This window comes from Coregonus lavaretus, assembly GCF_964263955.1.
Source record: "Coregonus lavaretus genome assembly, chromosome: 32".
Classification (NCBI taxonomy): Eukaryota; Metazoa; Chordata; class Actinopteri; order Salmoniformes; family Salmonidae; genus Coregonus; species Coregonus lavaretus.
The window spans coordinates 21,292,908-21,364,996 of NC_140019.1; the positions used below are offsets into that span (position 1 = coordinate 21,292,908).

General features: G+C 42.4%; 2 protein-coding genes across 2 annotated transcripts; both read left to right on the forward strand.

Moving 5' to 3' along the window:
• Nucleotides 1–777: 777 nt before the first annotated feature.
• On the forward strand, nt 778–4,723 carry LOC311107431 (pituitary homeobox 2-like). The gene is made up of 3 exons (XM_084149922.1): nt 778–1,348; nt 2,075–2,277; nt 3,532–4,723. The coding sequence occupies exons 1-3, from the start codon at nt 1,156–1,158 to the stop codon at nt 4,093–4,095; spliced, it is 960 nt and encodes a 319-aa protein (XP_084006048.1). The 5' UTR covers nt 778–1,155; the 3' UTR covers nt 4,096–4,723.
• Nucleotides 4,724–27,302: 22,579 nt separating this feature from the next.
• Nucleotides 27,303–53,250, forward strand: elovl6 (ELOVL fatty acid elongase 6). Its single transcript, XM_084150593.1, has 4 exons — nt 27,303–27,530; nt 46,094–46,225; nt 46,601–46,752; nt 50,049–53,250. The coding sequence occupies exons 1-4, from the start codon at nt 27,448–27,450 to the stop codon at nt 50,510–50,512; spliced, it is 831 nt and encodes a 276-aa protein (XP_084006719.1). The 5' UTR covers nt 27,303–27,447; the 3' UTR covers nt 50,513–53,250.
• The last annotated feature ends 18,839 nt before the right edge of the window (nt 53,251–72,089 follow it).

The window sequence follows — 72,089 nt, forward strand, 5'->3', positions numbered from 1 at the left end:
TCCAAACGTACAGGATACCCTGCTAAGGACCGAGATAAACTGCGTAATTTTGACGAGCTAGAATGAAATGGTCACTTATGGCCTAAGCCAAGGCCAATTAACTTTTACCCAATTGGTGACAAATTAGACTAAATGTGTGACTAGATTGTGTCACTTTACTTATGATATGGTTGATTTTGCTGGTCATCATTTATCTGGTAGGCTCGACATTGGCAACAACTTGAAAGTGAAAACATCAGTTCTGTGAACTGGTCCCTGCATGGGGTCAGCGCATCACGGTATCCCCATCATAGACATACTGTAGCGTTGCTCTTGTGCGCATTGCTTAGAGATGACTGTTTATGGAAAGGTCAGTTCATCCAGTCATCTTTATTGACTCGTTTCTTCAATGGGAAGAAGATAAGATTAGCAAGAACACAATGAATAGGCCAATGTTGACCAAATAAATGCATCATGCTGTTTGTTTGACTTGATTTTTAGAAATGATTGCCTTAGTTGGGTTAGTGTTCAATTCTGCAAAACGGGCATTCGGTGCGTCGTGGGTAGGCTACACTACACCGTGCATCCCGTCTCTCTTTACATGCTTTCATTTGGAAGAAAGATAAGCACCGTACCGTACCCCGCTTAAACACATTGGCAGACATCTCTTAGTTCCCCGCGCACCGGTTGGCTGGGCAAACCGTCATATCCACGTTGACGGCCTGTCAAAAAATGGGAGGGCTCTCGGTGACGTCAAAGGCGTAGGAGAGAGGCGCAGTGGGACAGCCAGGGCGCAGCGAACAGCTGAAATGAAGAGCGAGCGGCGTAGTGTGCCTAGCCTCTGGATCTAATATCACCTACCTGTCCTTGTCACTCTGGTACTCCGCGCAGCTAGCAGTATCAGCCCGATATATATATTTGCTCCTGCGTTAATCAAAACGCCGTTGCTTTTTCATCCAACACGAATAATGCTGGGTTTCTTCTAAAGACATTTTAAGCCGTTTAAACAACGTTTTTTTCCCCCAACATTAAATTGCTTGAGGAGAGGTGTTGCTGTAAATCTTGACACCACTGATTCCCCCTTTCCCCTATTCGTCGGACGTCTCTCTTTTTTTGCTTGCACTGAGGGAACTTAATCCGCCTCTGGCAGCGAGTTTTGCGCGCTATCCTATCCATATGAACTCTATGAAGGATCCATTGAATTTGGACCATCACCACCACCACCACCTAACCGGGACTAAACTCTCCTCCACGCACCACACGGCACTAGCAATGGCCTCTAGTCTGCAGCCGTTGCAGCGGTCTGTGGACTCCAAACACCGGTTAGAGGTGCACACAGTATCAGACACCTCCAGTCCGGAGTCCGTAGGTAAGAATCACCCCGTGGTGCAGAGTACTGTCAGCACATGGCTTTGAGAGGAGGGATGGCCGTTTTTCTGTTGATAGGAAACATAAGATGTCTCCCTACAGCCTCTCTCAACAAAGGCAGTTTGAGACCGAGGACGTTATTATTTTATGTCTGCAAATAGTTAAGCTATTGGACAGACAGAGGATTACTCTCTTTTTGACTATGCAGATATTGTGATTGCGCCAGTAATTGGTTCCATAAGTTTCAGGGAACTTGTTGTTACTTTCCTAACCACCTTTGACTCCGGTGAAGTTATATATATTTTTCTCATAATGTGTAATGTATTTACGCATATTTTCATAAGTGTAATAATTCTAATCAGACATTTACATTGTTTAAATGTAAACCTATATTCGATTAATTACAAAATGTATAAACGTTTTGAAATACAATTTGTATAGTATTACCATTGTGCAAATAAAACAAAACAATCAATTTCATGCTGACATTGTTTTGTAGTCACGTTGTAGGCTATATTAACTAATTTGCATGTAGCCTACATGCTTCAAATAAGGAATCGTTACAGTATTAGTAGTTTTACCATGAGAGTAACATTTGATCCAAAGGTTTTTAAATGGGTTCCAATTTTACGAGGATACCTCTTATAATACCACCCAGAATAGGCTACTTCATGCCTTTGACCAACCCGAAGATGACTGATGTAGTATTTGTTTAATGTCTCCACAGAGAAAGACTCAAAGGGCCAGAGCAAAACTGACGACTCTTCAGATGATCCTTCTAAAAAGAAGCGACAGCGGCGACAGAGGACTCACTTCACAAGCCAGCAGCTACAGGAACTGGAGGCCACGTTCCAGAGGAATCGCTATCCGGACATGTCTACAAGAGAGGAGATAGCGGTGTGGACCAACCTCACAGAGGCCCGCGTCAGGGTAAGGCCCTTAAGAAAAAACAAACACCATTCATGTGTATAATTTCGGGTGATTTGTGCCACTCATATATGGAGCTGAGGCAAGGATGTGTATTATTTCGCAGGGAATTTAGGCACGCATAATTACGCACTGCCAAAACATGTTGTCTTAGGGAAATAAAGTTGCATTCATAATATCCTTGGTAGTTAATAGGCTGCCTAAAAAACAAATACTCAGACAGGTTATTCTTTACAATTATATGAGTCAATTAACAAGTCACAAAATAGTAAAATACCATACATTAGATGGCTACGCCTATAATGTATTGTTTTTTTAGAAAATCTATAATGATAGGCCATCCACCTACTTTACGCATATATTTTTCCATGTAAAACTGTCAATATCTCTGCAGTGGATTAAATGGGAATGGATTAAATATACACATTTCCTATATTTAGGCTATAATATCACAGTATTGTAGGATATCTGACATTGCTGATAACTACATAATTAGGTTGTTATTAGTTGTTTTAGAAAACAAAGCATAATTACAGGCTAATAAACGTGTTAGCTGTTAGGACTATTAACATTCACCGCTGACAGATACCAATCTTGTTACTATGTTCGTGTGAATGAGGTGCAACGCTTGTATTTTGCGTTTGTCACTCTCGTGTTGTATAATAACGTCTTTGTCTCAGTATATGGAGGAATACACATCTTCAGACACCACATTAAGATGGTCCAACGACAGTTAGGAACGCTGTATGTGTATTGGGATTCTATTGGAATCAGGGCAGAATGCTCTGCATGAGAGAAAGTGACTCAATTAGGCCTTGTAGAGTTGCAATCCAACATATGATTGTATATGCTTTTCAAGCAATACCTTGTTTTGATTATGTAAATTATTAAAAGTTTGAGAATAACTCGTTAAAGATTTTTGGCATATCCTGTGTTAACAATTTTAGTTGTATATTTATATATTTTTTGCATATTTATAAGGTCGAGATTTGTCATTTGTGAGAAATTAATTTAATTGATTTACAGTCTGATTTTGACTTAAGACACATCTGAAGGCCACACATGAATACCACATCTGGTTCCTTGCAGACCAATTAGGCTACCCATCAATTACATTTTTGTGAATTGCACAGGATAGCCAACAAGTCCTAAAATACTTACGTTGGCCTGTTGGCTATAAAATAAAGCGCATGGGGTCTACATATTGCATTAATAGCCTATTATCAAATTCAGAACTCATATTTTTCTTTGTCGTAGGTGTGGTTCAAGAACCGGCGAGCAAAATGGAGGAAAAGGGAAAGAAACCAACAAGCCGAGCTATGCAAGAACGGCTTCGGTCCTCAGTTCAATGGACTTATGCAGCCCTATGAAGACATGTACCCCAGCTACACATACAACAACTGGGCGGCCAAAGGGCTAACTTCGGCCTCCTTGTCCACCAAAAGCTTCCCTTTTTTCAATTCCATGAACGTCAACCCTTTGTCATCGCAGACGATGTTCTCGCCGCCGAACTCCATCTCTTCAATGAGCATGACCTCCAGTATGGTGCCGTCCTCGGTTACTGGCGTACCCGGTTCGAGCCTCAACAGCCTCAATAACTTAAACAACCTTAGCAACCCCTCTCTGAATTCGGGAGTTCCCACGCCAACCTGCCCGTACGCCCCGCCGACCCCTCCTTATGTGTACAGGGACACTTGTAACTCCAGTCTGGCTAGCCTGAGACTGAAAGCCAAGCAGCACTCGAGTTTTGGATACACCAGTGTTCAGAATCCAGTCTCAAATCTGAGCGCGTGCCAGTACGCCGTGGATAGACCAGTGTAATACTTGAGAATACACGAACCCCAGTCAGAGGAACGAGAGACTACTTATTTTTTGTTTTCAGAAGGGCACTAGAATACTAAACCACTGAAACCCGCGATGGAGTTCCAAACTTAAACGGAAGTAATTAGGCATTTTTTTCTCCTAATTAATATTCTGTTCTACACCGGCGAGTGGAGAATGTATGGTACTTTACTTTCTAAGCTTGTTTATTTTGAGGTTTCTAATTTTGGACGTTAATTGACTGAAAGGTTGTATATATATATCGAAATATCATCTCCAGTTTACTGAGGCGAATGCTCTTGCTCTCTCCAGTTTTCTCAAGGTTCAATTTAACAAAGCATGTGAAAACCCTAAAGGAATAATGTTTTGCTTGCAAACAAGGGAATGTACATACTAAACGCACCAGTTGTGTGTTTCTAACATATTATAAATTTATTATTAAATGTCTGTGTGAATATCGATTTAGAGTAGAAATCCTGCGTATAAAAAAACGCCTCAAATGTTCCTGCGAAATTAAATTGGTTTTGCTCTGTGTATACTATTTGGTACGGAATTTTGTTTCGTTTTTTTTCAACAAAAAAATAAATAAACTATTGTGTTTTATTTCATGGAAGTAAATATATTGTTCAAAACGTTTTGTTAAGGATTTTTGTGCTGATCGAAGTGTTAGTGTGAGTTTTATCGAGTCTATAGTGCAGGGAATGACAGTGTGTCTATCGGGGTTCGATTATGCTAGCTACTAGGCCTACTAATCTAAAGCGAAAACAATGGCCCTCTCCAATACACATATGAGTCGAGACGCAGGGAGATGCACCGGTGGAGAGGGCGAGATGCCCCGTCAGATTAACTGCTGAATACATGTCTGCTTTTTAGCCAAGGTCCCCGAGTGATCACTGGTGCTTGAAATAACACTGGAATCAACAAACCGGAATTGGACCACACAACAAAGGCACGAGCTCATTACCTTCTGACACATAATACTCATGAGTGCTATGTATAGCCAAACAATGCACAGCACTGGACGTTTAAGATGCGCCTCTTGATGCAGTGGAAAGTGATTATAGACCTACATAACATATTCTATATCGTAAAACATTACCATAATCAATAATACCAATACAATGTTAGCCTCTTGTTTTTATTTTGACCTGTGCAATGTTCTACGACTCTCTCATAAACACAACGATTAACTACTGCAAAACTATTCTCTAGCCTATTGAGAGATAGGCTATATTAATGATATTGAGAGATAGGCTAAATGATAGGCCTATGTCGTCGTGCTCTGGGCGTAGGTGTTGATAAGGTACATATTTGCACTTTTGCAATATTTGTTGTGCAGATCTACAACAATCTGTCTTTTCCATAAGATAACAACAACACCAATCATAATGTCAATAACAATTGGCTAACTATGACTACGATAATAACAATGTTATTCTTGGCTCAATATAGTACATTAAACATATTTAAATGTGGCCTACTATTTTTTCCAGCCCATTCACCTTCTTTTACGCATTGTGTTGACATGTTCGATCCGCCATTGTAGTTTGTCTAGACAGTCCTGTTTATGATGTGCTGTGTTCCGTTATCAAATGCACCAGTGCGTTTATAGAAAATAGAAAATCTAAACAACAACAAGGCACCGAGAAAATATAATTCACAAGTTTGAACAAACAAAGAGAGGTATTTAGCTCGGGGACGGAGGAGGCTGGGACGTGTGATCTGATGACAGGGCAGAGCTCGAGATGAAAATTATCAGATGAAAAATTGAAGAGTTACCACTGTTGGCCACATTAGCTAACAAGAAAAATCCACTTTCAAACCTTCAGCAGACGACGAGGGAAATAGCCTTCCATTCGAAATCAAATGCACTGTGCAGGGTTGTTTATTTGGCCAAATGGGATTATTTCATATTTTCAAGTGAGCTATTGTTCATTTGATAATGTGTTATTCATTATGCTCATGCAATGTATGAAACAATAATTGACCTAATTTAGAGAGAAAAGTTGGAATCCTAGTTGTGCTGTAGCCAAAGCCAGTCACTATTTTATAAGCGCGTTGAGGCTCATCAAATATACCCTAAAATGAAAGTTATTCTGGTCAGAAAAAAATAATGGGGGAAATTAACCTGGAATAATATCATTTTCTGGGCTTCTTGTTGTCCCTAACAAGCCTGGTGAAAATGTTGCCCTTATAGCAGCATCCACCAGCTGGAGCTCTTAGGCTACACCAAACAAACCTTTTCCATAAAAAGAGCCCCCCTAAAAAATTTTCCTAAAGACCTGGAGGCCATATATTTTCAATTTCAGATCCGCTCGAGCTTGATGGAGTCAGTAACATGAAGCAATAATAGGCAGACAAGGATAAGTCTTGCAGCCTGGCGAATACGCAGTCTGCGTCTCAATACACATCCCAATCAACATTTGGGCGCAGAGGGCCTGAAGAGACAAGTCTTCAGGGAGACATCTCACTCACCCAGAAACCGCCCAAGACTCCAGACCTCTTCTTCAGTAAAGCATGGACTACCCGGTAAGAAATATATTTAAATGTTTTCAATAAATTACAAAAATCTAACAGGGTTGATAGGTCTATATTTTGGTAATTGAGCACAAGTGGTTTGTTTGCTCATGCATTTTTTTCCCGTGACTAAATTATTTCATGTTTTTGAATTTAAAATTATGTAAAATGATTTTCGCTTTTTTAAATGTAGGAAGGAAATCAATTTGACCAGATTTATTTTGATGCAGCTCAATTTTACGTCCAGCAAAGCTAACGACCTAAATCATATTTAAAACGCTTCGGGTTGATTGCTGTCATTATTGAGATTCATTTTAAAGCCATGTAGACAACCATTCAAAAGTAAACTCAACTCCTTGTTTCATGAAGTATTGTTATTTCAAGAGCTCATCCTCCACTATGCTGGGCCTACTTCGCAATTATTACACAGTGTCAACGTGTATTAGGCTACCACAAACATCACCAATATGACTAATAACTACTTCGAGGAAACTTTAGAGAATAAGCAACATTTTGCTACCTTTTTGAAGATGTGTTACCCTTTTGCAGTTTTTTTTTAGTTTGTTTGTTTTATTGCCATTGTGATTGTAGCTTACTCTTATCATAAATAGAAAATATCACGAAACATAATGTGAATGCTGGTTCAATTCGTTGTCTAATTTAGTCACCTCGTGTTGGGTTTCTTATGATAAGGAAGTGTAACAGAAAATGCAGAGACCCTATCACCTCTATTCCACCCCTGGGAATTCAAATTAAGCAAGTGAGAGCACACATCCGTGCATGACTCGTTACTTCTAATCTAAATAATTAACAAGCTCTCAATATTCATGTCATGGTGTGCCAAACATGTGAGACATTTTGCCAATATGGTGTCTATTTGTTGTCCAATTACACACACCAAATTACATGCAACTCTGATCTTCTGAAAGCTATTTTCCACCGACTTTGTTATGCACGTCAACTTGTTTAGGTCTTTCTGTTCTGTGCTAAATGTGCTCCACATGCCCTTGCAATTTTTCATTTCAGATACATGGGTGCACAAGTTGAAATAAATGCATGAGCAATTATCTATTCAATTTATTTTGTATTCAAATGTCAACCAAATCAAGCATAGGTTTTGTCATCTTATTGGGTTATTATATATAATTCATGAACAATCTTAAGCAAATAGAAATTCATGTTTTCAAAATTGAAATGCATTTTTTCATATGGGCGCTAAGCAGCATTGACGGGCGATTATTCAATAGAATCATGGAGTTTCTTCTCTTTTAAGCTGGGAACGGGGTGAATTAGGTCTTAACTACCGAAAAAACTATTTATATATTCATCCTTTGTTTTTATGTGTCAAGTTGAATTATAGTATTTCAAAAGCTACCAATTTATTAACACTTTCAAAACTGTTGCATTTTAGGCTAGCTTGGCAATGGCGGAATTGGCGACATTATTTGACAAGAATATGCCTACTTTTTTGTCAAATACAACATTCCCATGAGTTAAATTGGCTAGCAATAAACAAACAACTATTGAGCAGGCCTACATTAGAGGTGTTGCTTAAATGCAAATCCCATTCAGCCATGGAAAGGTGCACGTCTTCCTTTTTATGTTTCGATTGCATTAGGCTTTACAAGGCAAGTTGGTAATGTCATAATCAGTGAAATATCAAAGAGAATGGCAAGCCCTCTTGAATTGGCTGGATAGTAGGAATACACATTGAATAATCTCAGACAAACTCGTTCATGCTTATCAATTCCAATTATTCTCCTCTCACACACACAAGCACAGGAATCCACACACATAAACGTTGGCCATACCACTCTGGGTCAGTGGGGGGCTTCTAACCAATCATAGCATAGGGGTCGCTGCTAGAGGTCACATGAGCTGACCTCACACATTCTCACCCACATGCATGCATGCACACACACACACACACACACACACACACACACACACACACACACACACACACACACACACACACACACACACACACACACACACACACACACACACACACAAGGAGGCCCTCCATTACAAGATGTAATAAAAGTATTCACTCTTAGCCAAAGGGGTCTTCCATAGCTAAATGTATACATCACCTGGTCTTCGTTTGTGCGAATAAATAAAACATAAAAAAAAAAATATATATATATATATATATATATATATATATATATATATATATATATATATATGGTAGTTGCATAGACAGTGTAATTACAGTGTAGGAACACATTTTTGCATAAAACATATGTTATACCTGTTTGTGGTAAATAATTGTACATAACACAAGTGAGAACCTTACAATAAAGGGGTCCTAAAGTGTATGCTTGCATGTGTGCACACCTGTGTGTGTGTGCGCCTGTGTGTGTGTGTGTATATGCGTCTGCTTGTGCTGTGAAGGCTGGGAACTTGCAAGTGTGTGTGACACGGACAGCTCTAGCTCCACTCACCGCGGGCGTCCCGTTACCGAGGGCCGCTGGCTGGCCGGCCCAGCCGGAGCGTGTGAAAGCAGATAACCAGGGAAAATTTCATGACTCACACACTTCCTGCTCTGTGAAGTTATAATAAAGGGTGCAGAAAAAAACTATCTGAAGTTTTTGCTCCAAATCGATTGCTACACATTGAGCATGTTGGCTTCACCCTTGAGCATGTTCAAAGGATCGGTACCATGGCCCTAATGTGCCTGGAATAGAAAACTAATATGATCTGCGGATGGAGTCAGTTGATAAATAAACAGTCTTGTGTTTTCTAACAGTCTTGCCTTCAGCCATGTGGTGTTATATTGACTATTCAGTTTTCTAGTAGGCTTCTAGAAATGTATTGGAATCGGTAATAGCCTATTAGGAATGTGCACTATGTGTCTTTTGGGTGACATGGGGCCATGTATCAAGCATCTCAGAGCAGGAGTGCCTTATGACCATAATGAATACAATTACATGGACAGGGGGGAACTGATCCTGGATCAGCACTCCTACTCTGAGACCAGCCAGGTCACCCGTGATACAAGTCAGTATTCAATGTCCATCCATGTCTGACGATGTCGGGAGATGACGTGAAAATCGGCCAATAGGGGCAACAGTAAGCGCTGTTACCTTCAAGTAGGATTCGGTTTTGCATGGGTGTTGTAGGCGGGGATGGCGGATGGGCAGATTAAGCATTTGCCTCTGATTCCAAAGGTTACAAGTTCATTTCCAGCAATAGAAAGTTGTTTTTGATATTTTTGTTTTAAGCCTATCCCAAACCTTAACCCCTACCTTAACCATTCTAAGTTGACTTTATGAATTTGGCGTTATTGGCTGAACTTAACCTTAAATACTTTTAAATTTGACGTTTGAGAAACATGGATGAACGTCTAATTCTGACATGAGACTGTGAGAGCTGGTAGCTGAGACACTTAATACATAGGGACGCTGCTCTTGTGGTGTCACTGCTTCCTATGATTGACAAGGTCACAGCAGGGGATTCAAATAACAACGGTAATGTCTGAATAAATGCTTGAAAGGATAGTGTGTTTCTTCTTCTGTCAGCGTTATGTACTGTAGTTGTTGTATGACCTGTGATCAATTTCACTGGGGGACGGAGACAGAGACAGAAAGCCTTATTTAACATGTCCTAGGAATGTTTTAACGTCTGCTGTACATCGTAATGGGAATCATACCATATTTAAGCAACTCAGATAAGCAGAAAAAGGATAACATTAGTTTATTGGTGGTGGATGGGAGGAGTTATGCCTTTGCAGCACAGGAGGTTGGTGGCACCTTAATTGGGGAGAACGGGCTCGTGGTATTAACTGCCATTCCATTTGCTCCATTCCGGCCATTATTATGAGCCGTCCTTCCCTAAGCAGCCTCCTGTGCTTTACAGTGTGAGGGGTTTTTAAACCCGAAATACACTAATGCATTATAATTTATTGAATATGCGATACGTCTGTTGTGTCTCTGTTGGCTGCCCTATATAGACACATTTTGTGTAGAGGTTGAGGCAAGAAAGCTGGGTATCACTTTCTGTGAATATCCTCTTCCTAATACATTATAAGCACATTCGTAGTGCCTTTTGAGGTATGCCTAAAAAAATATGATCTCAAACACAGAGCCATATTATCCACTAATCACCCCACCTACTGCAACTGCCAATATCATCCTCTTCATGTCCCTTCATGTTAACCTGACAAGCCTTGAGTCTCCCCCTCATGTGAGTCATCATGTTCAGACACCTTAAGTTTACACTGTCTGTCTGCCGTCTGGCCAAATGGCGTCAATCGCTCCTCAATGTTTTTCCTTTCTGCCGTCACCTCCTGTAACATTATAATTGGCTATTACCTCTACCCTCTACTGTCAGCCACCCAGAGTCTCTGACAACTAATCTGATACAGAACATACTTCCATGCTGGTTTAATATTTTACCTAATGTAGCAGGATACATTTCCTAGAAGGCACTATTTATAGCAAAACAATATATATATATTTTTTTACATTTGATTAAAACAAGTAATTATCGGCAATTCTTGAGTTTGCCTTTAATGTTATTCCTGTCAACAATTAAATGGTGAGAAAAATGACAAGACAACCCACATACAACACTCATTCAGCTGAGACACTCAGACACGGTCACTTCACTGTCTTGAGTCCGCCAGAGGCCAACCTAGGTACTGCTTGCAAAAAAATGGCAATCTTAGACTGATAGTCTTGTATTGAAATAATTAAGGTAAAATTACTTGTTTTGGGTTGATCTCGCTTACTCAGAAAATGAATCAATATATTTTGTCTTATATCAAGATATTCTGACTTGTATCAAGCCTTTTTTTAAGGTTAAAATAAGCAAAATTGTCTGCCAGTGCAGTAAGATAATTTATCTTGGTAAGACGTCAAGTCAATGCGTTCTAATGGTATGCGATACAGTGAGGGAAAAAAGTATTTGATCCCCTGCTGATTTGGTACGTTTGCCCACTGACAAAGACATGATCAGTCTATAATTTTAATGGTAGGTTTATTTGAACAGTGAGATTTGAACTCATTTTAATGAGGGAAATAAGTATTTGACCCCTCTGCAAAACATGACTTAGTAATTGTTGGCAATCACAGAGGTCAGATGTTTCTTGTAGTTGGCCACCAGGTTTGCACACATCTCAGGAGGGATTTTGTTCCACTCCTCTTTGCAGATATTCTCCAAGTCATTAAGGTTTCGAGGCTGACGTTTGGCAATTCGAACCTTCAGCTCCCTCCACAGATTTTCTATGGGATTAAGGTCTGGAGACTGGCTAGGCCACTCCAGGACCTTAATGTGCTTCTTCTTGAGCCACTCCTTTGTTGCCTTGGCCGTGTGTTTTGGGTCATTGTCATGCTGGAATACCCATCCACGACCCATTTTCAATGTCCTGGCTGAGGGAAGGAGGTTCTCACCCAAGATTTGATGGTACATGGCCCCGTCCATCGTCCCTTTGATGCGGTGAAGTTGTCCTGTCCCCTTAGCAGAAAAACACCCCCAAAGCATAATGTTTCCACCTCCATGTTTGACGGTGGGGATGGTGTTCTTGGGGTCATAGGCAGCATTCCTCCTCCTCCAAACACGGCGAGTTTAGTTGATGCCAAAGAGCTTGATTTTGGTCTCATCTGACCACAACACTTTCACCTAGTTCTCCTCTGAATCATTCAGATGTTCATTGGCAAACTTCAGACAGCCCTGTATATGTGCTTTCTTGAGCAGGGGGACCATGTGGGCGCTGCTGGATTTCAGTCCTTCATGGCGTAGTGTGTTACCAATTGTTTTCTTGGTGACTATGGTCCCAGCTGCTTTGAGATCATTGACAAGATCCTCCTGTGTAGTTCTGGGCTGATTCCTCACCGTTCTCATGATCATTGCAACTCCACGAGGTGAGATCTTGGAGCCCCAGGCCGAGGGAGATTGACAGACTTTTGTGTTTCTTCCATTTACGAATAATCGCACCAACTGTTGTCACCTCACCAAGCTGCTTGGTGATAGTCTTGTAGCCCATTCCAGCCTTGTGTAGGTCTACAATCTTGTCCCTGACATCCTTGGAGAGCTCTTTGGTCTTGGCCATGGTGGAGAGTTTGGAATCTGATTGATTGATTGCTTCTGTGGACAGGTGTCTTTTATACAGGTAACAAACTGAGATTAGGAGCACTCCCTTTAAGAGTGTGCTCCTAATCTCAGCTCGTTACCTGTATAAAAGACACCTGGGAGCCAGAAATCTTTCTGATTGAGCGGGGGTCAAATACTTATTTCCCTAATTAAAATGCAAATCAATTTATAACATTTTTGACATGCGTTTTTCTGGATTTTGTTGTTGTTATTCTGTCTTTCACTGTTCAAATAAACCTACCATTAAAATTAAAGACTGATAAATTCTTTGACAGTGGGCAAACGTACAAAATCAGCAGGGGATCAAATACTTTTTTCTCTCACTGTATGTAGGTAAGACTGACATTTTCTGCAGTCTTGAGGTTGGCAGGCATTGAGTGGCGTTATATGTCTATATGGCCCAATTCCAAACCAAAAACGTGTTCCCTTGCCCCTGACCTTATTGACTAACCCTTGCAGATCTGCAAATAACTAAATCATTGTAAGTAACATGTCAGAAACTAGACCTTGTCAACGAAAAGACCTACCCAGATCTTTACGATCAGTAGAACAAGGGTAATCAACAAGGAGAGAGGGTAGAGACCAATGGATAGTATTGGAACCCAGCCCAGCAGCGACTTATTGGCTCAAGCTATATGTCACAGATGGTAGAATCTCAGGGAGTTGATGTAGGAAATCCACTGAGGAATATTGATCTGTGGAAACATCCTCTATGCCTGATCTCCACAGGATGTCCACTTCCACTGGGGGCTGCAGTGAGACAAAGCTACTGGGATCTCCTATAGTACCTACTGTCCTCTGACAGACACCTGCTACAATACCGGGGAGAACCATGGCACCACGGACCTAGGCTCTACCTCTCTCCATCTAGATTCTACACTACAGTGTGATGCATGCTCATACTGCAGTGAAACATGATGTCTAGTAATACTGCATGACTAATCTAATCATATTGAAAATAGTTTGTTTCAGTTCAAGTTTCATTATACCAGTGTATTAAAGTATGCAGTTGCTAAAATGTATATGGTTTGTTTTGACATGATGCAAGCAATGATTATTACATTGCTATTCATAAGGATGATTATTGTCTCAATAAATAAAGATGTCAATAAAACTTGTTGGGATTAAAAAGGCTTAAACTGTTCCCATAAGTGACAGGGAGTTTATATTGCTTTTTAACACTCTGTAATTCAGATAATATCCAATACTACCAGATAAGTGTTCAGATAAAGTAAATATTGAAGAGGCTTTAAAATACTTGAATGTATTTAAGGTATGCTTCATTTAGCTTGGAGATTGCACTTTTGGGACTATATATTCAATTGGTTCCATTGTAAACATAATCAAGTGCATCTCAAGTATTTGAAAGTATTTGATGTATGATTTGACCCAAGTCTGGAGCGCTGTCTGTGACAACCAAACCATGTCTCAGTTACCCTACTTTTTTACACAGCTTTATCAACAGCCAGAAGACAAGACAAGACATGCCTCATCTTCTGATGAGCATTAAAGAGAGTTCAACTTCTCACAAACATTAAAGGGAAAGTTGATCTTCTCACAAACATTAAAGGGATAGTTCATTTTCTCACAAACATTAAAGGGATAGTTCATCTTCTCACGAACAAAATATAGTTCAACCTTAACGTGATCACATAGGCCTGGACTACTTTGCAGGTTAGAGCGTGTAAATTGGTTTGAGGCGGCTGAAAGGTGAGTTTGGTGGTGTAACAAGGGACATTGAATTGACGCCCTACAGTTTCTCACTCAGCAATACAAAACCATGAATAGCAGTATCTACTAAACTGGCCAGTTTGACATGACTCCCTTCAATTGTTTGCTGTGAAATTGCACACCGGTGGAAGGGCCACGCAGGGGTATATGTGCCAGACAGGTTGAGATAACAAGCGTATAAATGTACCTTGCATTGTGTTTTATGTCCATACAACATACAACCATTAGCAGTCACCTGGCCACCTCCAACCTCCCTCTGCCAATTATAATCTTTAATAAGGAAGGCACGTCCAAACCCGCTCTCACTCTAATAACTCTGGTGAAAAGCAATCTGCTGCACGCTTCCATAATGGGAGTCCCATTCCAACATCGTTGCTCATTACCGGGGCGCAGTGGGAAATCCACTGTGTGCGACGCGGTAATCCCGGCTGGAAGGCGCCACGATCATTAATGGAATGGACGGAACGGTAAGGCAAGACACACAAGGGATTGGATGGATGGAAGATGGATGCGACTCACAACACATAACCGCATATATCAAATGCGTTGGTGTTCTCTGCGGGAGAATAAGACGTCGTGCCTCTGAAACAAATATGTTTTCTCTTTCTCTCGACATATGGGTGTAGGCAGGCTGCCACTGAGGTCTATTATGTCCTTTTACATTAACATGTTCCTTCCTGAATCAAGTGTGTTTCTGACCTTTTGCTGGACTTGACTTACTTGACTTCTTCCTTTCAGCTCATATAGTGGAGTAAAAGGCCTCAGCGGTTCATCTTCAGCTAACTCTGGTCTGGGCGGTTTTCTCCTGCCTTCTTCATCTCTTCCTCATTCATCCTACTCCATGACTTCACCAACCTTCCTTTTGCTGGACCTGTGAAGACATTTTGGGACAAATATGTCCATTCGTAATAGGACTGTATGCTTAAAAAAAAAAAGGTGTAAAGGCACTTTTATAACTAGGGGTAGCTCCACACAACCCCAGTCCTTGAAGAGCATGATCAGTGTGTTGATGCACACATCCAGCCAGAAGAGGGCAGCAAAACATCCAGCCAGAAGAGGGCAGCAAAACCTCTAGCCAGAAGAGGGCAGCAAAACATCTAGCCAGAAGAAGGTAGCAAAACATTTGGCAAGAAGAGGGCTGCAAAACATCTAGCCAGAAGAGGGCAGCAAATTTAGTTAAACCAATTAAAATGGTGTAAAGCGTCATCATTTGAGAAGGTCGTCTGGTCATGACAAGTTCATTGAGCTTTGGTGTTTGGGTCATTTGAACGTTTTTAGTTAACTGTGCTTGAAATTAATTAAACCACTCTTATCATCGTCAAGAATTTGCATTATACACACTTAGTAAACATTGTAACATGACAACTTCTATGTGTTCATGTTATAACTATTTTATCTACAATCAGTCACAATAGTGTGCTGCCTATGGTCACATAAAAGGTTGTCTCACTTGGTTGGACCTGCATTTTGGCAATTTATCTGGTAACCTTCAGGGTAATGAAGCAGAAAGGTCAGGCAAAATGTATTTGATCCTCTCTAAACCAATTATATTGCCACTTTCCCACACCACAACCCTGTGACAGCACCTGATGTCTTTTGGTTGAAGCGCTCCCGCTAGAAATGAACATGGTTGTTTACCTTGTTCAATCACACATCATATCACCCATTCTCATTCTTATTGAAAATGTCTCCCTTAATCCAAAAAATGTAACCTGGAGTAGAGTTATTGTGAGGTACAGAGTTTATTGTATTTAGAGAATAAAGTATAGAGGGAGGCTATATCATGAATCCTGTTTGTTGAGGTGAGTGAATGGTTCTGTTCTGCTCCTTGAAGTTCACTGCTAATATACAACCAGCAGATGGCACTCTACTTGAAAAAAACAATGACTGAATGGAACATACAGGCAAACTGTATACCTCTCATTCATTGCCTTGAAGACACACACAGACTTGTCTCCTCCTAAACAATAGTGCTATTGTGCTTGTATAACGTTGCCATCATGCAATTGAACAAACCCTACTGTTGTGTGCACTCCAATGCAGTGTCTGGATCAAATAAGGTTACTAATCCTATTTTCAATTCAGTAGGCTAAGCACACATAGAAAATGAACACTGCTCACCACTCAAAGCACTCTGAAAAACTTTCTATGGAGATCCGGATAGCATTCACTCTGGGTTGGGAATTGCTTAGCTTTGCAAAGCTTCCACAATTACAGGGTCTAATCAGAAAGTACACATAGAACACCCATTTGGAGTTCATATAAAGCCTATGCCGTGAAGTTCACACTGTCCTGCAGGATTTACAAAAGCAACCCCACTGTGCTTGCTAAGAGCTTCCCAATCTATCTGTGAACCACATAGTTAATGGGAACCGCATAGTTAATAATCACCACAGAAGGTTTAGGAAAATTCTGCTTTTTCTTGAAAGGGTGCAAGATGGTGCATATTCAATTGGAGTTATACTTCAATTCGGGTGCTCTGCTGCGCTTTGGAGTCGGATCCCTGGATTCCTGTGTCAAGGTTTATTGTGTGGCTTATTTTCCTTAGAAATGCATTGTTGGTTTTGGTACCTTCTGTAACTGTAACTGCATGTGGAAATGGTTTATGTATATGCCAACTTTAAAGGATTCAACAGCCAATGACTGCTTATTGGAGCAATGATAAATGCATAAAGTGCAAAAATGTAGCACAAACATTGTGCTGTAGTAGAGTGTCATAGATTTGTTTATAATTCATAGGCCGTGGCTCCCTATAAGAGCCTTTATGAAAGATAATCTTAATTGAAAGCACTTTCAAGTCCTGGACTAGGCTTAAAGGCCCAATGCAACCGTTTTTATATTATTATAAAATAGTTTGTGTGTAACAATAATGGCGTAATAGATTTTCTTTAAAATGAGCAAAAATAGCTTGTTAGCAAAAAAAATAATTCTTAAGCAAGAATTTTTGCTAAGACTGTCTGCGAGTGGTCTGACAGGGAAGGGGAAAACTTAAAACTGACTTTTATTGGCAGAGAGGTTTGGAACTCTCTTTGTTATTGGTCTATTAACCCATTTACTGCCTGGTGATGTCACCAGGCAAGCCAAAACTCCCACCCATGCAAACCTGTTGATTAGAAGGTCCTGTGTAGGTTGTATTTTCAACCAGACACTACACATCATGGACAAAAGTATGTGGACACCCCTTCAAATTAGTGGATTCGGCTATTTCAGCCACACCCGTTGCTGACAGGTGTATAAAATCGAGCACACGGCCATGCAATCTTCATAGACATACATTGGCAGTAGAATTGCCCGTACTGAAGAGCTCAGTGACTTTCAACGTGGCACCGTCATAGGATGCCACCTTTCCAACAAGACAGTTCGTCAAATTTCTACCCTGCTAGAGCTGCCCCAGTCAACTGTAAGTGCTGTTATTGTGAAGTGGAAACGTCTAGAAGGAACAACGACTCAGTCACGATGTGGTAGGCCACACAAGCTCACAGATTGGGACCGCCGAGTGCTGAAGTGTGTTGCGTGTAAAAATAGTCTGCCCTCAGTTGCAACACTCACTAACGAGTTCCAAACTGCCTCTGGAAGCAACATCAGCACAATAACTGTTCGTCGGGAGCTTCATGAAATGGGTTTCCATGGCCGAGCAGCCGCACACAAGCCTAAGCTCACCATGTGCAATGCCAAGCGTCGGCTGGAGTGGTGTAAAGCTCGCCGCCATTGGACTCTGGAGCAGTGAAAACGCGTTCTGAAGGACAAATCTAGGTTTGGTGGATGCCAGGAGAACGCTACCTTCCCCAATGCATAGTGCCAACTGTAAAGTTTGGTGGAGGAGGAATAATGGTCTGGGGCTGTTTTTCATGGTTTTGGCTAGGCCCCTTAGTTCAAGTGAAGGGAAATCTTAACGCTACATCATACAATGACATTCTAGACGATTCTGTGCTTCCAACTTTGTGGCAACAGTTTGGGGAAGGCTCTTTCCTGTTTCAGTATGACAATGCCCCCGTGCACAAAGCGAGGTCCGTACAGAAATGGTTTGTCGAGATCGGTGTGGAAGAACTTGACTGGCCTGCACAGAGCCCTGACCTCAAACCCATCAAACACCTTTGGGATGAATTGGAACGCCGACTGCGAGCCAGGTCTAATCGACCAACATCAGTGCCCAACCTCACTAATGCTCTTGTGGCTGAATAGAAGCATATCCTTGCAGCAATGTTCCTACATCTACTGGAAAGCCTTCCCAGAAGAGTGGAGGCTGTTATAGCAGCAAAGCGGGGACCAACTCCATATTAATGCCCATGATTTTGGAATGAGATGTTTAACATACTTTTGGCCATGTAGTGTATTTAAGTGATAATGCCAGAGAAGCCGGTGTTTGGAGGATATATTGGCACTGGTGTTGTTAGGCCCGAGACTTACATTTTTCTGTACCAATATTCTGTACATCTGGGAGACGATTCTACAAGTAGATAACACCTACCACATCTATTCTCTATGACTCTCTCCACATGTGAGTGCTGTGCAATCTTGAATCTCTGACTTTCAATTTATACCTCAGTTTGAGTATGCCATCTTCGGTTCTGCATGGTCTCTATACAATTCCACCTCAGTGCCACCGCAAGGATCCACAAAGAGGTGCTCAGTACAAACAAATGCAAGGGCATAACAGAAAAACGGTATGTAGATTCCCCTATGATCCACTTAAGCATCTGTAGGGCGGCAGGTAGCCTAGCGGTTAAGAGAATTGGGCCGGTAACTGAAATGTTCTGGATAAGAATGACTGTAAATGTAATCATGTTTCACGTCATGAGCAGAGGGGGAAAGCAATACATAAAGTGCAATATAACCTCACATTATTCATTTTCTCCTTCCCTCTCTTTTGCTGAGAAGGCAAGGGGGCTTTCTCTGTTTCTCTCTCTTCTCTCTCTCTCCCTCTCTCTCTTGCTTTCTCCCCATCCGCTCCTCTCTCTCTTTTTCTATCTCTCTCTTACCCTCTCTTGATATCAGAAAATAACTGAATACATTTGTGTGAGCTGATGTTAGATGATATCTCCCTGTACATCCTCTCTCGTTCTGTCTCTCACACCCTGATGAATTTCCTATCCCCCAGAGTACCTTTGAGGGTGCCCCTATCCCAGCTGTACAGAATAAGGCCAAGATGCCTGGCATGCCTGACCAGAGAAGCTGGCTATTCCCTCGAGGCAAGGGCCACAAAAACAAGTGGACACACACACACAAACACACACACACACAATGCAGACCAAATCAGTTCTTCCTCCCCTGGACAATAGCTAAATTAACACAACTTCATGCCTTTTTGACCTTTTGATCCTTCTGTTGAGTTGGCCCTGAAGCTTGTTCTTTTATAAAGTGTTTTAAGGATCACTTGAAGTCAAAGAGGGATGTGCACTTATATTATCCCTAAGGAAGGAATAAACACAAACCAAGTAGAACAAGCTTTGTGGGGGTCCTTAATGTAATGAGCTCAGGCACTGACAGGCAGAGGGTCATCTAGCTTTGTGGGGGGTCCTTAATGTAATGAGCTCGGGCACTGACAGGCAGAGGGTTGTTTAGTTTTGTGGGGGGTCTTTAATGTAATGGGCTCAGGCGCTGACAGGCAGAGGGTCATCTAGCTTTGTGGGGGGTCCTTAATGTAATGAGCTCGGGCACTGACAGGCAGAGGGTCGTTTAGTTTTGTGGGGGGTCTTTAATGTAATGGGCTCAGGCGCTGACAGGCAGAGGGTCATCTAGCTTTGTGGGGGGTCCTTAATGTAATGAGCTCAGGCACTGACAGGCAGAGGGTCATCTAGCTTGGTGGGGGGTCCTTAATGTAATTAGCTCGGGCACTGACAGGCAGAGGGTCGTTTAGTTTTGTGGGGGGTCTTTAATGTAATGGGCTCAGGCGCTGACAGGCAGAGGGTCATATAGCTTTGTGGGGGGTCCTTAATGTAATGAGCTCAGGCACTGACAGGCTGAGTCATATAGCTTTGTGGGGGGTGCTTAATGTAATGGTACACATAGTACACTGAAATAGTCATCACGTTATGCAGCCATGCAGTCATAACAGCTTTGATTTAGTTACTTATCACAGTTATGGGAAGGCGCATCAGTACACCAACCTGAATCCCCAAATATAATTGTGTCGTAAAGAGGAAGCAAAATTAAGCAAGTGGCTACAGAGGCTTGCGAAAGTATTCACCCCCCTTGGCATTTTTCCTATTTTGTTGCCTTACAACCTGGAATTAAAATTGATTTTGGGGGGGGATTTGTATCATTTGATTTACACAACATGCCTACCACTTTGAAGATGCAAAATATTTTACTTGTGAAACCAACAACAAATAAGACAAAAAAACAGAAAACTTGAGCGTGCATAACTATTCACCCCCCCCAAAGTAAATACTTTGTAGAGCCACCTTTTTCAGAAATTACAGCTGCAAGTATCTTGGGGTATGTCTCTATAAGCTTGGCACATCTAGCCACTGGGATTTTTGCCCATTCTTCAAGGCAAAACTGCTCCAGCTCCTTCAAGTTGGATGGGTTCCGCTGGTGTACAGCAATCTTTAAGTCATACCACAGATTCAAAATTGGATTGAGGTCTGGGCTTTGACTAGGCCATTCCAAGACATTTAAATGTTTCCCCTTAAACCACTTGAGTGTTGCTTTAGCAGTATGCTTAGGGTCATTGTCCTGCTGGAAGGTGAACCTCCGTCCCATTCTCAAATCTCTGGAAAACTGAAACAGGTTTCCCTCAAGAATTTCCCTGTATTTAGCGCCATCCATCATTCCTTCAATTCTGACCAGTTTCCCAGTCCCTGCCGATGTTGTTCTCGGGGTGATGAGTTGTTGGGTTTGCGCCAGACATAGCGTTTTCCTTGATGGCCAAAAAGCTCAATTTCAGTCTCATCTGACCAGAGCACCTTATTCCCTATGTTTGGGGAGTCTCCCACATGCCTTTTTGGCGAACACCAAACGTGTTTGCTTATTTTTTTCTTTAAGCAATGGCTTTTTCTGGCCACTCTTCTGTAAAGCCCAGCTCTGTGGAGTGTTCGGCTTAAAGTGGTCCTATGGACAGATACTGCAATCTCCACTGTGGAGCTTTGCAGCTCCTTCAAGGTTATCTTTGGTCTCTTTGTTGCCTCTCTGATCAATGCCCTCCTTGCCTGGTCTGTGAGTTTTGGTGGGCAGCCCTCTCTTGGCAGGTTTGTTGTGGTGCCATATTCTTTCAATTTTTTAATAATGGATTTAATGGTGCTCCGTGGGATGTTCAAAGTTTCAGATATTTTTTTATAACCCAACCCTGATCTGTACTTCTCCACAACTTTGTCCCTGACCTGTTTGGAGAGCTCCTTGGTCTTCATGGTGCCGCTTGCTTGGTGTTGCCCCTTGCTTAGTGGTGTTGCAGACTCTGGGCCTTTCAGAACAGGTGTATATATACTGAGATCATGTAACACTTAGATTGTACACAGGTGGACTTTATTTAACTAATTATGTGAAATCTGAAGGTAATTGGTTGCACCAGATCTTATTTAGGGCTTCATAGCAAAGGGGGTGAATACATATGCACACACCACTTTTCCGTTATTTATTTTTTAGAATTTCTTGGAACAAGTTATTTTTTTCATTTCACTTCACCAATTTGGACTATTGTGTGTATGTCCATTACATGAAATCCAAATAAAAATCCATTTAAATTACAGGTTGTAATGCAACAAAATAGGAAAAATGCCAAGGGGGGTGAATACTTTTGCAAGGCACTGTATTTGGTAATTCACTTGTTCATGGGTGGCCAACTGGGGTTCAAATCCAGGATGCCTAAGAGTCACAAAACTGTGTTAGCCCACAGAGCTAAAGCCTAGGGACTAGCTCAGGGAGCTAATTCAAATCTTCAGGTCTCAGGTGAGGTTACTATCAGGCGATGTTGGTTCACCGTACCACCTCCGTTACACAGACACAATGGGTGTTTCTCAAAGTCCATACTACTGTGCTCCGAGCACGCAAATTAGAGCACGGCAGGGTCGGAGTCCAAATCAAGTATGTGAAACGGAGCGCAGAGGGCACTTCTCGAATGTGTACTCCATTTGTACATATTTTGAAGCATGCATCGATGCAAGCTTCAATGGAAAGTATGCAAAGAAATATGATGCAACCATGTAAGAAACTACGCAAAATGTATTAAAATCAATGGCGGACATTATTTGAGCTGAAGCAAGAGAAAATACACTATTACAATATTTTATCTTGATACGTTGATAAATACATGCTGTGTTAATTTTGGAATGTTTACCTGCCTACTTACCGTAGATCGCAAGCCCATAATAAGTCAATAGGGCTAGCTAATACTGTTATCTTGCATAATATTAGTTTTAGGTCATGTTGCCTGTTAAACTATCTGGTTAGCTACATTATTATGATTCACATATAGCTAGCTGATAGTTATGACGTAAAACGGTTGCTTTGTGTATTTCTTGTTTCGTCTCTATTGCCATTGTTGTCCTGGCTGGAAGACAGTTCAGTGAATGGGTAAGTCCATAGGTCAATAGGGCTAACTGGCTAGCTAGCTAGCCACAAAAAATGTACATCTACCTTGCATAACAATAGTTTTAGGTCATTTTTGCCTGTTTAACTAGCTGGCTAGGCAGATCATTACGATTAATATATTTAACTGATAATTATGAAGTAAAAACATTTGCTTTGTATATATCTTGTTTCGTCTATTGTTGCCATTGTCCTGGCTGGAAGAAGGTTCTGTCACTTCTACCCCCGCTCCCCCTCTCTGGCACTCGACATCGCCGGTCTACTATCCACCGGTCCTGGCAACCCATCATTACGCACACCTGGCAACCCTCATTACGCACACCTGTGCCCCATCATGAGGCACACCTGGACTCCATCACTACCCTGATTACTCCCCCTTTATCTAGCACTCCCTAGTCTTCAGGCAGTATTGGTTATGTTTCCTTGTCAGATATTTATCTTGTTTTGAATCGTTCTACGTTCATTATTGTTAAACTCACTAACTGCACTGCTTCCTGACTCCCTGCGTCGACGTTACAGGTTCAGTGAATGGGGAGGTGAAGCGTGAGGTAATACAGTAGGTTGAGTGCAAGTGCTTCTCAAATGTAATGTGTTATGCATTCTCCACACTCTCGTCCTCACAAGAACACACTCAAGAGAACGTCATCGGAGAATGCACTCGGAGCATGAGCGTGTGGAGCACGGTAGTATGCATATTGAGAAACACCCAATGACTCAATATGTGCAGACAGAAATATTACCACATTATCACACACTGAGGATGACAGTATTTCTACATCAGGTGATATTACCTCCCCATGTCAAATCTTGGGCAAGGTTGTGGAAGTCCACTCCATATTGGATGACTGAATGAGGCAAGACAGAATGCAACCATCAAGTCAAAGGTACTGTAGACAAAGCACGATCAGTCTGCACTGTGTGTGTGGCGATCTGCCACCTGCTGGCTTGGGAAACATCACTCTTTGATTGCAGTAGTTCAGATAAGTTCAGCCTAATGTAAACATATGCAGGTCCAAACTGATGGAGCAATGCACAATGATACTCCAGCCAGCAACCTTTCTTCTCTTTCCACATCCTACCACCCTGCTAATAAGACGTAACTCTAACTAAGGTAGCACATTTGGGGGACATCCAGGAGCAGAATAGAACCAGCAGCTTATAATGCCTTATGAATTAGTGTTATAATGCCCTGTATGAGATGCTCCACATGGGCGTAATAACTTGGGAATCCATGCAGGAGTTCCGTATTCAGGTTTGGCCCTTAAGGCAGAGTTACGTGTGTAAGGACACTATTTAAAATGTTAGTCATTTAGCAGACACTCTTATCCAGAGCGACTTAGTGAGTGCATACATTTATTTTTTTCATACTGGCCCCCCGTGGGAATCGAACCCACAACCCTGGCGTTGCAAGCGCCATGCTCTACCAACTGAGCTACACGGGGCCCACTATATCACTTAATGAGCATCAGTTAATTAAAGTGCTTAAGTAAAATTACTTTAAAGTACTACTTAAGTAGTTTTTTTGGGTATCTGTACTTTAATATTTATATTTTTTACTACTTTTACTTCACTACATTCCTAAATAAAAGAATGTACTTTTTATTCCATACATTTTCTCTGACAGCCAAAAGTACTCGTTACATTTTGAATGCTTAGCAGGACAGGAAAATTCACGTACTTATCAAGAGAACATCCCTGGTCATCCCTACTGCCTCTGATCTAGCGGACTCACTAAACACACGCTTTGTTGGTAAATTATATCTGAGTGGTGGAGTGTGCCCCTGGCTATCCTTCAAGAAATACAAAAACAAGAAAATTGTGCCGCGTGGTTCGCATAATATAAGGAATTTGAAATGATTTATACTTTTACTTTGGATACTTAAGTATATTTTGCCAATTACATTTACTTTTGATACTTAAGTATATTTGAAACCAAACACTTAGACTTTTACTGAAGTAGTATTTTACTGGGTGTAATTTTCTATTAAGGTATCTTTACTTTCACTCAAGTATGACAATTGGGTACTTTTTCCACCACTGACAAGCATATGCATATAATGTAACTCTGCCTTGAATATGGAACTCCTGGATGGTCTCGGAAGTCATTACACCCCTGTAGAGCATTTCATACAGGGCATTATAATACTGCTTCATAAGGCATTATAAGTTAAAAACCCTGCAAACCTGAATACGGAATTCCTGCAAAATATGACCTTTTCATTCAAGACAGGGGTAATATATTGTTTCAGGTGATAATAAAAAATATTTTGTTTAGTTACTTTTTCCTCAACTTGTTTCTCTAACTTTGTAGCAAGTCAAGCTAGCTTGCAGAGCAGCTAGCTAGCTAGCTAACTAAAAGCTAGGCGAGGTTGAAGATGCCACTCCAGCTAGCGACTTCTACCCCACCTAATAATTATCATTACAAACTAACGGAATTACCAACACTAACTTTAATGGGAGGCAACAGTCATATCATTTAATTGGATTAACAGCCAATGTGTATTGTTTAACATTTTTATTAAAATAGTACTCACTTAGGTTACTAGGGGGTAACTAGAGCTTTTAGTTTAATTGCAGACTCAAAAAAGCAACATTTGGAAAATAAATGGTATGTGGATGAAGGTCATGCTTAAGCGAAAAACTATAAATACAAATAAATGGCTACACATTTACACATTTTTTGTTATTTCATGAAACTTTGTTTTTAGAAATGGGGCGTTTTTTTCCGAGTACCTGGGTAACTGCCAGTTACCCAGGTAGAAGATTATGGCATAGGGTTTCACACAAGTGTGTTAAAATCTATTTAATCTGTTTTATTTAGAAATTCTTTAGTAAGTAATACTTAAAAGCTAAGTCTAGTTGTCTTATTTTAATTATGTATATAAAATATGGGGAGAAAATGGTATTGCACATGTCACCATTAATATCCGCACTATGAGGAGATTTGATGTAAAGTCCCAATTTTTTACGCACTTGCACATTAATTTTCTTTGTCCTTTCTTTGTTGTTCCTTTTCCATACAATCCATTATGTACAGTTGCACTAAATATTATTTGAGTAAGGCAAGATTTTATATCTCAGCAGTCTTTAAAATGACATTCAGGAGCAAAAGTTTTTCAATAGTCGTTTTAAATTCATTTAAAATATATTCATTTGAATATAATATTGGAATGGAATATAACTAATAACATTAAATTACATTGGAATATAACATTTAATAACAATAACTTAACTAATTAATTCAGTGTAACATTGATGTGGCAACTCTCTTATGCTCTGCTATTGCACCATTCTAATTTGTACATAGGTCACAAATAAAGCTATCCCTAGTAAAATTGGAGCACAACTCATGAGCCCACCTCCTGCGCTGCTCAACCCTAATCCAATCGGTGACTGAAAACAGGGGCAGAGATGCCAATTTAAAAGCTATCTCTTAAAAACGTAGCTAGCTATCTAGCTATATGACATAAAATGCTGTGTAAAATAGCTAGAAGGCTATAGAGTAAGATTAACTGTAAAGCTATCAGTCACTAGTAGAAACATTTACAACTGCAATTAAGTTACGCGATCTTTTTTTATGTATTTTACCTCAGACGATCTGGTAGTAAGGTTGCTAGCTAACACTCCTAGCAGCTTACGCTAACTAGCTAGCTGGCTAGCATTTACTGCTAGTGACGTTGCTAGCTAGCAAGTTAGCATAAAGTAGCGCTAACTGGGCTAGTCATTGTCTAAATGACAGGTAGAAACACATTCATAACCATAAAGGGGTAACTAGCCCCCAACACACTCATCCAACATATTGCTACTTTACTCAAACATTTTCTAAATGTTTCTCTCTAAACAGGTGGGTTATTTATCTTAAGGCTTTCCTACTTGTATATTTAAAAAAAACAATTATAGATCTAACTTCATTGGAATATATCTACAACTTTTTCAAAATTGCAAAAAAATGGATCAATCGTTTTGTTGAAATATCTCCAAAAGTTGTGATGACACAGATGACATTTTGTTGTTGTTGAGCAAGAGCAGTGACAGCCAGGGAAAGTGTTGGGTAAATAATTTGGTGACATCTTGTCTTAATGTGAATTACAGTGGGGATTCAGTGTGCAGCGTCCTCGCAACAGAGCCTTCAATCGCACGGGAGCATTGCGATTCCATTGAAATGAATGACATCCTGCGCAACGTAATGGAGTGCCTTTGGTTAATGTGAACGAGGCATCACAGTGACAATCTACTTGCAGAACAAATATGGCACTCAGGCTTTAGGACCGTGAATCCACCTTCTTGGTGGAGAGGGCCTATGCCGGCTCGAGCTGTCATATAGCCGGACGTTCGCATTCAGTTGGAGTTTCTGGCAGTGGCAAGAGCAATGCAAGACAAGGGGTGTAGCTGAGATAGAGAGTTAGAGGAAACCAGTTAAATATAACATCTAATCAGAATATAGCTTTGTATCTGTTTACAGGAAAGCGCACAGTGAACATGTCGGTGTTGGCGCTACAAGAGTACGAATTTGAGAGACAGTTCAACGAGGACGAAGCCATACGATGGATGCAAGAAAACTGGTAGATATAGTCTATGAAATATCATATTGATGTGGGGAGGATTGTTGGTGTATATGTGACATAATTTCCTCATCTTATTAATAGGAACAGGAAATGAATAAGAATAGCCTTATTCTGGATGCTGCTAACGTTAAGCTTGCAAATAGCTTATGTTATGGTCTGCTTAGGCTTTCCTATAATAAAAGCTCTTGCATAAACCCGCTAGAGGATCATCCGCACACACAGTAGCCTGCCCTATTCACAGCATATGCATATATAGGCATGGCTGTGAATTAGTTACAATGAATCAAGAAAGTGCCCATTGGTGCATAGCCTACCAACTGAACATAGCACCCTATTGTTAGGCTACATCTCGCTACAATTGCCTTGCCTTCTGATGTGACTTAAAGTGGTTTGCGTATGTAGAATGTTTATTTTAGGCATCAGATTCCAGGTATTCAAGGTGATGCGGTGCTGCTATTATCTGTCTCCTGACCAGATAATTCCATCCTCTTACATTTACCGCTGCCCAATAGCCCGTATTACAACCGATAGGCTATGAATGAAAGAAACCCCACATTGGTAGGCCGAGGGTTTGACAGAGGTAGACCGTTCGTTTATTAGCATACTGTTTTATCTAGTCTACCGTCCGTTGCGCTCCAAAAACAGATTACATCTAGACCTACAATACGCACAATATGCACAATACCGGCTTGGTGTCTGTAGTCTCGTTTCTCTAGCCAAACGGACAGAATAACTAAACAAACGTGTTCATTCATTGACACAGAACGCATCAGTGTCTGTGGCAATTGCCTTCCTAGCCTATACGTCTATGGTGCTAACCATTACAACCACATTCCTAAAGAAAATATGACCAAATTATAGCCAAACACTCAAAATAACGGCACTGCTTGGATAGGCTATATGTTCATGTTCTGGCCAAACCCTTAACATAGACATATGCTCACCAAAGACGGAGTAAAACCGTTATATATCCACCACAGACTGAATAATTTGGCTTGGTAATGCATATTGATGATGCAGGTGATGAGCACGGCCATAATCAGGTTATGCTCGATCTGCAATCACACCCTACTAATACAAGTGTCTAGCAAATAAATCACCATTATGTTTTTAAAAATTTTTTTTTATAACCTACTGTTATCCATGACCATCAGTGTCTAATTAGTCTCCTGAGTTTACCATTGTTGTAGCCTATGGGAGGTTACCACTCATGCATTGGTTATAAACTGACTTAAATGATGATCCAAGTATTTATACCTGTTGAAAAACCTTCAATGGACAGGTAAAAATCTAATTTGTAATGCAACAGCAGCATACACTAATGCCACATGCTGGTTTATGGGTAGGCTACAGAACTAGGAAGTACCAAAAATAAGTGTGGGAATTTATAATAGTAGAAACATTTATGTTGCAGTTAAAACACTTCCTTAAAAAAGGGCATTTTACCGGACATTTTACCGGGAGTCCAAATGTGTCCCTTTTCAGAATCAAGCCTGTGGAAACATTGTGCAGGAGCTGCCTATAAATTGGTGCTACCAATTGACCAATAGAAATTATCTTATGATGTCTGCTGACAGAGTGCTAGCCAATCACATCACAGCTGAGGATCTGGGCCCACTGTTCTGGGCAGCGTTTGCACTGCAGCAGGGATGTCTGCTCTGACAAGATCATATCACATGGTTCTGAGAGGAAATAACCACAACACAAATTCATGAGTGGTTAGTCATATTCACCCAAATTGACATTACACAATAGATATATGAACATGTTACATGTTTTGAGAGCTATGTTATAGAGTAGTGAACCTAGTTGTATATAGGTGCAGCCCTTAAGCATAAACTCCTAGAGAGAGAAATAAGCAATGAATGTTAACCAACCTGTTTCTTTCTCTGCCATACAGATACAATAACAATGCATTGTTTCATGTGTGATTGTCTGGCACATTTGAACTACCTTCAACCCTTGGGGCCCTATTCAATAAAACGAAATACCTTAATGACACTTTCTGATGCATGAACTCATCAAAAAAACTATTTCAAACTCTACAGCATTGTAATTTAAGCATGTGTTCTCACTATGCAGGTGACCTCCCTCTCTCTCTCATCACATTTCTTGAAAGGGCTGCTGTATGTTGAGGCCTACCAAAAACCAATGGGAAAGAGAGGAAAGGTTTAATGGTAGGCTGCTGTAGTCTATTGACTACTGTATGATGAAACGGATTCAGGGATGGCCTCTGTAGCTGCCAGTACTAACAAACTCAGGAAGTGCACCTTAGTCCAGCGAGGACAAAATCCCTGGGGAAAGTGAGGACAGATGATAAGCTCTTTTGGGAACGACTGCAAAGAATCAAGCTTACGCAAACCTTGCCTCATTGTTGTAACAAGGCTTGCTCTTTGCTATTGGGGTGTTCAATCCAAACGGGAGAAAAATGTCATGGTTGACTCAGCATGTCTGGAAATGGCATCTGGCCAGTCCAGGCTGATCTTCAAATCACTGTTACGGCTTCAGGGGACAGTGTGCTTAACTTGAAAAACAGCATTTAGCTATCCTCACATAATGGCTAATTAAACTACCCTTATTTGCCGTTAGCTCCTGCAAGTACCATCCCCCTCAGGACAAATGTTTTTGGTTGAGACTCAGTAAATTGATAAAATATCCCACTGGGCACACCACATCATTTCAAGGTGTATAATTGGGTAATATTTGGTTGAGATGTTGATCAATGAGATTACAACCACTCAAATGGGAATACAATGTCAGATATTTTGTTTATTAATACAACAGATTGTGACATCACTGTGCTTCATTTAATAGCACAACCACATGACCTGGATTGCAGTTGAGATTACATTAAAAGTACATGGTGCAAGTGATCAATGCCGTTCAAGATTCTGCACAGATTGTTACAGCAATTGTGAATTTGGGTCATGTAGAAATGTCCTTGTGTTCGAATGAAAAGCAATTTTTTTGTCCATTAAAATAACATAAAATGGATCAGAAATACAGTGTAGACATTGTTAATGTTGTAAATGGCTATTGTAGCTGGAAATGGCTGAATTTTTTTTTTTAATGTAATATCTACATAGGCGTACAGAGGCCCATTATCAGCAACCATCAGTCCTGTGTTCCAATGGCATGTTGTGTTTGCTAATAATGACCATCGTTATGTTTGGAGGAAAAAGGGGATGGCTTGCAAGCCAAAGAACACCATCCCAATCGTGAAGTGCGGGGGTGGCAGCATCATGCTGTGGGGGTGCTTTGCTGCAGGAGGGACTGGTGCACTTCACAAAATAGATGGCATCATGAAGGAAGGAAAATGTTGTGGATTTATTGAAGCAACATCTCAAGACATCAGTCAGGAAGTTAAAGCTTGGTCGCAAATGGGTCTTCCAAATGGACAATGACCCCAAGCATACTTCCAAAGTTGTGGCAAAATGGCTTAAGGACAACAAAGTCAAGGTATTGGGGTGGCCATCACAAAGCCCTGACCTCAATCCTATAGAAAATGTGTGGGCAGAACTGAAAAAGCGTGTGTGAGCAAGGAGGCCTACAAACCTGACTCATTTACACCAGCTCTGTCAGGAGGAATGGGCCAAAATTCACCCAACTTATTGTGGGAAGCTTGTGGAAGGCTACCCAAAACGTTTGACCCACGTTAAACAATTTAAAGGCAATGCTACCAAATACTAATTGAGTGTATGTAAACTTCTGACCCACTGGGAATGTGATGAAATAAATAAAAGCTGAAAGAAATCATTCTATCTACTATTATTCTGACATTTCACATTCTTAAAATAAAGTGGTGATCCAAACTGACCTAAGACAGGGAATTTTTACTAGGATTAAATGTCAGGAATTGTGAAAAACTGAGTTGAAATGTATTTGGCTAAGGTGTATGTAAACTTCCGACTTCAACTGTATGAGTGATAAAGTATGGTCACATTTTATTTGCTCTGTTAAACGTACCCTTTGGAATGACTTGGATAGCAACAGTGAATCTATTTATTTTTTAAGAGGAGATCTCTCAACAAGCATTCTCATAATAGCACATTGTAATAGAGACAAATATTATAGCTAAGCAGGACTGGGCTTGGTTAAAACCCTGGATGAGAAGACCAAATGGTAGCTGTAGATATAACAATTCTCCAGTAGGAGGTGTTGCCCAGCCTATTGTTTTTTTCTCTGATAGTGGATATAATGATCTGACGTTGTTTTAATATAGGTACAAATTCAACATATTGTCTATGTTGAAATTTGGTTACCATGATGACAATCCTGTGGTTAAAATGTAAACCTCAAAACAACAGTTTACTTTGACTTACATTGACAAATTATGTTGAAACAAAGATTGATTCAACCAGGTTGTGCCTAGTGGGATCCTTCCATTACAATCTCAGTCCTGGGCACATACAGCATTTTGGCAACATACACCTGTTCTTTTGGAGTTAGCCAACAAAGTGGCACTGTGACATTTTGATGATGCTTTGACATTAAACAGATTATTTCACAAGGTGACTTTGAGATCAGCGTTCAGTGCCAATAGGATGCACTTTGTGGATATAACTGAAAATAATTGGACATTCAAATGTCTCTATATTTTGAGGTTTATAAAGACGACACTGTTTGTTCTCTGTGTGGTCTTAAGTTATAAACCTGATGAGACATTGCCCAGTGAGAGAGAAAAATAGTACCAAGGGACTGTTTTTGCTCAGCATAGCGTTATTAACTATCACATTCCCTCCGGGCTCAAACCCTATAGCACCAGATCACCCTCTTCTAGAGGTGTGTGTATCAGCGGTTGGAACTGGTTCAGGGAACAGAACTGAACTGGAAAATAACAAACATTTTAAAGGAACAGAATCAGAACCGGGAATGAAAGTGATCTACAGTATACTGTTCTGGAACAGAACCGCTATTTTAAAAGCATGGGAACTAGTTAATAACGTTATTTTACGTTCTGGGCATTTTTTTTCCCAGTCCCACAAAAGATGCAAAAAAAGTACCTATGCAAAGCCCTCTCTGTCAATCAGTAACTTCTTCCAGTGTCTGCCTGCCAGCTGAAAATCTTTGCCAGTATGTGTGCGTGTAGTCTACCCGCCGTTCCCCTTCCGAAGCATAGCAGCAGCCTACTGATGTTACAATTGTGATTCAGAAGATGGGGAGAGAGATTTTATTTGTTATAGAAGAATGGATTAACTTTTTCAATGCTAGTTCGGGACAGTGGTGTTTATTCATGGATGCCAAGGGTAGCCAGGCTTCCCCAAAAAATGGACCAAGAAAAAAAGAAATAATAATTTATTTTTCGTCTCTCTGTGTTTCATAATTTTCCTTCAATTCGGAAGAGGCTGAATGTATCTCACCAGAGAAAGCATCCGAGCGAGCGAAAGAGCGCCCCTCTGTCTCTGTATGTGTAGGCCATCTATCTGATGCCGTCTGGTCAAAAAGAGTATGACATTGTTGCCGCCCATAGCATTGAATGCAAGGGAAGCCAGCGAGCATTTGGCCTCCCTTGATCATTTAAAAAATAAAATAATAGCCAATCAGCGTTGAGCAAAACTGAGTGAGCTCAACTGTAAATGGCCCTGGCGCACCAAAAAAAAGTGTAAAGGGAAGCCAGTTTGGATTTGGCTGCACTCCTATCACATCGCATTGCGAGAAATACTTAATTGACAGAAACAACTTGAATTGTTGCATCTCATTGTATTGTTGTCTTCTGGTGGCTAGCTAGCTAGCTAAAATTGTCCCTTTCTTAAATTAGCCATGGATGGAGATAGGGATTTGGACTTGTGGTTTTACTTAATTCTCCGTACTGGCCAGTGATTGTAACAGGGATTCTGATCCAACCATAAATTCATATATTGTGCCTCTGGACTGAGAGGATGGAAGTTCAAATCAAATCCAATTAAATGTTATTTGTCACATATGCCGAATACAACAGGTGTAGACCTTACAGTAAAATGCTTACTTACAAGCCCTTAACCAACAATGCGGTTTTAAGAAAAGTAAGAGTTTTTTTTTTTTTACTATATTTACTAAATAAACAAATATTTACTAAATAAACGAAAGTAAAAATTGTTTTACAAGTAACGATAAAATAACAATAACGAGGCTATATACAGGGGGTACCAGTACCGAGTGAATGTGCAGGGGTACAGGTTAGTCGAGGTAATTGAGGTAATATGTACATGTAGGTATAGGTAAGGTGACTATGCATAGATAATTGATAGTGAGTAGCAGCAGCGTAAAAAAATTATTTAAAAAAATTATTCTTATTTAACGGCCAATGCCAATAGTCCAGGTAGCCATTTGATTAGCTGTTCAGCATTCTTATGTCTTGGGGGTAGAAGCTGTTAAGAAGCCTTTTGGACCTAGACTAGGCACTCCGATACTGCTTGCCGTGCGGTACCAGAGAGAACAGTCAATGACTAGGGTGGCTGGAGTCTTTGGCAATTTTTAAGACCTTCCTCTGACACCGCCTGTTATAGAGGTCCTGGATGGCAGGAAGCTTAGCCCCAGTGATGTACTGGGCCGTACGCACTACCCTCTCTAGCACTTTGCGGTCGGAGGCCGAGCAGCTGCCATACCAGGCGGTGATGCAACCAGTCAGGAGGCCCTCGATGGTGCAGCTGTAGAACTATTTGAGGATCTGAGGACCCATGCCAAATCTTTTCAGTCTCATGAGGGGGAATAGGCTGCTAGGTGTCTGACCTCCTCCCTATAGGCTGTCTCATCGTTGTCGGTGATCAGGCCTACCACCGTTGTGTCGTCGGCAAACTTAATGTTGGTGTTGGAGTCGTGCTTGGCCACGCAGTTGTGGGTGAACAGGGAGTACAGGAGTGGACTAAGCACGCATCCCTGTGGGGCCCCTATGTTGAGGATCAACGTGGCAGATGTGTTGTTGCCTACCCTTACCACCTGGGGGCGGCCTATCAGGAAGTCCAGGATCCAGTTGCAGTGGGAGGTGTTTAGTCCTAGGGTCCTTAGCTTAGTGATGAGCTGTAGTCAATGAACAGCATTCTCACATAGGTGTTCCTTTTGTCCAGGTGGGAAAGGGCAGTGTGGAGTGCAGTAGAGATTGCATCATCTGTGGATCTGTTGGGGCAGTATGCGAATTGGAGTGGGTCTAGGGTTTCTGGGAAGATGGTGTTGTGAGCCATGACCAGCCTTTCAATATGTAGCTAGATGTAGAAGGCTAATGTTAACTAGCTAACGTTTCCCATGAAAGGAAGTAAGGCTAGCGAGCAAGCATTTTAGCCAGGTAGCCAAGGACAACAAAAAATAAAACCGGTACTGCATGACAGAGTCATAGACCGTTTAGGCAACATGAAAGAGAGGAGGATGGCATTGGCGTTTCTCTACCTGTAGGATGAGTCAACATGTTTTTTTCTACTTCATGAACACATATATACACACACACACACACACACACACACACACACAAATCAGAACAATGGACAGCCACATCATATTTAGCTTACGTTGATTGGACTAAATTGTTTTTGGTATCTTTTAGTTGTCACTTTATTAGACTATGCATAGGTGATTTGATGATGTTGAAATGGTGCTGGAATAGTGGAGGCAGCTCCTGTTTTCTTTGTGACTTGCGGCAACTCTCCGTGGTTCTATATTAATAGTTGTTTAGTGGTCCGAAAATGTCGTAAACATTAACTTGCTTGACCATGCTGTAGATCATGTAACTGTTTGCAACAGTGGTTGCTCTCCAGTATTGTGAACAAAGGTGCGGTTGAATTTATTCTGCCACTGTGTCTTCTTATTGTCTCGGCCTTAGGCCGGTGTCAAGACATGTTATAGAGCAAACACAATTATAACAAAACAGGTTTTAATATGGCTTTTTTTCTGGCTTGGCTTCCCCAGTGATTTTACCCACACACCGCTACTGGTTAGGGATACTATAGTTATCACATTTGACATTGGATTTATTGACTCCAAAAAGGTAAGACGTGTTTTTAATTCTGGTGCTGCTCTGCACACACAAGCTTGTTAGTTAGCTAGCTATCTCTGGTCCAACGTTAAGTCAACTCTGATGTTAAAAGACATTAAAATATCCTCCATAGAAGACGCTCCTCCGTAGGTATAATTCTGTGGGCCTAATTCAAATAATGCATGTCATAACAAGATGCCCAGCACTTCAAGCCAAGCCTCCTTCTCCTCCACCCTAACTCGCTCTCTCCCCACCCGCAAAATTTCAGTTGCCTCTTGTCACACAAACAACTCACTGAGCTATAGCTTGCCCACTCCATAGCAAGCTGCTCTATTCGCACTGCATGATTGGTGAAGTAATTTAATGTCAAGCTAAATGTAAAAAAAAGAAATGTTTTCAGAGGTACAGTGGGGAAAAAAAGTATTTAGTCAGCCACCACCAATTGTGCAAGTTCTCCCACTTAAAAAGATGAGAGAGGCCTGTAATTTTCATCATAGGTACACGTCAACTATGACAGACAAAATTAGATTTTTTTTCTCCAGAAAATCACATTGTAGGATTTTTAATGAATTTATTTGAAAATTATGGTGGAAAATAAATATTTGGTCAATAACAAAAGTTTCTCAATACTTTGTTATATACCCCTTGTTGGCAATGACACAGGTCAAACGTTTTCTGTAAGTCTTCACAAGGTTTTCACACACTGTTGCTGGTATTTTGGCCCATTCCTCCATGCAGATCTCCTCTAGAGCAGTGATGTTTTGGGGCTGTCACTGGTCAACACGGACTTTCAACTCCCTCCAAAGATTTTCTATGGGGTTGAGATCTGGAGACTGGCTAGGCCACTCCAGGACCTTGAAATGCTTCTTACGAAGCCACTCCTTCGTTGGCCGGGCGGTGTGTTTGGGATCATTGTCATGCTGAAAGACCCAGCCACGTTTCATCTTCAATGCCCTTGCTGATGGAAGGAGGTTTTCACTCAAAATCTCACGATACATGGCCCCATTCATTCTTTCCTTTACACGGATCAGTCGTCCTGGTCCCTTTGCAGAAAAACAGCCCCAAATCATGATGTTTCCACCCCCATGCTTCACAGTAGGTATGGTGTTCTTTGGATGCAACTCAGCATTCTTTGTCCTCCAAACACGACGAGTTGAGTTTTGACCAAAAAGTTCTATTTTGGTTTCATCTGACCATATGACATTCTCCCAATCCTCTTCTGGATCATCCAAATGCACTCTAGCAAACTTCAGACGGGCCTGGACATGTACTGGCTTAAGCAGGGGGACACGTCTGTCACTGCAGGATTTGAGTCCCTGGCGGCGTAGTGTGTTACTGATGGTAGGCTTTGTTACTTTGGTCCCAGCTCTCTGCAGGTCATTCACTAGGTCCCCCCGTGTGGTTCTGGGATTTTTGCTCACTGTTCTTGTGATCATTTTGACCCCACGGGGTGAGATCTTGCGTGGAGCCCCAGATTCGAGGGACATTATCAGTGGTCTTGTATGTCTTCCATTTCCTAATAATTGCTCCCACAGTTGATTTCTTCAAACCAAGCTGCTTACCTATTGCAGATTCAGTCTTCCCAGCCTGGTGCAGGTCTACAATTTTGTTTCTGGTGTCCTTTGACAGCTCTTTGGTCTTGGCCATAGTGGAGTTTGGAGTGTGACTGTTTGAGGTTGTGGACAGGTGTCTTTTATACTAATAACAAGTTCAAACAGGTGCCATTAATACAGGTAACGAGTGGAGGACAGAGGAGCCTCTTAAAGAAGAAGTTACAGGTCTGTGAGAGCCAGAAATCTTGCTTGTTTGTAGGTGACCAAATACTTTTTTTCCACCATAATTTGCAAATAAATTCATAAAAAATCCTACAATTTGATTTTCTGGAAAAAAAAATTCTCATTTTGTCTGTCATAGTTGACGTGTACCTATGGTGAAAATTACAGGCCTCTCTCATCTTTTTAAGTGGGAGAACTTGCACAATTGGTGGCTGACTAAATACTTGTTTCCCCCACTGTATAAAGGGAAGAAAGGAATGATATAAAACAGTGCTTTTTGTTTTATTCAAACCAGTTCAGAATTTAATTTGCTGGTCGGAACAGTGGAACGGAACAAAAAAAATAATGCTTCTGTTCGGAACGAAATGATTGAAAAATAATTTTGGTTAGGGCCGTAACCAGGGTTTAAGTTTTAGTGAAGTCTGGAGGTCCTCACTAAATCATATTTGTATTCCTAGGTATTACTAATCAACAGACATCAATGGAGCACCAATATGATCGCATTATCACATTCACATGAATTATTAGAATACTACTTATGATTCTGTATTAATATCAGTGATGTAGTGGTAAAAAAAAAAGGTGGGTAATGGGTAAACTATGAACTCCAGTGGGCGATTGCGATAAGACAAACATCCACCAATATAAACGAAAACGTATTACATTTTTCGAACTTAGCATTTTAATGTAGGCCTATAGGGAAGATCGGCCTTGTGGATATGTTCATATTAAAACATATGTTCGTTTTTATTTATTTTTTATAACTTGTTTGAAAAGATTAGTTCAGATCTTCTCAGGGGAACCCACATGGGGCCCCAACCCCAAGTTTCGGAACCACTGTACTAACCTCTCTCTGCTTGCTTCCTGTCTCTCTCTGTCTCCTCTGCTTCCTCCTGCATGCATTGCAGCCTGCCTCAGCCTTACCAGTTATTATGAGAACAGTTTTTTACTCCTGCTGAGGTAGGCTCCGTTTAACGTTAGCTTCTGACTTCATCCTAGCTGGCTAATACATAGCCGGAGCCCTTCAACGTTACTGCAATAGAAGTTTCTGCCGGCAGCTAGCCACCTGACTGATTGACACATCTATAAGCGACTATTTACCAGTTGTGCACTCATTCGCCAAGAGCCGTTTTTGTTTGTTTGGAGGATGTCTATAGACACGGCAGGTGTCGCAGGACGATTTTAGAATTGCATTTTGTCCGGCATCTCGCAAACACACTGTCAGCAGCTTCTCTAGTTGCTTGCTTGAACCGACTCCGAGCTAGGGTAGTTAATTTCACATATCTGGCCCTTTGCCTGTGCCACAAGAGGGCGAAGTTAGCCGTTTGAGAGGGTGGTGAATGTGCTGCTAAAGGTAAATCACATAACAAACAAACCATTGTTCATGATTCCACTCGTTCGCAAAGAGGCAGGCGCGACTAGAACTCAGTCAGATCAAGAATATAAGCGTTCTGAGCTTTGATTAACGCTGGGAGCAATATTTAGATGTTGATGCGTATTTTTTATTTTAAATTATTATGTACAAAATATATATTTGTATTGTATAATTTTTTTTTGAATTAGACCTTGGTGTCCTAATATGTAGTTACGGCCCTGGCCCCTGTGTGTGTGTGTGTGTGTGTGTGCATGTGTGTGTGCATGTGTGTGCGTGTCTAAGCAAGAGTGTAAGCATGTGTGTAAGCAAGAGTGTAAGCATGAGTGTATGGCTCTGTGCCAGCAAGTGTCCAAACAACGCACAGATCAGTCCATAATGTTGTGTACTTACATCACAGCTGGCTGGTCTCAATGTCCGACACATTGTGGCTGCCTGCCTCTGAAGTACACATATATTCCATTTACCTGCGGAGTCATTCCCAGTCACAGATGTCACCATTGCTCAGAGTCAGTGATGGTTGCTCAGGTTGTGTAGTGTATTCAGTTGTTGAAACCCTCAGTGGGCTTCCAAGCGATCGGACATCATCCTCTTGGGTGACTGCATATCATTGTAGGATCAGTTGTTTTGTGCAATTCTGAAGGAAGGGCTGTAGATCCCTACAAAGCGTGATGGGATAGATACCATGTTGGCTTATTGCGTGGACATACAATGAGAATACAAAACAATGAGAATACAAAACATTAAGAACACCTGCTCTTTTCATGACATTAACTGACCAGGTGAATCCAGGTAAAAGCTATGATCCCTTATTTATGTCACTTGTTAAATTCACTTCAATCAATGTAGATGAAGGGGAGGATGTTTAGGCCTTGAAACAATTGAGACATGGATTGTGTATGTATGCCATTCAGAGGGTGAATGGGCAAGACAAAAGATTTAAGTGTCTTTGAACAGGGTACGGTAGTAGGTGCCAGGCGCACTGGTTTCTGTCAAGAACTGCAACGCACATTGCTTATCTACCCAATTGTTTCAGACCTACAGGAGTTCCTAGGGGGAGTCTTTGGTCCATACCCAGTATTATATTGCCATCACATTCCAACTTCCTATGGAACCTTCCTCTCCCCTCAGTAGCTAATACTACATCGTCACTGATTGTGACTTTCTGACAAAGGTTAGAATTTTCCTTTCGCAAAGGTTAGGCCAGCTAGCTGGTCCCAATGAGTTATGGTATCGACTTCTGGGAGGGATGTTTTACATGCTGCTTTTCCCAGAAGGACAGGATGCAATGATGGTGATTGCTGCTGACTGCATCGACCCAGAGCCCACCTCTGGCTTGATGTTGTCACCCAGCAACTCATCTGGATGGGGGAGACATAGAGGGAGATGTGGGGTGAATTTGCCATCTTGTCAAAGTGTCAGCTGATAGTCAGGATGCAGACGGAGGAAAGAGCAGTCATTCCATTGTATTTTATCAAACAGCTTTTGCAGAGGCAGATATTCATTTTCCACCTGCCAGTGTATCACATTAAATGTGTTTTTGCATTTGCGCAAGTGGCCATGAGGTGAAATATACATCTAATTTGCACTGCTCACCTTGCATATTTTTATTCGCTAAATGCAATAGGTCTCATTCAAACCTTTGCAAACCTTTCATTCTCTTTCTACTATAAATAAACCAGCCACTCACCATTACACTTTAATCCCTTAACAAGCTGAAACGATTATCTGCCACAGCCAAACAAAATAATTTGCCTTGTTGTACAGTTATTATCAGCTCAACTGAAATAGGCAGTGTAACTAACAGTGTACATTTTAAATGTATCATTATCAAACACCAGATGCATCAAACACTTTGCGTTCTGGCAGAAGTCATTAATTGTCAATGGAGCAGTCTGCAGCGCTACATTGGGGGTGCCACACTTGGCTGCGGTGTATCGCATGTGTTCAATATTTTCAACTTGTGTGTTGCTTTACCGTGCAGTGGTACAAACAGAACTACACACACACAGACTCCAACTAGCTACCTTTTAGCGAGTTGAAAACAAAGCACATGTGCATCAAGGACGGACATCCAGCAAAACAAAACGCATATGCATCTGGTGGACATCGGGCATCAGGATTGTTCTTACCGGACTGTCTAATCTGTTATATCCAGGGCTTATTTATATCTTGGCCTTATGTAGCACTTTGTTACAGAACCGAACGTTTGGCGTACCTCAGGGGTATGGCTTGACCCCACTACTGATTCCCCTGCTACTGTGCAACCTACAAACAACTAAAGCAAGCCAGGGAACAAGGCCATTCACCCTGAACTGAGTCGCTATACTGTGAAGGCAGCTCTCAGACCGAACACACACTCATCCTCAAAGGCAGTGTTACGTAAGGGGTGAAATCTCCCGCTCCAGCTAATACAGATCCAAGTTACACATCAGGTTTGCCAGTAGCTTTGACCAACACAGCTAGGGAGAGGGAAAGGGCCACAAGGGCGACTAGCCTAGTTATTGTGAACTGATAACACTGGGTTGGCCCAACCATTAGAAGATGCATGCAGATCTAGTCAGCAATATTGAAAGACTCCTTTTGCATTAGAGAAGTTGAGTCAAATAGTTCCTGCCATGGTCCAGTATCTTCAGGGAAGATTTGTTTAGAGATCTGTCCACACTTTCCCTATCTAATCTCTCTCCACTTACACTGTTAAATATTTACAGAGCGAGATACCTATTGCAATGATTTTTCAAACAAGCCCTAAGCCAGGGGACATATTATTCCACAAGTAAGTGCAAAGAGGTACAATATTGTGCGATCCTACATTATGATTATAACCAGGCGCAGTCATTAGTTCTGTGGCCTCCTTCATATTAAAAGTCATCAACGTTTTATTAATATTTATAGCTCACGCCACTAGCTAGCTCTGTTTGGCAGGATGACCTGATACATGGTGCAGACATAGGAGAAAATGAGATCCCCCGGCAGGCCGCCACTGCTTTGCTCGCTCTATCAGAAAGCATTAGGTCAGCCCCTAATGTTTGCTTAGCTCCAGCAGAGGCTCTGGTACACACTTGGCCACCGCCCAGCGATAAGGGAATGCATGGGAGCTGGCTTGCTCTCCACGGATGCTGATGATGACTGGCAATAGGAGGAGATCTGTTGGATAGCTCTCAGGGATGTGAGAGGTACAATATAATAATGAAGAAAAAGGGCTACAACTCCATTTAAAGCATAGGAACATTTCATGAAATATGTCTAATTTCAGGAAATAAAATCACATCTCTTGAAATCCCACTCATGGTTTTGTTTGAAGCCTCAATGTTCCACATTTGCTGTATGTGATGTTTATTATTTTCACAGTGATTATTCGTTTTGAATCACTGTTAGGCTGTGCTTTAAACCGCCAATGAAGCTGAGGTGAATCGTAAAGGTATTTTCAACAAATCTCAGCTAGAAGAATAAAGCAAGGTTTCAGAATGCGCAGAGTGTGAGAAGTCTCTTCTGATTGCACTACTGTACTTGTAACAGTAGTACTCCTTCTCCTGATACATTGTGCCATCGTAATTAGTCAGGAACAGCATTCATAGTGTAGAGTTTCCTGTTTTCCAAATAGCATTGCATTTACATATTAGCAGACACTCACTGCTGGGTTTTTTGACACCAAACTGAGTTTTCATCTAAATATATCCTGTCTCAGGTAGATTTGTGGTTCATTATTGTCAGATGGAAGTAAATAACAAATAAATCAGTTGTGAAGAAATGAGTCCAGTGCCAAGAGTCTAATGTCTTGGATTTGATTGAAGTGCATAAATCTTGTTTCAGGTGAAGATAAATCTCTTGGATTAGTACACCATCTCTGATGTTATCATTCAGAGACGATTGCATATCTCTGACTATAACCCTCCCTGACAGAGCTTCTCTGTTAGAAGTCGCTTAGAGGCACAGATCTAGGATAAACTTATACTCCCCCAATCATGACCTTAACTATTAAAGAGCCACTCAACATGCCGATTGGCTCGTTTGTTTTTCTGTTGCTCATTAGAAAAATTAGATTTCAGTCTTGGAGGTGTGTTTCCTGACTGATTCCGCATTTGGTTAATGTTTGTCCCCCATGAGACACTGTAGACACGGAAGCCTATTTCACTTCCTCAAAATCCCCAGAATGAATCTAAGATAACTCAATAATAAATGTTTATGTTTTTGCCGAGGATGTTTTAGTTGCGCAATTTTACATCTAACTAACTTGGTGCAATATTTCTCAAGTAAAAACATTTGCGCTGTGTTGTCTTATGTGTGCAAGGTCTGTCTCACTGTCTATGCTATTGGATAGAGAGCAATCACCGTAGCTGTTCACCCCATGTTAGTGGGCAAATGTACATTGTCAAATCAAAACTCAACCTTAATTTAACCGTTGTGACGCATGGATGTACCAAACTCCATTTTAGATGAGACTGACTTTATGACTAAACTTATCCTATTTACACTTTGTAGTCTGTTTCGACACTAGAATAACTGTTTCTGACTCATATCGAAGCCACAAGCCGTTTTCAAAGGGATTCATTGCTTTTTAAAGGCAGTCGGACTTTAACATGCAAAACTGACCATAGATCAGCATATAGGTGATGACCTCTGACCCCTAGACCTAGGTATAGAGAGGCAGCAAGAGACACTTTCAGCCCCCAGCCCCTATCCGAAGCTCCGACGTGAATGCCCTTGCCACATGCAGGTACTACGAGGCGTGGAGGCATGATGTGAATTCACACTGACGTCTCAAATTCATTTCCATTCCTGGAGGCATAACTTGGCCACAGCTGGCCCGATCGAGCATTTGTCAACTTTTGAACATGCCCCAGGTTTTCTCCGACCTTTGTGGGTTTTACCCCATGTTATTGTACCTCATTCAGACCGTACTCTGTAGGGCTTTACACACTACTGAGACAAACCAAGCTGAACCAAACCAAGCTTTACTGTGCTGACCTGGTTTAGCATCCACCATAGTTGCTGGGAACTGTGCTGAATAGGATCGCGTGAAAAGAAAAGATCAGAACCAGCACAGTTTGGTTTGGGTTTGGTATGATGGTGTGAACAGGGTATTTGGTCCTCTACTTCCTAGTATCCACATCTCTGAAGCTTCAACTGTACTGTTCTGAGGAATCCATTTACTGTATCATTGTGACCTTTAACCTTTTTGGCTGTGAAGACAGTGTCTGGGGAATGTGGGTTTGTTGTTCGTCTGGAATTCGCTCTGCCTCACTATAGGACGCTTACTCAGACTCTCTCCATTCTTCACCCTTGTTTATTTGCATCGAAACAATGATGTCATTCTGCGCTCAGAACTGTGCTATCATTGTGTTAAAGCAGCTTCTTTGGACTTTCACTGCACTGCTTTGTCCTTTGTTCAATCAGTTATCAAGCCTGCAAGCAAACACAGATGATGGGGAGCACTAGCAGTTTGATTATTTGCATTTTGCACAAAGGGTTACTCGTTGTCAACAACAGTAATGTTCTTTCAGGATATTGTTCAGGGTGAGGTTGTTCAGAAGTGTTAGTTCTGGTCAACACAGGCTAGTGAGTGTCCCTATAGGAAGTTAGGATCTATTATGTTTCTATAATGTTAGATTTACTTTGTTTGCCCATTTTTTTTAACCTTTCTTCCTTCACTTCAAAGCAAATATACTGATAAGTGTTGGTCCCATGTTTCATGAGCAGAAATAAAAGATCCCCGAAAGTTTCCATACTCACAAAAAGCGTATTTCTCTCACATTCTGTGCACAAATTTGTTTACATACCTATTAGTGAGTATTTCTCCTTTGCCAAGATAATCCATCCACCTGAAAGGTGTGGCATATCAAGAAGCTGATTAAACAGCATGATCATTACACAGGTGCACCTTGTGCTGGGGACAATAAAAGGCCACTCAAAAATATGCAGTTTTGTCACACAACACAATGCCAAAGATGTCTCAAGTTTTGAGAGCTGTTGCCAGAGAATTGAATGTTAATTTCTCTACCATAAGCAGCCTCCAACGTCATTTTAGTGAATTTGGCAGTACGTCCAACCGGCCTCACAAACGCAGACCACGTGTAACCACGCCAGCCCAGGACCTCCAAATCCGGCTTCGTCACCTGCGGGATCATCTGAGACCAGCCACAAGGACAGCTGATGAAATTTAGGAGTATTTCTGTCTGTAATAAAGCCCTTTTGTGGGGAAAAACATATTCTGATTGGCTGGGATGGCTCCCCAGTGGGTGGGCCTGACACCCAGGGCTGTGCCCCTGCCCAGTCATGTGAAATCCATAGATTAGGGACTAATTTATTTATTTCAATTGACTGATTTCCTTATATGAACTGTAACTCAGTAAAATCGTTGAAGTTGTTGCATGATGCGTTTATATTTTTTTCAGTAGATCTAACCAGAATCAGATATAGTACCCAAATGTAAACCTCCCTACTTCCAATATGCTATGTACCTCTGGTTCAGGGAAAGATGATGTTAGGGGTTATGTGGGGCAAAGTGCATTGACAAGAAAGGGTGCATGATCTTGCTTAGCCCTATAATGCTTCTGGGAATTGGGTCTGAAACACTTTTTATAAGGATGGCCAGGGCAAAGTAGGTGGAGGTATGAATGGGATTTTAGGTAATATTCCTGCATTGCATTGACAAATTAAAAGACAACTCCAATCTGGCCAGGGGGAATGACAGGGAGGCTGAGAGGCAAATGCCTATGCTATCATAGAGTTAGAGAACTCAAGCATAATGACAAGCCACATTTTCCTCCTCAATATATCATCATTACCCTAAATAAGCTTTCTCCTTTTCCCTCTCTTCAGCCATTTTTCACAGGGAAGCGAAGTCAAAAAAATAAGCACTTCTCCTGTTTTTAAGTTCTTGTAGACCTACCTAGTCAGCTGAAAAGAGCAAGAAATAATGCCGTTGTCACTATATGAAGCTGAGGTTGCAGAATGGAGAAGGGGAGTTATCTCTAGGGTTTTGGTTATAACATATGGGAGCCCAAAGTCTGGGTTCCTCTTGGTTTATAGTTAACATCACTTTGTTATATATAGTAATGTATTGCATAAGCTGCATCATCAGCCACCCAAATGTGATTGATTAGACCTCAAGTCTCATTCTGAGCCCACTGGGACCAAACAAATACATCTTGCTTTGAAACGTTGCTTTATTTTGGCCCACTCAACATCTAACCCCTCAGATGATAACGCTGAGCACTTCAGTATGTAGATCATTTAGATCTGAACTGGCCAGGTGGTGTTTCAGCTGGTATTCAGTGCTCCATGTGGAATTAATGGAGTAGTCTACTCCAAAATCAAAGTTTGTCAGATGCTTTTGTAATACCCCAAAAATGATCTAATGTTGCGCTACTGTATATTTTATACTGTGTATTTTAGGCCATCTGTTATTACATTATTTGACACTAGTAAGTGCTGATTATGTTCCCCAAACTCCATTCTTCCTTTACAGGAAGAAGTCCTTCCTCTTCTCGGCCCTCTATGCTGCCTGCATACTCGGTGGCCGCCATGTGATGAAACAGAGGGAGAAATTCAATCTGAGGAAACCGCTGGTGCTATGGTCCCTCACCCTCGCAGTGTTCAGGTAAGAGGGCAGACATTACAACACTGCACCAGTGAATGCACATACTGTAAGCTTCTTGTGGCCTTAGGTATAGCTACCTCTTAAAGGAACAGTCAGGATAGTTTAGAGTAAAGAAGTCATGCTGCCAGTTTTCAGAATTACTTACTCAAACAACGATGCTGCACAAACATTGCTGTGGCAAGAGAGACTGGAGAGAGACTGGAGAGAGACTGGAGAGAGACTGGAGAGAGACTGGAGAGAGACTGAATACCAGAGTCCTGGGGAGTGACTGTATACCAGAGTCCGGCGGAGTAACTGTATTCCCGAGTCCTGGGGGTTCACTTACAGCATTCTACTCTCTCTCTTTCCTTCGTTTTCTCTTTCTTTCTTGTCCAGTATATTTGGTGCTGTCCGCACTGGAAGCTACATGACATACATTCTGATGACTAAAGGGCTCAAGCAGTCGGTGTGTGATCAGAGTTTCTACAACGGGCCGGTCAGCAAGTTCTGGGCCTACGCCTTTGTGCTCAGTAAAGCACCAGAATTGGGTAAGTTGACTGTTACTATTTCTACTATTTCTACTACTACTACTACTACTACTTATCCTCATCTATAATGCATGAATATGTTTTACATGTGGCTTTTTCTGTCCATAGTGTCCATTGTGGTTAGAAAGGTTTATGAGACTGTGGTATTGGACATACTGTATAGTATGTTGAGATAATACCCATGAAATATCTCTGCTCCCATTGGCTGAAAAAATCCACCAGTGGATTGGCACACAGATCTTTAGGCATGAAGATGAATGACATGTTCGATTATCTTTTCTGTCCTCAATGACCTCAGAGACAGGCGTGCCATCTCACCCTAACGGGTCCTAGTTTTAGTGACCTTTCCCTTGTTCCCAGAGTCTGGCCTTTTTGTGTCTGGGAATCCATTTTCTGCCTGTGTGGCCCTTTTGTTATTGCCCAGTCCTGCTGTCACTGGTGCTCCACACCCTGTCAGCTCTGAGTACGATGCCCAGAGCAGGAGCCCCCTCTCAGGGGCACAAGGAGGGGGATAGAAGCCCCTACCCCTAACCTGGCTCTAGCTCTCTGGTTGGGTGGAGTCCAAACCTGCTGGCCCAAGCACTCATCGCTGTCACTGAGGTGTATGGGGGAGAGAGAGAGTTAGAGAGAGAGTTAGAGAGAAAGACTGAGAGAGTTAGAGAGAAAGACTGAGAGAGTGAGAGAGAAAGACTGAGAGAGAGACTCAGAGAGAATGATGCTGTACAAACACACTCTCACACACAGACTGAATCCTCTGGTAGTGTTCCACTGTCGAGCAGTGGGTTCACCAATTAGACCGGTATGGTATGATAAGAGATAAGGTCACCTTGAATGCATTGCATCTACAGTGGGGGGAAAAAAGTATTTAGTCAGCCACCAATTGTGCAAGTTCTCCCACTTAAAAAGATGAGAGAGGCCTGTAATTTTCATCATAGGTACACGTCAACTATGACAGATAAAATGAGAAAAAAATTTCCAGAAAATCACATTGTAGGATTTTTAATGAATTTATTTGCAAATTATGGTGGAAAATAAGTATTTGGTCAATAACAAAAGTTTCTCAATACTTTGTTATATACCCTTTGTTGGCAATGACACAGGTCAAACGTTTTCTGTAAGTCTTCACAAGGTTTTCACACACTGTTGCTGGTATTTTGGCCCATTCCTCCATGCAGATCTCCTCTAGAGCAGTGATGTTTTGGGGCTGTCGCTGGGCAACACGGACTTTCAACTCCCTCCAAAGATTTTCTATGGGGTTGAGATCTGGAGACTGGCTAGGCCACTCCAGGACCTTGAAATGCTTCTTACGAAGCCACTCCTTCGTTGGCCGGGCGGTGTGTTTGGGATCATTGTCATGCTGAAAGACCCAGCCACATTTCATCTTCAATGCCCTTGCTGATGGAAGGAGGTTTTCACTCAAAATCTCACGATACATGGCCCCATTCATTCTTTCCTTTACACGGATCAGTCGTCCTGGTCCCTTTGCAGAAAAACAGCCCCAAAGCATGATGTTTCCACCCCCATGCTTCACAGTAGGTATGGTGTTCTTTGGATGCAACTCAGCATTCTTTGTCCTCCAAACACGACGAGTTGAGTTTTTACCAAAAAGTTCTATTTTGGTTTCATCTCCCAATCCTCTTCTGGATCATCCAAATGCACTCTAGCAAACTTCAGACGGGCCTGGACATGTACTGGCTTAAGCAGGGGGACACGTCTGGCACTGCAGGATTTGAGTCCCTGGTGGCGTAGTGTGTTACTGATGGTAGGCTTTGTTACTTTGGTCCCAGCTCTCTGCAGGTCATTCACTAGGTCCCCCCGTGTGGTTCTGGGATTTTTGCTCACTGTTCTTGTGATCATTTTGACCTCACGGGGTGAGATCTTGCGTGGAGCCCCAGATTCGAGGGACATTATCAGTGGTCTTGTATGTCTTCCATTTCCTAATAATTGCTCCCACAGTTGATTTCTTCAAACCAAGCTGCTTACCTATTGCAGATTCAGTCTTCCCAGCCTGGTGCAGGTCTACAATTTTGTTTCTGGTGTCCTTTGACAGCTCTTTGGTCTTGGCCATAGTGGAGTTTGGAGTGTGACTGTTTGAGGTTGTGGACAGGTGTCTTTTATTCTGATAACAAGTTAAAACAGGTGCCATTAATACAGGTAACGAGTGGAGGACAGAGGAGCCTCTTAAAGAAGAAGTTACAGGTCTGTGAGAGCCAGAAATCTTGCTTGTTTGTAGGTGACCAAATACTTATTTTCCACCATAATTTGCAAATAAATTCATAAAAAATCCTACAATTTGATTTTCTGGAGAAAAAAAATCTCAATTTGTCTGTCATAGTTGACGTGTACCTATGGTGAAAATTACAGGCCTCTCTCATCTTTTTAAGTGGGAGAACTTGCACAATTGGTGGCTGACTAAATACTTTTTTTCCCCACTGTATATGTTAAGTTTTCCTGTATAACCTGTAGCTGAGATGTCTGATGTAAGTGGGCCCCATTTCACAGAGCAAAGCTGAAAAATGTTCCCAAAGCTTTAAAACTGATACACCCTGGAGACTGCTCTGCTTTAAAACAGATACACCCTGGAGACTGTTCTGCTTTAAAACAGATACACCCTGGAGACTGTTCTGCTTTATAACTGATACTTACAGAATAAACATTCTGAGAACCCTCAGTGCATTTATCTGGGATTAAATTAAATGTATTAAACACTGTAAATATTTATTTGGGTCCTTGCTTTGTCTTATCACTCCTAAATGTTGTCATCACAATCTTTTAACATTGATTTACCAAGAACATGATGGTATTAGAGCAGTGGTTCCCAAACGGTGGGGCGAGGGGTTGAAATGGGTAATGTATCATCAGTTCCTCTTGTCATGTTAGTCATTGCATACCTTAGAGAGGAGAGCTATTTATAACTTGTCAGAAATGTCCAGATCAACTAGCCCATGTCAGCTAATGTTTTTTTATTTGGATTTTTTAGCCCATATATATTGTTGTAATTTCTGTGGAAAAGTTTGGGAACCCCTGTATTAGAGGATAACACTTAAATAGCACTTAATGCTAGTAATAAGTGTTACCTGAAATTGATGACTTACTGTGTAAAGGTGTGCACTTTTGTTCCTTTCCATTTGTAACTCTGACATTCTCTCTCTCTCTCTCTCTCTCTCTCTCTCTCTCTCTCTCTCTCTCTCTCTCTGACATGACATTATCTCTCTCGGTCTCTGACATTCTCTCTCTCTCTCTCTCTCTCTCTCTCTCTCTCTCTCTCTCTCTCTCTCTCCACACCCGCCATGCAGGTGACACCCTGTTCATCGTGCTGCGGAAGCAGAAGCTCATCTTCCTCCACTGGTACCATCACATCACTGTTCTGCTCTACTCCTGGTACTCCTACAAGGACATGGTGGCTGGCGGCGGCTGGTTCATGACCATGAACTACCTGGTCCACGCCGTCATGTACTCTTACTACGCCCTGAGAGCGGCCGGCTTCAAGGTCTCAAGGAAATTCGCCATGTTCATCACGCTCACGCAGATCACCCAGATGCTGGTGGGCTGCGTGGTGAACTACCTGGTTTACTCGTGGATGCAGCAGGGTCAGGAGTGCCCGTCTCACGTGCAGAACATTGTGTGGTCCTCACTCATGTACCTCAGCTACTTTGTGCTCTTCTGTCAGTTCTTCCATGAGGCCTACATTGACAAGACCAAGAAGGCCGCCGCAGCTAAAGCAGAAGCCGCCGCCGCAGCCGCTAGGAAGACCCAGTAGACTCATTTGAGAGGGAAAGAAAGAAGGGAGACTGATGGACACGAGACGCGAGGACCAATGACTGAGGAGATGGGGACAATTATCGGCAAATGGATGGATGGATGATGGACGGATGGGTGGAGGAATGAAAGAGGGAGGGTGGTTGGGGGTAGAACACGAGGGAACAAAAGGCGGGACTGCTGTCCATTTGTGCTTGAGCATACTACTAATGCACAGATGTAAAATCCTTCACTTTGACGGAGGTGCCATCTCTAGAGAGCTGCACTGAGGAAGGAAGCACTACTCACCAAGGCGACAAACAGTCAGTGTGTCCATCACCTGATGTTTCTTTGGCTCCCACTTGATTCTCCATATTTATGGGACAGTTAATTTTATACCAGATAAAGGAAGTACATCTACTTGAAAAGGTGTTACTTGATAAATAGGAAATGTATTGGTACTTATGAAGAATGAGGTGACTTAAATGTACTATTGAAACCATCTAGGTGTTTTTTGTCAATGTCTTTTCTTCATCGTTCTTTGCTTTTCTGGTTTTTGTCGAATTGTTTTAGACACTAGGAGTGTGTGAGAGGTAGACTTTTGTGTGACGGCTGCTGTGTGTTCGGTGGATGATTTGTGCCGATGGAACGAATGACACTAACTTCTGTATCCATCATTGCAACACGATATTTTCTCAGGTTTTAGGTTTCTCTAAATTTTTTCATATTATATGCATATCATCTTGATAAAGATCTTGATTAAGATCAGATATGGGCTTAAACGATGCCAAAAGGCATCAAAGGGGAAGGCTGCTTAGTTACATACAAACATCTGATCTGAAGGCCCAGTGGAGAAAATGAATCATGTGACCACACTGTATGTGTGGCATTATGGGAAACGGAGTCTGACAGTGATCTGTTCACCTGCCAGTAATGACCTTACAAAGTCGCAGACCACATTTGAAAGCGAGACGCTATACATTTCCAAAGACTTTAACGAAAGAAACGGTCACGGAAAAAGGCCTCAAGACCGGTGGACATTGAAGTGAATTGAATTTAAAACATATTTACAGTACCAGTCAAAAGTTTGGACACACCTACTCATTCAAGGGTTTTTCTTTATTTTTACTATTTTCTACACTGTAGAATAATAGTGAAGACATCAAAACTATGAAATAACACATGGAATCATGTAGTAACCAAGAAAGTGTTAAACAAATCAAAATATATTTTATAGCCACCCCTCGCCTTGATAACAGCTTTGCACACTCTTGGCATTCTCTCAACCAGATTCACCTGGAATGCTTTTCCAACAGTCTTGAAGGAGTTCCCACATATGCTGAGCACTTGTTGGCTGCTTTTTCTTCACTCTGCCGTCCGACTCATCCCAAACCATCTCAATTGGGTTGAGGTCGGGGGATTGTGGAGTCTAGGTCATCTAATGCAGCACTCCATCACTCTCCTTCTTGGTAAAATAGCCCTTACACAGCCTGGATGTGTGTTGGGTCATTGTACTGTTGAAAAACAAATGATAGTCCCACAAAGCCCAAACCATATGGGATGGCGTATCGCTGCAGAATGCTGTGGTAGCCACGCTGGTTAAGTGTGCCTTGAATTCTAAATAAATCACAGACAGTGTCACCAGCAAAGCACCCCCACACCATAACACCTGCTCCTCTATGCTTTACGATGGGAACTACTCATGCGGAGATCATCCGTTCACCCACACCGCGTCTCACAAAAACACGGCAGTTGGAACCAAAAATCTACAATTTGGATTCCAATTTCTTGACCCAAGCAGGTCTCTTCTTATTATTGGTGTCCTTTAGTAGTGGTTCCTTTGCAGCAATTCGACCATGAAGGCCTGATTCACACAGTCTCCTCTGTACAGTTGATGTTGAGATGTGTCTGTTACTTGAACTCTGTGAAGCATTTATTTGGGCTGCAATTTCTGAGGGTGGTAACTCTAATGTTCTTATCCTCTGCAGCAGAGGTAACTCTGGGTCTTCCATTCCTGTGGCGGTCCTCATGAGAGCCAGTTTCATCATAGCGCTTGATGGTCTTTGCGACTGCACTTGAAAAAACTTTCAAAGTTCTTGAAATGTTCTGGATTGACTGACCTTCATGTCTTATAGTAATGATGAACTGTCATTTCTCTTTGCTTATTTGAGCTGTTCTTGCCATAATAGGGACTTGGTCTTTTACCAAATAGGGCTATCTTCTGTATACATGAAGGTCAGTCAATCTACCTTGTCACAACACAACTGATTGGCTCAAACGCATTAAGAAGGAAAGAAATTCGACAAATGAACTTTTAAGAAGGCGCATCTGTTAATTGAAATGCATTCCAGGTGACTATCTCATGAAGCTGGTTGAGAGAATACCAAGATTGTACAAAGCTGACAAGGCAAAGGCTGGCTATTTGAAGAATCTCAAATATAAACTATATTTTGATTTGTTTAACACTTGTTTGGTTACTACATGATTCCATATGTGTTATTTCATAGTTTTGATGTCTTCACTTTTATTCTACAATGTAAAAAATAGTACAAATAAAGAAAAACCCTTGAATGAGTAGGTGTGTCCAAACTTTTGACTGGTAGTGTATGTTAAGAAAAAAAAACATGCAATTGTCAAAATTCTATGTTATAACTTTAAGTAACTTGTGTCTTTTAATGGTGTCTGTCATGTTCTTGTGCGTTCACACTGTATCATTGTTGCTAAAGAACCAAGAGTACAAACAAGGAGTGTTATTCCGCCTACGGTGTCATGTCTGCTTATTTTCATCTCAGCAACCACTGTTTTGGCATTGGCATCACAGATACCATTCACTCCCTATCAATTAGTAATTGTCAGTTAAGGTGAAGAGTACAAATCAAGGGGAAATCATGCCACAGCTGTTAGCAGCTTGTATGTTATTGGAGTTTATTCACAGTGTGCAGAGAAGGTGTGTGTGTGCATGCACGTGTGTGAGAGCTGCATGTGTATGAGAGTGTGTGAGAAAGAGAGCTTTTGCACCTCATCTATTTTGCATATTGTTATTTTTCTTAAAGGTCCAATGCAGCTGTTTTTATCTCGATATCAAATCATTTCTGGATAACAATAAAGTACCTTACTGTGATTGTTTTCAATTAAAATGGTCAAACATAAACGAAAATAGCTTCTTAGCAAAGACCAATTTCTCAAGCAAGAATTTTGCTAGGACTGTCTGAAAACAAGCTGTTATGGGCAGAGAGGTTTGGTACTCTCTTATTAGTCTATTGACTAATTGCATGATCATCATTTTCACAGTATTATTCCAACCTCATAGTGTGGAAATATATATAAAACACAGGAAAATCATGTTTTTGACTGCACTGGGCCCAAGAGTTAAACTGGTTACGTTGCATACCTGGAACATGGTCTGACCAAAAAATGCAGAGATTCCACCTGCTAGTTTAGACTGAGAATCCAAAGCCACAACAACATCATAATAGATTTTGGCTCTAGTGTCTGTTGGAGACTGAAAACAGCTTCACACACAGCTACAGTACACTACATACAGAACATACCTTGAAACATGCATCATAGGTACAAAACAAATGAGGTTGTTTAAAGTTTAGACTGAACTAACTTACCTAAGGTTAAGGAAACTTTGTTAACCACATGCAGAAGTAACTGCATTTGACAAATGTCAATGGAAGTAATTGAAAACATGCATTATTCTATAGCATAAAATAAAAAGTATAATTTCAGTTGAAGTCAGAAGTTTAAATACACTTAGGTTGGAGTCATTAAAACTCGTTTTTCAACCACTCCACAAATGTCTTGTTAACAAACTACAGTTTTGGCAAGTCGTTTAGGACATCTACTTTGTGCATGACACAAGTCATTTTCCCAACAATTGTTTACAGACAGATTATTTCACTTAAAATTCACTGTATCACAATTCCAGTTGGTCAGAAGTTTACATACACTAAGTTGACTGTACCTTTAAACAACTTGGAAAATTCCAGAAAATGATGTCATGGCTTTAGAAGCTTCTGATAGGCTAATTGACATCATTTGAGTCAATTGGAGGTGTACCAGTAGATGTATTTCAAGGCCTACCTTCAAACTCAGTGCCTCTTTGCTTGACATCATGGGAAAATCAAAAGAAATCAGCCAAAACCTCAGAAAGAATATTGTAGACCTCCACAAGTCTGGTTCGTCCTTGGGAGCAATTTCCAAATGCCTGAAGGTACCACGTTCATCTGTATAAACAATAGTACGCAAGTATAAACACTATGGGACCACGCAGCCATCATACCGCTCAGGAAGGAGAAGCGTTCTGTCTCCTAGAAATGAACGTACTTTGGTGCGAAAAATGCAAATCAATCCCAGAGCAACAGCAAAGGACCTTGTGAAGATGCTGGAGGAAACAGGTACAAAAAGTATCTATATCCACAGTAAAACGAGACCTATATCGACATAACCTGAAAGGCCGCTCAGCAAGGAAGAAGCCACTGCTCCAAAACCACCATAAAAAAGCAAGACTACGGTTTGTAACTGCACATGGGGACAAAGATCGTACTTTTTGGAGAAATGTCCTCTGGTCTGATGAAACAAAAATAGAACTGTTTGGCCATAATGACCATCGTTATGTTTGGTGGAAAAAGGGGGATGCTTGCAAGCCGAAGAACACCATCCCAACCGTGAAGCACAGGGGTGGCAGCATCATGCTGTGGGCGTGCTTTGCTGCAGCAAGGACTGGTGCGCTTCACAAAATAGATGGCATCAAGAGGAAGGAAAATTATGTGGATATATTGAAGCAACATCTCAAGACATCAGTCAGGAAGTTAATGCTTGGTCGGAAATGTGTCTTCCAAATTGACAATGACCCCAAGCATACTTCCAAAGTTGTGGCAAAATGGCTTAAGGACAACAAAGTCAAGATATTGGAGTGGCCATCACAAAGCCCTGACCTCAATCCTATAGAAAATGTGTGGGCAGAACTGAAAAAGCTTGTGCGAGCAAGGAGGCCTACAAACCTGACTCAGTTACACCAGCTCTGTCAGGAGGAATGGGCCAAAATTCACCCAACTTATTGTGGGAAGCTTGTGGAAGGCTACCCGAAACGTTTGACCCAAGTTTAACAATTTAAAGGCAATGCTACCAAATACTAATTGAGTGTACAGTGGGGAAAAAAAGTATTTAGTCAGCCACCAATTGTGCAAGTTTTCCCACTTAAAAAGATGAGAGGCCTGTAATTTTCATCATAGGTACACGTCAACTATGACAGACAAATTGAGATTCTTTTTCTCCAGAAAATCACATTGTAGGATGTTTAATGAATTTATTTGCAAATTATGGTGGAAAATAAGTATTTGGTCACCTACAAACAAGCAAGATTTCTGGCTCTCACAGACCTGTAACTTCTTCTTTAAGAGGCTCCTCTGTCCGCCACTCGTTACCTGTATTAATGGCACCTGTTTGAACTTGTTATCAGTATAAAAGACACCTGTCCACAACCTCAAACAGTCACACTCCAAACTCCACTATGGCCAAGACCAAAGAGCTGTCAAAGGACACCAGAAACAAAATTGTAGACCTGGACCAGGCTGGGAAGACAGAATCTGCAATAGGTAAGCAGCTTGGTTTGAAGAAATCAACTCTGGGAGCAATTATTAGGAAATGGAAGACATACAAGACCACTGATAATCTCCCTCGATCCACGCAAGATCTCACCCAGTGGGGTCAAAATGATCACAAGAACGGTGAGCAAAAATCCCAGAACCACACGTGGGGACCTAGTGAATGACCTGCAGAGAGCTGGGACCAAAGTAACAAAGCCTACCATCAGTAACACACTACGCCGCCAGGGACTCAAATCCTGCAGTGCCAGACGTGTCCCCCTGCTTAAGCCAGTACATGTCCAGGCCCGTCTGAAGTTTGCTAGAGTGCATTTGGATGATCCAGAAGAGGATTGGGAGAATGTCATATGGTCAGATGAAACCAAAATAGAACTTTTTGGTCAAAACTCATCTCGTCGTGTTTGGAGGACAAAGAACGCTGAGTTAAATCCAAAGAACACCATACCTACTGTGAAGCATGGGGGTGGAAACATCATGCTTTGGGGCTGTTTTTCTGCAAAGGGACCAGGACGACTGATCCGTGTAAAGGAAAGAATGAATGGGGCCATGTATCGTGAGATTTTGAGTGAAAACCTCCTTCCATCAGCAAGGGCATTGAAGATGAAATGTGGCTGGGTCTTTCAGCATGACAATGATCCCAAACACACCGCCCGGGCAACGAAGGATTGGCTTCGTAAGAAGCATTTCAAGGTCCTGGAGTGGCCTAGCCAGTCTCCAGATCTCAACCCCATAGAAAATCTTTGGAGGGAGTTGAAAGTCTGTGTTGCCCAGCGACAGCCCCAAAACATCACTGCTCTAGAGGAGATCTGCATGGAGGAATGGGCCAAAATACCAGCAACAGTGTGTGAAAACCTTGTGAAGACTTACAGAAAACGTTTGACCTGTGTCATTGCCAACAAAGGGTATATAACAAAGTATTGAGAAACTTTTGGTATTGACCAAATACTTATTTTCCACCATAATTTGCAAATAAATTCATTTTGTCTGTCATAGTTGACGTGTACCTATGATGAAAATTACAGGCCTCTCTCATCTTTTTAAGTGGGAGAACTTGCACAATTGGTGGCTGACTAAATATTTTTTTCCCCCACTGTATGTAAACTTCTGACCCACTGGGAATATGATGAAATAAATAAAAGCTGAAATAAATCATTCTCGCCATTATTATTCTGACATTTCACAATCTTAAAATAAAGTGGTGATCCTAACTGACCTAAGACAGGGAATTTTCACTACGATTAAATATCAGGAATTTTGAAAAACTGAGTTTAAATGTATTTGGCTAAGGTGTATGTAAACTTCCGACTTCAACTGTATATCCTAAGTGAGTACATTTCATTGCTCATTACAGCTGAAGAGAATGAAAACACTTGCAATCAATGGCAACAAGCTTATCTGTCTGCACTACTGTCACAAGCAACAATCAGGTACTGCATAGGTGCCATAACACTGCAACCTTTGGCCATCACATGTATCAACCCTGCTATTGGTTCAATTATAGTCACATGTGTATCAACCCTGCAATTATAGTCAGTAGCTGTAGGTGGGTGATAAGCAGTCATACCATACATGTGGAATTAGGCTACTATCGTTATGAGATTACTATACGCCTATCTTCTTGATGGTGCTGTGAAAAAGATAAGCAAACTCATGTCAGATAAGATCAATATCCTTTCTATTCCGCCATACCGAGAACGATCAAGTAAGGTGAGGAATTTGAAGCCATAACAATTAAATCAAGTCAATGTATATTCAGCCAGAGACTGCTCAATGTATACTTCACAAATGGTGAAACGTTGCACCAATGCAAGTTCCCCAACCCCCACAATGTCAAGTGATTCAAGCTCATACGCATCATGACACCCGATGAACCAATTTGAGCCCTTTCACATTAGCCTCATTAAATATTCACAATGAAGCTCTGAAGCTAATTAACTAGTGGATATAATCAAGTGGTCTGATTACACCAACTCTTAATTAGCAAGTAATGTAACAGGCATTCCTATTTGCAGTGGTATAACGCCTCCCTGAATATATGCTTATGGTGGCTCCTGCTTCGCACAATCACAGGAAGATTCGGCATTAATTGTCATCCACAAACATGCGTCTCTGCTTAAACATCTCTCAGAGATTAATCCATCTGTTTCACTACCATCCGAGCATACTGTATGATGGAAAATGCATATTCAAAGGGGGAGATGCTGGCTTGTAGCTGTCGCTCACAGCATACGCCATATGTAGGTTGGACGTACTGCCAAATTCTCTAAAACGACGTTATGGTAGAGAAATAAACATTAAATTCTCTGGAAACAGCTCTGGTGGACATTCCTGCAGTGAACATGACAATCACACATTCCCTCATAACCTGAGACATCTGTGGCATTGTGTTGTGTGACAAAACTGCACATTTTAGAGTGGCCTTTTATTGTCCCCAGCACAAGGTGCACCTGTGTAATGATCATGCTGTTTAATGAAATGATATGCCACACCTGTCAAGTGGATGGATTATCTTGGCAAAGGAGAAATGCTCACTATCAGGGATGTAAACAAATTTGTACACAGAATTTGAGAGAAATAAGCTTTTTGTGCATATGTAAAATTTCTGGGATAACTTATTTCAGCTCATGAAACATGGGACCAACACTTTACATGTTGCGTTTATATTTTTGTTCAGTATATATATAACCCTGGATTGCTTATTGTCACGGTTTCGGCCGAGGCTGCTCCTCCTCCTTGTTCGGGCAGGTTTCGGCGGTCGTCGTCCCCGGAGTACTAGCTGCCACCGATCTATGTATCATGTTCGTTTGGTTTTGTCTTGTTGTTGTACACCTGTGTCTAGTTAGTCCTAATTAGTGTCCTATTTAGTTCTCGTTGTGTGTGTATGGTGTTGTGTGTGATTGCTCCTCTGTCTGGTGTTCTGAGCTACGTATCTTCCCTCCGTTGTTTGGAGAGGTTTTCGCACATGTTAGTGCGCCTTTTGTTTGACGCCTGTGTGCGCCTTTATTTCGCCTCCGGGCTTATTGTTCTCGTGTACTACGTGAATGACTCACTAAAGTCTTTTGGACTTAGCTTCTGCGTCCTGCGCTTGATTCCTGCACCACACCCACCTTCAGCTCCCCTTGACAGAATCACACACCTTTAATGAATGGAATCAGCAGGAGCAACAGTCACGCCTGAGTCGCTGGAGGAGCATGTCCGCGGCCAGGATGACCAGATACGACAACTGGGGACCGCTCTACAGGACGTCATCAACACCCTGCACCGATGGGAGTCCAGAGGGGTACCCACACCTCCACCTACCCTGCCACCCCCATCGGCAGGTCCACCAGTCCCAGGTCCGGAACCCAGTGGGATTCGGCTCTCGCTCCCGAGGGCGTATGACGGAACAGCTGCCGGGTGTCAGGGGTTCCTCCTGCAGGTGGAGCTCTACCTGGCCACTGAACACCCGGTGCCCTCGGGACACGAGAGCGTTTCCGCCCTCATCTCCTGTCTCACGGGCAAGGCGTTGGAATGGGCCAATGCCGAGTGGAGGAGGATGGACGCCACCACCATCTCCTACGCCGAGTTCTTTCGTCGCTTCAAGGCCGTGTTCGACCATCCACCTGAGGGCAAAGCGGCGGGGGAGCGTCTAGTCCACCTGAGACAGGGGAGGAGGAGCGCACAGGCGTTCGCGCTGGAGTTCCGGACTCTAGCGGCAGACGCAGGGTGGAATGAACGGGCCCTCATCGACCATTTTTGATGTAGCCTACGGGAGGACGTTCAACGTGAGTTGGCCTGCAGGGACACCAATTTCACCTTCGACCAGTTGGTCGATATGTCCATCCGTCTGGACACCCTGCTGGCCACCCGTGGACGTCCCAAGTGGGGTCCGTCCATTCCACCCTCCGGCACCTCCGAGCCGAGCCCTATGGAGCTCGGGGGTGCTGGCGCTAGAGAAAGGAGGAGGAGGAGCCCGAGGGGGCCTGTCCCCTGCACCAAGTGCGGTCGTGGAGGGCACACTGCGGCCAGGTGCTGGGGAGGGTTCCCCGAGGGAGGAGACAACAGGCCACGCACTGGGGAGCCTGCCCAGGTGAGTAGACACCCCACTTACCCAGAGCTCTCTGTTGCGCACTTTTGTATACCTGTTTGTTTTCCACAGGTTGCACCTCATTCCCAGCATAAGGCGCTAGTAGATTCAGGCGCAGCTGGGAATTTTGTTGATCGGAAGTTTTGTTTAGATTTAGGGATCCCTCTCCTACCTGTTGACAAGCCTTTTCCCGTTCATGCTTTAGATAGCCGCCCGTTGGGGTCGGGGTTGATTAGGGAAGTCACAGCGCCACTTAGGATGTGTGCGCAGGGGGGTCATGCGGAGACTATACAGTTGTATCTGATCGACTCTCCTGCGTACCCGGTGGTGCTGGGAATTCCCTGGTTAAGCACCCATAACCCTGCTATTTCGTGGGAACAGAGGGCTCTCAATGGGTGGTCTGCTCAGTGTGAGGGGCGATGTCTGGGTGTTTCCGTAGGGGCGACTTCGGTGGAAAGTCCAAACCAAGTGCCCGCACTGCACATTCCGCCTGAATGTGGGGATTTAGCTCTCGTGTTTAGTAAAGCTAGGGCGACGCAGTTGCCTCCTCATAGACAGGGGGATTGTGCGATTGATATCCAGGCAGGAGCAGCGCTCCCACTGAGCCACGTATATCCTTTGTCTCAAGAGGAGAGAAAAGCTATGGAAACTTACATAGCCGAATCTTTGAGACAGGGATACATACGGCCCTCCACTTCTCCCGCCTCCTCGAGCTTCTTTTTTGTGAAGAAAAAGATGGAGGGTTGCGCCCGTGCATCGATTACCGTGGTCTCAATCAGATTACTGTGAAATACAGTTATCCACTCCCTCTGATTGTGACCATGACGGAGTCATTGCATGGAGCGCGGTTTTTCACAAAACTAGATCTCAGGAGCGCGTATAATTTGGTGCGCATTAGGGAGGGTGACGAATGGAAAACAGCATTTAGTACCACGTCAGGTCATTTCGAGTATCTCGTCATGCCATATGGGTTGATGAATGCTCCATCAGTCTTCCAATCCTTCGTAGATGACATTTTCCGGGATATGCAGGGGCAAGGGGTGGTCGTGTACATTGATGACATTCTAGTGCGCTCGTCTACCCGAGCCGAGCATATAGCCCTGGTGCGTCGTGTATTGAGGAGGCTGTTGGAGCACGACCTATATGTCAAGGCAGAGAAATTTATGTTTTTCCAGGAGTCGGTCTCCTTTTTGGGTTATCGGTTGTCCGCGTCAGGGGTGAGAATGAAGGTGGATCGTGTGTCAGCTGTGCGTAATTGGCAAACCCCAACCACTGTCAAAGAGGTGCAGCAGTTCTTGGGCTTTGCGAATTACTACCGGAGGTTTATCCGGGGTTTTGGACAGGTGGCAGCTCCCATCACGTCCCTTCTGAAAGGGGGTCCGGTGCGCCTGCAGTGGTCAGCTGATGCGGACAGGGCCTTTAGGAGACTGAAGGACCTGTTTACGTCGGCTCCGGTGCTGGCGCATCCGGACCCCGCATTACCCTTTCAGGTCGAGGTGGACGCGTCTGAGGCCGGTATAGGGGCCGTACTCTCTCAACGGTCCGGCACGCCACCTAAACTCCGCCCCTGTGCTTTTTACTCTAAAAAGCTCAGCCCGGCGGAGCGAAATTATGACGTCGGGGACAGGGAGCTGTTAGCTGTAGTTCAGGCCCTTAAGGTGTGGAAGCATTGGCTTGAGGGGGGTCAACACCCTTTCCTCATTTTGACTGACCATCGGAACCTGGAGTACATCCGGGCAGCGGGGAGACTGAACCCTCGCCAGGCTCGATGGAGTATGTTTCTCGCCAGGTTCGTATTTAAAATCACGTACCTCCCTGGGTCCCAGAATGGTAAGGCAGATGCGCTGTCCCGGCGGTATGACACGGAGGAGAGGTCCGTTGAGCCTACTCCCATACTACCGGAGTCTTTTCTTGTGGCACCGGTGGTGTGGGAGGTCGATGCCGAAATCGAGCGAGCGTTGCGTACCGACCCCAGCCCTCCACAGTGTCCTGAGGGTCGGAAGTACGTTCCGCTCGAGATTCGGGATCGACTCATTTACTGGGCTCACACGTCACCCTCCTCTGGACATCCGGGTATTGGCCGGACAGTGCATTGTCTTAGCACTAAATGCTGGTGGCCCACGTTAGCCAGGGATGTGAGGGTTTATGTCTCCTCCTGCTCGGTGTGCGCCCAGTGTAAGGCGCCCAGACACCTGCCCAGGGGTAAGTTACAACCCCTGCCCATTCCACAATGACCATGGTCCCACCTCTCGGTGGATTTTGTGACAGACCTTCCCCTCTCTCAGGGGAATACCACCATCCTGGTCGTTGTGGACCGGTTCTCTAAGGCCTGTCGTCTTCTCCCTATGTCGGGTCTTCCTACTGCCCTACAAACCGCAGAGGCACTATTTACCCACGTCTTCCGGCATTACGGGGTACCCGAGGATATAGTGTCTGATCGAGGCCCCCAGTTTACCTCCCGAGTATGGAGAGCGTTCATGGAGCGTTTGGGGGTCTCGGTGAGCCTTACCTCAGGGTACCACCCGGAGAGTAACGGGCAGGTAGAACGAGTCAACCAGGATGTGGGTAGGTTTCTGAGGTCATATTGCCAGGACCGGCCTGAGGAGTGGGCTCGGTACATTCCCTGGGCCGAGATGGCCCAGAACTCTCTCCGCCACTCCTCTACCAACCTAACCCCCTTCCAATGTGTGTTAGGTTACCAGCCGGTTCTGGCACCTTGGCAGCAGAGCCAGATCGAGGCCCCTGCGGTGGATGATTGGATGAGGCGCTCGGAGGAGACGTGGAACGCTGCACACGTCCACCTGCAGCGGGCCATCCGTCGTCACAAGGCGAGCGCCGATCTCCACCGCAGTGAGGGGCCGGTGTACGCACCCGGAGATCGAGTCTGGCTCTCTACCAGAAACCTGCCCCTCCGCCTGCCCTGCCGGAAGCTGGGTCGGCGGTTTGTGGGGCCTTTTAAAGTCCTGAGAAGATTGAACGAGGTGTGTTATAGGTTACATCTGCCTGTTGAATATAAGAATATTAACCCCTCGTTCCATGTGTCTCTTCTCAGGCCGGTGGTAGCTGGTCCACTCCAGGAAGGTGAGATAGGAGAGACTCCTCCGCCCCCACTGGACATCGACGGGGCTCCGGCGTACACCGTTCGGTCCATCTTGGACTCAAGACGCCGAATGGGGGGTCTCCAGTATCTCGTGGAGTGGGAGGGGTACGGCCCGGAGGAGCGGTGCTGGGTGCTGCGGAGGGACATCCTAGACCCATCTCTCCTGTCGGAGTTCCACCGGGACCATCCCGCGCGCCCTACTCCGCGCCCTCCTGGTCGTCCCCGAGGCCGGGGTCGGCGCACGGCTGGAGCCGCGCGTCAAGGGGGGGGGGGGGGGGGGGTACTGTCACGGTTTCGGCCGAGGCTGCTCCTCCTCCTTGTTCGGGCAGGTTTCGGCGGTCGTCGTCCCCGGAGTACTAGCTGCCACCGATCTATGTTTCATGTTCGTTTGGTTTTGTCTTGTTGTTGTACACCTGTGTCTAGTTAGTCCTAATTAGTGTCCTATTTATTTCTCGTTGTGTGTGATTGCTCCTCTGTCTGGTGTTCTGAGCTACGTATCTTCCCTCCGTTGTTTGGAGAGGTTTTCGCACATGTTAGTGCGCCTTTTGTTTGACGCCTGTGTGCGCCTTTATTTCGCCTCCGGGCTTATTGTTCTCGTGTACTACGTAAATGACTCACTAAAGTCTTTTGGACTTAGCTTCTGCGTCCTGCGCTTGATTCCTGCACCACACCCACATTCAGCTCCCCTTGACCCTTATGTTATGTATTGGCCAATGAGAGGCTTTAAAGCCACTGGCGGCCATATTGGTACTCCCCAGTCGGAGCATTCCACATAGGAATGGATGGAATTCTACAGTATTTAAAGGACAAAATGTATTTAAGTATTTTTTTATTGTAGTGGGGACAGTAACATTAGTAATCTCTTTCAAAAATAATTTAATAAAGGTCCAATGCAGCTGTTTTTTTAAAATCTCAATATCAAATCATTTCTGCATAACATTTCAGTACCTTACTCTGATTGTTTTCAATTAAAATGCTCACATAATAAACAAAAATACCTTCTTATTTAAATTCTTATTATTCTTTGTTGTATTGTTTTTTTTCTTCCTGTAACCCAACCACCCCTCCCCTAATTGGAGTAAACTAATGGACAACAACACTTAAGCTCCTACTTCCAGCTTATACATACTATGTACATTTTACGAACACATATTTTTCATTAGTTATCTTTTCTTTGTTTTTAGTCCCATCTTTCAGCTACCCTCAACCCCTCCCATCTTCTCTGAAGACCAGTCAGTTTTGATTTCTATTTGCCATATACAGTGGGGGAAAAAAAGTATTTAGTCAGCCACCAATTGTGCAAGTTCTCCCACTTAAAAAAGATGAGAGAGGCCTGTAATTTTCATCAAAGGTACACGTCAACTATGACAGACAAAATGAGAAAAAAGAATCCAGAAAATCACATTGTAGGATTTTTAATGAATTTATTTGCAAATTATGGGGGAAAATAAGTATTTGGTCAATAACAAAAGTTTCTCAATACTTTGTTATATACCCTTTGTTGGCAATGACACAGGTCAAACGTTTTCTGTAAGTCTTCACAAGGTTTTCACATACTGTTGCTGGGATTTTGGCCCATTCCTCCATGCAGATATCCTCTAGAGCAGTGATGTTTTGGGGCTGTCGCTGGGCAACACAGACTTTCAACTCCCTCCAAAGATTTTCTATGGGGTTGAGATCTGGAGACTGGCTAGGCCACTCCAGGACCTTGAAATGCTTCTTACGAAGCCACTCCTTCGTTGCCCAGGCGGTGTGTTTGGGATCATTGTCATGCTGAAAGACCCACACGTTTCATCTTCAATGCCCTTGCTGATGGAAGGAGGTTTTCACTCAAAATCTCACAATACATGGCCCCATTCATTCTTTCCTTTACACGGATCAGTCGTCCTGGTCCCTTTGCAGAAAAACAGCCCCAAAGCATGATGTTTCCACCCCCATGCTTCACAGTAGGTATGGTGTTCTTTGAATGCAACTCAGCATTCTTTGTCCTCCAAACACGACGAGTTGAGTTTTTACCAAAAAGTTATATTTTTGTTTCATCTGACCATATGACATTCTCCCAATCCTCTTCTGGATCATCCAAATGCACTCTAGCAAACTTCAGACGGGCCTGGACATGTACTGGCTTAAGCAGGGGGACACGTCTGGCACTGCAGGATTTGAGTCCCTGGCGGCTTAGTGTGTTACTGATGGTAGGCTTTGTTACTTTGGTCCCAGCTCTCTGCAGGTCAATCACTAGGTCCCCCTGTGTGGTTCTGGGATTTTTGCTCACCGTTCTTGTGATCATTTTGACCCCACGGGGTGAGATCTTGCGTGGAGCCCCAGATCGAGGGAGATTATCAGTGGTCTTGTATGTCTTCCATTTCCTAATAATTGCTCCCACAGTTGATTTCTTCAAACCAAGCTGCTTACCTATTGCAGATTCAGTCTTCCCAGCCTGGTGCAGGTCTACAATTTTGTTTCTGCTGTCCTTTGACAGCTCTTTGGTCTTGGCCATAGTGGAGTTTGGAGTGTGACTGTTTGAGGTTGTGGACAGGTGTCTTTTATACTGATAACAAGTTCAAACAGGTGCCATTAATACAGGTAACGAGTGGCGGACAGAGGAGCCTCTTAAAGAAGAAGTTACAGGTCTGTGAGAGCCAGAAATCTTGCTTGTTTGTAGGTGACCAAATACTTATTTTCCACCATAATTTGCAAATAAATTCATTAAAAATCCTACAATGTGATTTTCTGGAAAGAAAATTCTCAATTTGTCTGTAATAGTTGACGTGTACCTATGATGTAAATTACCGGCCTCTCTCATCTTTTTAAGTGGGAGAACTTGCACAATTGGTGGCTGACTAAATACTTTTTTTCCCCACTGTATTTTTCAACTGTGCTGTGATGTTTCACAAAAGTTCTGAGTCTTTCTATTCTCATAGTTTTCAACAGATTGTAAATTAAAGATGAAATGTTTGCTAAGAGTATTATTCTTATATTATTGATCGATTGCTTCTTAGCAAAGGGCAATTTCTCAAGCAAAAATTTTGCTAGGACTGTCTGGGAATGGTCTGAGTTGGGAGGGGGAAACTGAAAATGTGCTGTTATTCGCAGAAAGGTTTGGAACTCTCTTTCTTATTCGTCTATTAACTCATTTACTGCGTGGTGATGTTACCATGGAAGGCCAAAACTCCATCCCACCAAAACAGGCTGAAATTTCAGGATATCCTTTTTAACGGTCTTACACTAAATGGGCATTATCATCATTTTCACCATTTCACAGAATTGAGGGATTGGGCTGGAGAAATGTAACCATTTTCAAATTCATAGACCGAGCTACTGATGCAAGCAAGGACTGACCATCCATGATACCAAAGTATAGTTTTAATTGTGTTTTGAGGTTATACAGTGTTTGTACACATGTACTTTGTTTACAAACATTGGGGTAAAACAAGCTTAAATTTTGGGTTCTAAAGGGGTACGACAGTTGAACTAAGCTCAGGAGGCATTCATAAGTTATATTCTTCAACAATCAATAGTGACATATCATTAAAGAGCAACTGCCACTAAACAACAACTTCATATTTAGAAATAGCCTATGTGGCATCAATATGAGTCAGAAACATTTATTTTGGTCATAAAGTCAGCCTCGTCCAAAACGGAGTTTTGTGAGACTTGTGGTCGTGAGTGCATCACAACGTAAATGAAGGTTGGGTTTGTTTAACCCTGCCCACATGCTAACATCTGGCAGCACAAGTAATCATCAATTTGGATTGACTTTGGATATCCCTATGGGGCTAGTTAGGGACCATCAGTAAATTATGCAACGTACATGGGATAATATTTTAAAAGGTCAATAGCTCAAGATTTTTATGATTTAAAACGTAAAACCAACTAGAAATTTTAGAAATTCATATATAAATATTGAAAGCATTTAATGAGAAAACTAAAAGGTGTGCAACATGAAAATATTGTCCCATTTACATTGTGTAATTTATTGATGGTCCCTAACTAGCCCCGGAGATCTATCCAATGTCAAACCAACTTTGCCACGGGTCGCACACCAGCCGGCTGAAGCTAATTGGCAAAATAATTTGGCAAACTCTTCCCACCGGCGAACACACACAAGAGACACCCACATTAAACCACACCCTAAAACCAATTCATGTTTGAATTCAGTCATAGCCACTAGCATTTCTTACTGAACCAAATCTAAATCAAATTAAATAAAAATTGTATTTGTCACATGCGCCGAATACAGCAGGTGTAGACCTTACAGTTAAATGCTTACTTACAAGCCCTTAACCAACAATGCAGTTTTAAGAAAAATAAGTGTTAAGTAAAAAATAGATAACTAAAAAATATAAATATGTGCGGGGGCACAGGTTAGTCGAGGTAATTGAGGTAGTATGTACATGTAGGTAGAGTTAAAGTGACTATGCATAGATAATAAACAGAGAGTAGCAGCAGCGTAAAAGAGGGGGAGGGGTGGGGAGGGGAAACAATGCAAATAGTCCGGTAGCCATTTTATTAGCTTTTCAGGAGTCTTATGGCTTGGGGGTAGAAACTGTTAAGCCTTTTTGACCTAGACTTGGTGCTCCGGTACCCCTTGCCGTGCGGTAGCAGAGATAACAGTCTATGACTAGGGTGGCTGGAGTCTTTGACAATTTTGAGGGCTTTCCTCTGACACCGCCTGGTATAGAGATCCTGGATGGCAGGAAGCTTGGCCCCAGTGATGTACTGGGCCGTACACACTACCCTCTGTAGTGCCTAACAGTCGGAGGCCGAGCAGTTGCCGTACCAGGCAGTGGTGCAACCAGTCAGGATGCTCTCGATGGTGCAGCTATAGAACTTTTTGAGGATCTGAGGACCCATGCCAAATCTTTTCAGTCTCCTGAGGGGGAATAGGCTTAGTCGTGCTTGCTTCACCACTGTCTTGGTGTGTTTGGACCATGATAGTTTTTTGGTGACACCAAGGAACTTGAAGCTCTCAACCTGCTCCACTACAGCCCCGTCGATGAGAATGGGGGCGTGCTCTGTCCTCTTTTTCCTGTAGTCCACAAGCATCTTGAGGCCAAACGAGGCCAAATCAGGAAGTGCAGTCACCCTTTAATTTATAACTCCAAAAATTGATGTAGCAACTGCAGATTGCCCCTTTAATGAATATGTTTTGATGTATTTTTTTATTTAACATTTTTATGTTTAGTTCACATAATATAATTTAAAAGTATGCAGTAATGCAAAAACGAATGTAGACATTAATAAATGCATTTCTATAGCTTCAAAAATCTTTTTTACAACGGAAGAGGAGTACCAAGATGGCTGCTTAGTTTCTTAAAAACAGCGCCCCCTGTCAGTCATCCAGGGTTTATACACATAATTCGGGGTGACAGAGCTTCCATGTGGGGTGAGACACTTGAATGGAGACAGATTACTCCTGTTTCTTCTTCAAGAGGTAACAACATCTGACTACTCAGATTGAAGCAAATTAGTCGCTAGGTAAATAATAAATTACCATAAAAATGGCAAACCTGATTCCACACATTTCAGAACTAGATAAAAGTGGCAAATCAATATCTCTCATAAAATAATCCCACAACACGGATTATCCAGAGATTATACTCACCAGATGTCCCCAATCTTAATCCCTGATCTGAATCCCCTGGGTAAGATCTCTCCGCTAGGCTACCTGGGTGGGAGTTAGCCTAATGGTTAAGAGTGTTGGGGCAGTAACAAAAGTGTTGCTGGTTTGAATCCCTGAGCCGACTAGGTGACAAATCTGTCGATGTGACCTTGAGCAAGGCAATTAACCCTAGTTGCTCTGGAAAAGAGTGTCTGCTAAATTACTCAAATGTAATGGAAATCAGCAGAGGTGGGGACCCTCAGGTCTGTCAGAAGTTGTGAAAGGGAGACCTAGGCAGATGGATCTTTGAATATCACTGTCTGTTTTTTTCTCAGCCATTGGCCCAATGCATATCATATCAAGATTGGGCAAAGGAACACCTTCTAATTGTGAATGTGTGACTCAGCAGTGGATTGTCCTTAGTGGTGGAATAGAGTTGACTCATAGCAAGGACTGTGATATGCTATGAACTATTGTCAAGGTTTATTCAGTTCTCTATCGCCATCTTCTGGATAAAAGACACTTACAACTCAGATTTAGATGACAATCTGCTTCATGGCCTGGAGCACTGCATACTTCACTGACATTTGAATCTGCGTTACAGCACTCCTATCAAATTCAATTATCAATCTCCTACTCTGATTCTGCATCTGTTGGATTTATGTGTGTTTATGTATATATTTTCAAAAATGGCAAACGTACATTTAGACATAGTTGGATATGTTATCATAGAATTAGTCGGTTTACTTTTCTTGGTATTCTCTGAATATATGCTTCTTTGCACTATGGAATCGCCACTTGAAGACACACTGCTGCAGAAAGGCCGAACTAGGTGACCAGCATACCAGCTTGCACGGCTTAGCACTTGGTACAAGTAAACACAGTTCACCTCCTTCTCTCTTCAATCCCTCTGCCCCCCTCTATCTGCTTCCCTCTACCCTCTACCACCTCTACCCCTCGACAACAACAGAGGAGATTTGGTATGTTTGCCCACTGACAAAGAAATGATCAGTCTATAATTTTAATGGTAGGTTTATTTGAACAGTGAGAGACAGAATAACAACAAAAAAATCCAGAAAAATGCATGTAAAAAATGTTATAAATTGATTTGCATTTTAATGAGGGAAATAAGTATTTGACCCCGCTGCAAAACATTACTTAGTACTTGGTGGCAAAACCCTTGTTGGCAATCGCAGAGGTCAGACGTTTCTTGTAGTTGGCCACCAGGTTTGCACACATCTCAGGAGGGATTTTGTTCCACTCCTCTTTGCAGATCTTCTCCAAGTCATTAAGGTTTCGAGGCTGACGTTTGGCAACTCGAACATTCAGCTCCCTCCACAGATTTTCTTTGGAATTAAGGTCTGGAGACTGGCTAGGCCACTCCAGGACCTTAATGTGCTTCTTCTTGAGCTACTCCTTTGTTGCCTTGGCTGTGTGTTTTGGGTCATTGTCATGCTGGAATACCCATCCACGACCCATTTTCAATGCCCTGGCTGAGGGAAGGAGGTTCTCACCCAAGATTTGACGGTACATGGCCCCGTCCATCGCCCCTTTGATGCGGTGAAGTTGTCCTGTCCCCTTAGCAGAAAAACACCCCCAAAGCATAATGTTTCCACCTCCATGTTTGAAGGTGGGGATGGTGTTCTTGGGGTCATAGGCAGCATTCCTCCTCCTCCAAACACAGCGAGTTGAGTTGATGCCAAAGAGCTCGATTTTGGTCTCATCTGACCACAACACTCACCCAGTTCTCCTTTGAATCATTCAGATGTTCATTGGCAAACTTCAGACGGCCCTGTATATGTGCTTTCTTGAGCAGGGGGACCTTGCGGGCGCTGCAGAATTTCAGTCCTTCACGGCGTAGTGTGTTACCAGTTGTTTTCTTGGTTACTATGGTCCCAGCTGCCTTGAGATCCTTGACAAGATCCTCCCATGTAGTTCTGGGCTGATTCCTCACCGTTCTCATGATCATTGCAACTCCACAAGGTGAGATCTTGGAGCCCCAGGCCGAGGGAGATTGACAGACTTTTATGTTTCTTCCATTTGCGAATAATCGCACCAACTGTTGTCACCTTCTCACCAAGCTGTTTGTCGATGGTCTTGTATCCCATTCCAGCCTTGTGTAGGTCTACAATCTTGTCCCTGACATCCTTGGAGAGCTCTTTGGTCTTGGCCATGGTGGAGAGTTTGGAATCTGATTGATTGATTGCTTCTGTGGACAGGTGTCTTTTATACAGGTAACAAGCTGAGATTAGGAGCACTCCCTTTAAGAGTGTGCTCCTAATCTCAGCTCGTTACCTGTATAAAAGACACATGGGAGCCAGAAATCTTTCTGATTGAGAGGGGGTCAAATACTTATTTCCCTCATTAAAATGAAAATCAATTTATAACATTTTTGACATGTGTTTTTCTGGATTTTTTTGTTGTTATTCTGTCTCCCACTGTTCAAATAAACCTACCATTAAAATTATAGACTGATAATTTCTTTGTCAGTGGGCAAACGTACAAAATCAGCAGGGGATCAAATACTTTTTTCCCTCACTGTATAGGCTGTTGTTAGCTACCATGTGCTGTTAGTAACAACCATTGCATGATATAATATACATCCCTTCATATCATAATGTTGACACACATTGCAATATAGGGAGTCTCAATCACAGGTCAAAGGTCAAGTGAATGGCGTTATGTTCAGTTCTCTTCAATACATTTCGCATGACAACTCCAACACCAGTGTCGCTAAGAATATAAGCCGTGTAAATATCGCCATTGTAAATATGAATCCTACTATCTATGTAAATGGTGACCTGGATATCCTGACTGGTGTTATCATTTTGATATCATTTTGACAGACCATATCAGTTCCACAGTAAAGCCTGTCCCCACGGCCTACAGCCTCCCTAGATAATATCACATGCAAACAGCCATGACTCAAAGGAAAAGATGGTGAAACCGTTTTTTACAGTGGATAGAGTAAGTGGCTTTATTACTTTTGCAATGGTGTATGTTTGATCTATGTGACCTGTCCTTCCACCTGGAGAAGAGAGGTTTGTGTGTGTTTGAAAGTAAACACAATTTTCAGCAGATGTGAAGAGAGAGAGAGAAAGAGAGAGACAGGCAGAGAGAGAGCGAGTGTGTGAGTGTGACTATGTGCGTATCCGTGTGTCTGTGTCCCCAAACACTTGTATGCGTAGGGTGCATCAGCTAGAAAAACGAAACTGCACA

Bases quoted from the DNA above. Each gene is read 5' to 3' on its own strand.
- LOC311107431 (XM_084149922.1), top strand. From the start codon at position 1,156: ATGAACTCTATGAAGGATCCATTGAATTTGGACCATCACCACCACCAC. The intron at 1,349-2,074 runs GTAAGAATCACC...ATGTCTCCACAG, and splicing joins CTCCAGTCCGGAGTCCGTAG to AGAAAGACTCAAAGGGCCAG. The intron at 2,278-3,531 runs GTAAGGCCCTTA...TCTTTGTCGTAG, and splicing joins TCACAGAGGCCCGCGTCAGG to GTGTGGTTCAAGAACCGGCG.
- elovl6 (XM_084150593.1), top strand. From the start codon at position 27,448: ATGTCGGTGTTGGCGCTACAAGAGTACGAATTTGAGAGACAGTTCAAC. The intron at 27,531-46,093 runs GTAGATATAGTC...CTTCCTTTACAG, and splicing joins CGATGGATGCAAGAAAACTG to GAAGAAGTCCTTCCTCTTCT. The intron at 46,226-46,600 runs GTAAGAGGGCAG...TTTCTTGTCCAG, and splicing joins CTCACCCTCGCAGTGTTCAG to TATATTTGGTGCTGTCCGCA.